Below are 72,089 nucleotides of genomic sequence, written 5' to 3'. Positions count from 1 at the left end.
AGGGCCTCCAGTCTCCTTAAAATTGGACCCCACTGTCACTCCTATCAGAGTAAAAGCAAGAAGGGTACCTTTTGCTTTAAAAGGGAAAATTGATGCTGAACTGGAAAAATTAATCCAGCAAGGAATCTTAGAACCTGTTGACTCCAGTCCTTGGGAAACTCCCATAGTCACGCCTCTTAAGGCTAATGGGGACATTCGCATCTGTGCAGATTACAAATGCACTCTAAATAAGGCATTGCAACAACATGCCTATCCTGTACCTGTAGTCATCCATATTCTGGCTTCCCTCAAGGGGGGGCATGTTTTTGCAAAGCTTGACTTAGCACAGGCTTATCAACAGTTACCTGTTGATGAAGCTGCTGATGTAGCACAAACCATTGTAACTCACAGGGGGGCATTCAAAGTCAAAAGACTACAATTTGGAGATTGAGGGCTGTCCTGCTGTGGTTCCGGAAAACAGGACTCAAGCTTAAAAAGGACAAATGTAAAATTGGGGTGCCCTCTACAGATTTTCTGGGATTCAAAATTGATGCCAATGGGATTCATCCTGCTGAGTCCAAGTTAAAAGCTATCATGCAAACTCCTAGGCCTAAGTCCAAAGCTGAACTGCAAGCTTTCCTGGGCCTCTTGACTTTCTATAATTCATTCATTCCTGAGAAGGCTAATGTAGCTGAACCACTTCATAGGCTTCTGGACAAACAGGCAGTGTGGCAGTGGTCACAAGCACATGAAGCAAGCTTCAATGAGGTTAAGGCCTTACTCACATCCAACAATGTGCTTTCACATTTTAATGAAACTCTTCCTGTGTGCATCGCTTGTGATGCTTCTCCTTATGGAGTGGGAGCAGTACTCAGCCACCTCAGACCAGATGGAACTCAGGTTCCTGTTGCGTATTACTCTAGAACCTTGTCTTCTGCTGAACGAAACTACGCCCAGATAGACAGGGAGGCCTTAGCTGTTGTTGCTGGAATTAAAAAATTCCATGATTTCACGGTCTACACTGACCATAAGCCTTTGTTGGGGTTGTTTACAACAAACAAACAGACTCCCCATATCATCTCCCCCAGGATGCTCAGATGGTCAATCTTTCTATCAGCCTATGACTTTTCTTTAATTCACAAACCTGGCAAGGAAATGGGTCATGCTGATGGCCTCAGTAGATTACCCTTGCAAGTAGTAGAGGCTGATCTTGCCCCTGCCATCAACATCCTTTCCATTCAGGCGCTGCCTGAGTCACCTTTAAATGCCAGGGATGTGGCTGCTGAATCAGCCACAGTTCTCACACTCTCTTGTGTCTTATCTTGGCTTCTGTCTGGATGGCCAGAGAGTTGTCCAGGCGCTGAATTTCAGAGTTTCTGGCTTAAGAGGCTGTCCACTTTTCAGGGTTGTCTGCTGTGGGGCAGCAAAGTTGTCATTCCTACCTCAATGAGGTCTAGGGTCTTAGATTCCCTTCATGAGGGCCATCCTGGCATTGTACGAATGAAGGCGCTTGCACGCAGCCATTTGTGGTGGCCTGGGTTAGACAAGGAAATTGAGGCTAAGGTGCACGCATGTCACCTTTGTCAGTGCTCACGCCCAGAAATGCCTCAGGCCCCTGTGCATAGATGGGAGGAAACACAGTCTCCATGGTCTAGAGTGCACATCGATTACGTTGGGCCCTTTCAGGGTCAATTCTTCTTGGTCCTGGTTGATAGCTATTCAAAATGGCTTGAGGTTGTACCTGTCTCTTCCACCACCACTGCAAAGACTATTCAAGTACTGAGAGGGATTTTTGCTGCACATGGGCTTCCGGATGTTTTGGTGTTTGACAATGGCCCTCAATTCTCTTCTTCCGAATTCCAAGCTTTCTTACAGGCCAACATGATTCATCATGCCACCTCCGCGCCTTTCTACCCTTCCACCAACAGTATGGCTGAACGGATGGTCTGCATCACCAAGGATGCTTTAAAGAAACTGACCTATGTGGACTGGCACCACAGGTTGGCTGATTTTCTTCTTGCTTACCGCACCACACCCTCAACTTCTACGGGGAGAAGCCCAGCTGAACTTCGCTGGGGGTGCAAACTAACTACTAAACTTGACCGGTTGCATCCGGACAGACTGCCTCCTAAGTTTACACAACCCAGGGCACCGAGGCAATTGCTAGTGGGTGCCCCGGTATGGACCCGTAACTATGGGCCTGGTCACTTGTGGGTTCCTGCTGTAGTATGAAAGGTTACAGGTCCCTTGTCATACAAGGTCTCCTTGGATGACGGTCGTATCCTGCCACGGCACATCGACCAGCTGCGTACAAGACTGGACTTACCTTTAGAGACTCCTGGGTCTTTTCCAGGGGGGGAGGGGGACCTCTATGGGCAAAGGAAGGGGTGTTGGCAGCAGCCAGGCACAAACAGAGAGGCAACAGACAGCCTATCACAAGATTCCGTGAGTGTTCCGAACAGGAATTCGTGGGAACCAGCTAGCACACAGGCACCAGTGCCTACTCCAGTCAGGGAGTCACACCGGGGGCATAATCATTACCCACTAACACCATTCAGCACTCCAGTCAGGGGGAATAACCGGGAGCATCGTAATAACTCAAACATTGCAAGAGAGCTGGCACACAATCAGTCTAGTTGGCCCAACACTGCCACTGTTCCCAGAAAGGAACATTCATGCAGGGAGGTGGTCGGAGGGGCAAATCCCAATTCTGACACCTCTGGCATAACGGAGGGGGCAACTGAGTTTTGGGACAGTACTGAAATCCCAGACAGTCCTACTATGGAACTGGGGAGTGGAGGAAGGCAGCCTCATGATAGGTCCAGTGTGGCCCTGGGAGGCTCTACAGAGTTGCCCAACAGTGGCAGCCTTCTAGAGGGGCCAGAGAGCCTGCAACTAGACAGGTCAACCAGGTTATGGAGAAAACAAAGTCTTGGTCTGACGAGCCCGGTGGGCAAGCAAGCGGGCCAGGCAATGGGGCACAGTCCATGGGGACCACCAGGGTCTGAGAAAGGGGGCGAACCCATATCATCCCCTGGACAAGATGTACTTGGAGAGTATCAGGGCCTACGAAGATCACAGAGAGCTAAGAGATCTCCCAAATATCTTGAAGATTTTGTAACTCTGCTGGCAAAGCAGAAACAGTAAGAGGGTGTTTCTGTGGAAAGTTGGAAATAGGGACACTGGGGAATTAATCCCCAAAATTATAGCCTGGCACCAGTGGAGCAGGGGTTGACACACCACGCTCGTGTTGGGGTCGCGTGTAACTATTCATATAGTTGTGGTCTTAGCCGGGGGGGAAGGGGTGTTGTGTCCCAAGCCTGCAAAGGCAGGCTCGGGACGTTACAACGGTCCCGGGCAGTTGCAAGCTGCCCGGGACCAGACTGGCTGGCGCCGGCGCTCGCGCGCATGCGCAAGGTGTGCAGCGCGCCTAAATGTTGCTTTTTTGGCCTGGGGATTGTCTTTAAGAGAGGCTGAGAAGTTTGCATACGTCAGAGTTGTAACGGGGCTACAGAACAACAAATAAAGAGCTCCTGAAATTACAAGATGCTTCGTGAAGTCATTGCCATTAACCAAGGATTCAACAAAGGGGATCAGTTGGGATTGCAATATTGTACCAGCATTCCTGCTGTCTAGCACTTTCCTTGTCTGTACTATTTCAACCAGTGGTTCGGAAATGGCAATCTACTTTGTCTATGACTATGGGTCAGCAGTGACTTGGAAGTTTATGACCACCATAGCAACCATGGATTTGATTAAGATATATTGGGAAGGAGATCATTCACTAGATTTGGTATTTGTTTCAAGGCAATGGGAATATGATCTGAAGTTAGAGAAAACTAACATGCATCTCTTGTCATGGACAGATCACTTCTTCCTAACTTTCTGCCCTCCTAGTTTAACAGTTCTCTGTAGCTAACTCCACTATGCAGGAAGAAAGAATGGATTTGATTTGTCCTCCCAAGTGATTATTGGATCCAGAAGGATTCCAGGAACTTGATTGTTCCCAAAGCTCAGTCACAAGGCCCAACTGAAATCTTAATTGCGACTTGGCTCCTGGAAGCCCATTGCTTTCACATCATTCTGTAAGATGAAATGGTGCAAAACTCTTTCTCTGTGTCTTTCTCAGAGAGAGATAGAAAGTGAAATAGTTAGATAGCTAGTTACATATAGTTATAGACAGAGAGAATTTGCTCATTTCTAACTCAGTATAGGAACAGGAATGCCAACATTATAATGGAAAGTATGGGAAATACTGGTAAGAATAGTAGATGTTTCTGATGCACTTTGAGTATTGCTGACCCTGAAAATCATGATTAAGTATTCTGGTTTTCCTATTCTTAGATCAAGATAGATATTATAGCCTATTAAAACCAATCAAGCTCCCTTTGACATTTTGAATTAATTTGATCCAATATGAAGGAACAAAATCTAGGACTGGGGCATATCTGTTCATCTCAATACTATTTTATTTGGAAGTAGCTCCAGGTATGATAATCAAGGATTGAAATTGGAGGTTCTATAGCCATGTTGAAATAATATGGTATTCCCAACATGCTGCTTTCCTACCTATGTTTTCACTTTTTTTTTTCAGCTGATGATTGTATGGTTTTAATGTGAGTGTGTATACATATACAACCTTAATTTGGGAGTGGCACCATATAAATTAATTGAATGATACAACAAAATTGGCTACAAAATAGATTTTATAATTATCAGTTGGGATATACATATTGACAGTGGTATCAATCTCACAGAAACTATAATATTCCCTTTTGTTATTTTCTACATTTTGATTCATATGTATATTTTCAAGCGGATTTTCAAGTGGACACATTAAGCATTTTTATGTCATTTTTTTTTTAAAAAAATATCTTCTCTCTTTTTTTTTTTTTGAAGACTGCTTCAATGAAATGGGTGAGCCTTTTTTCTCTTTTACTGAAAATGATTAATCAGCCTTAACAAGAGAACAGATGGCAGAAGACAGACAGGAAGAGTAGCTGAACTCAAGGCTCAGTAACAGTTTCACATTTACTTTGTTCTGTCCTTTTTCTCATTGCACTTTTAACTTTTTCTCTTATTGTTCTCTTTTCACTTTCACAGCTCAATTTTAATTTGCATTAGTTCTTATTGTTGATGTTAAAATTATCAATAAAAGTTATGTGTATAAAAAAAGAGATGTTGAAGGAAATTCTAGAACTCAACCCATTGTCCAGTTATTCTTCAGCTTATCATCCTGAACACAAAACTCTTATTTACAATGCTAGGTACTAAGACAAATACCACCATAGTCATAATAATAGTCCTAATGCAAAAGACATTTCTCTGTTCTGCACATTTTGTCCATGACAGATGTATTTCCTGTATGAGAAGGAATTGCCATAATAATTTTGTCTTTGTTGTTGCAGAGACCAACAGTCTCTTGAAGAAAAAGCCATTATCTATGACTCGGCTGCTATGATTATGGTTGTGTTCTCAGCTTCTTTAATTACAGATGTTGTTGAGCTGTTTTGCCAGTTGTATTCAGAACACATAGGCAAAGAAGAGACTATATACTTTAAGGGTCTTGTTAACCAAACTTTGTTTCCCATGAATCCATCCTATCCTGTAGCCCTTACAGCTCAAGGAAGTCAGACTAAAGTAAAGTTAAGCTTCTCAGATTGTTTTATATATATCTGCTGAAGTGCTAACTGCAGACGCCAACTTGTTCTCATGAGATGTAAGGCAGGTGATTTCTGTTCCCTAAGAAAGGCACATTTGTCTGTAACTCTAGTCATTGCATACAAATAGGCAGATTTAAATCATATGCCTCTCGTAATATTAACACTGATACTGAAACCATTCTGAAACTATTACAAATTACTTTAAGATGCCTTGATGCAGAAAACATGTGGGAATGTGTTTTTATTACACACCATCTAACACTGTAAACAGACTCGGCAGGTTGCTTATAGAATATTATGATTAATAATGGATTTGCTCAGACCAGAAGCTGTAAGTAGGGAAGCAATGATAATTCACCTAATGATTTATATACAACAGGTAAATTTGAGTGCTTGTCGAAAAGCTGATTGCAGTGTGCCTGGAAGATGTAAGAAATGGCTTATTTTTATTCAGTTTTAATAAAAGTGAATCCCATTCAACCTAGTGGGAATTACAGAATAAATACATATAAGATTCACTGGCAAGTTAATTAAATATAAATTTGTTAAAATTCTGTTTAATTCTGGGAAGAGACACAAACCATGTCTGTACATTAAAAAGAAAGCACCTTAAGGTTTCTCATCTGCAACCTTTCTCTGGGGCAATAATATCATTGATATGCACTCTAGATCACTGAAATATTGTTTAAACTTTAAAGATAATGGTTTGCTTCTGTTCTGTAAAGCAGAATTCATTCTTAAGGGCATTGCATCCCTGTGTTGTTGTGACAAAAAATGGCCTACTATGAGAAAACAGCAGGATAAACAGCAAGTAGCAGTTGGCAGAATTTTGTAACCAATCTCCAAGCAAATGTTGAAACATGATAATTAGCACCAGTAGACCACATGAACCTGTGCTGATTTGATTCAGACTGGAAATCCAGGATTCAAAGAGTCATGATGTGATTTATGGTTGTGATTTGCAAGATTTTTACGGCAACACAATTTTAAAATATTCCTCCCACACTTAGTTTAGACAGAAATCCTGGGAATAGGGACAGGACACCTTAGCAACCTCCAAACCATTTATTAATGATCAAACAGAAAAACTGGCAGAAAAGATCCAACTACAATTTAAGCATGCAGTCCACAAACTATCAAAAATCTAAGCTCTTTTCAACTGCTTTCCTGCAATGGCAGACTTGACATAATGCAGGAACAAAACAAGTGAGCTTTGTACTCTTACTATAAACTATTCTCCTCTTGCTACAAAGTATTCTATAACAAGACACGTTTAGAACTGTAGATGTTAGCCTACAGACATAAATCCTTTTTTTTAAAGATTTAAATGTGCCTTCATTAGGCAGAATCTTAAGTTTTGACCTAAGAGCAGGTAACAGTCTGCTCAACGTTGAACCCATATTAAGAGTGCTGAAAGCTAAGGTTAAAAATGCTGTTGCGTTTGCAGAAGTAGGATGGAAAGCACAGAAACAAAGTTTCTAACTGACTACATTAAAGAAGATAAGAGATGAGGAAGTTAATGAAGCCTTCAGCAATATGAGTCTTCTACTCATATTGAATTCTGAAAGGCACAGGGTTTAATGAGATGATAAAACTCATTGGCCAGCTACTGATATCAATTTTGGAGAGCCCATCACACCCATTGAACCCCCTTTCTTAATTCCTGACATATGGAAGTGAAGTTGTAATAATGTTTGATATTGTGAGAGCAACAACAATAATGAAAGTTGTCAAATCTACAAAATGTATTTCAAAGTCATCTGTTGCTATTTGTTGCTTTGGTGCTGGTACCCACTTCAATTTGGGAATTCACTTTGATAAGATAATTTGATCAAAGCTTTGCCTGCCCCTATGGAAGATAGTTCTTACAGCTCTTCTGCATGACTCTTACAGCATTTTTTTTTTGGGTGAATCTAGCAGGAACACTTCAAACATAAGCAGACATCTGAAGGATCAGTTTTGTGATCTGAATACACTAAGCTGTGCACAGACTTGTTATGGAGGAATTAAGAATAGAGCAGCCATCCTAACCATTTCAAAGATGCTTTTTCATGAGGCAACTGTACTTTCTTGTTTTTCTTTGAAGATGTTTTGCTTCTCATCCAAGAAGCTTCTTCAGCTCTGACTGGATGGTGGTCAGAGTTGAAGAAGCTTTTTGGATGAGAAGTGAAACATCTTCAAAGAAAAGCAAGAAAGTCCAGTTGCCTTGTGAAAAAGCATCTTTGGGATAACTATGACCTGAATGACTGAGAATCTCCATAGACATCCTAACCATTAAGAGTCCCATTACAGAGAAAGAGATTAGGAAAACTGTAACTATGTTTACTACATCTGGGCTGTAAAAATTTGCCTGACTACTGGGAGATACCAAAAAGATTACCCTTTATTGTCATCTAATGGTCCTCTGTTGACAGTTCAAATCTGGTAGACTTAGTCAGATATCTTTTATTGGATGCTTTAAATGAGCATGGAAAATGATGACTTTTTAAAAGGATTACATTGGGTTTGATCTTTATAATCAAGAGAATCGGTGATTAGAAATATACATATATTGGATGTTATTTCTCTTTGGATTGTATATTAAAATATGTGAAAATATGCATTGATGTTTGCTGGACTGAGGGGAGTCAATATAGAGGAAATTTAGAAGTCCCACTGAGTTTACAAATCTTACTTCCTGATAAATTGATGTAGTGCAATATCCATCAAGGAAAATCACAGCTGAGAGTTCAAACAAATATTATCTACCCTCCTTCACACATAATATCATTTAAATGATGGCCTAAATGTAATTTGCTAAATTACTCTGCTAAAGAAAAAAACCCTCTTGAATAACAGGTCAGGTACAACAAATAAAAGCACTGAAAGGTATAGAAATATTTTTATAGACCAATAAAAATGAATATATTGCATATGATTTAAAAATCCTACTTAATAACTGATTCATCAAACTAGAAGAAAGCTACAGACCTTGAATTATTATAACAGAGAATTGTATAAATTAAAATGCTAAAGGTGAAATTACAAGCAATTTAAAGTAACAAAGAAAGAAGAGTACAAATAACTACTAAGAAAAAAAAACCTACTATGAATCAGAATATCCCAGATCAAATTTTGATTTAACCACTAAATAAATTGCTTGGTGCCTTGGTAAACTATATATATAAACTGTTTTGAACTCTGCAAAATGCTGCATTGGAATTGTACCATGTTCCTCTTACAATCAAGATGATGGAAAGTTTATTTCCTCTTGGATATTTCCCCCTTTTTGTTGTATGTTCACTTAAAATATAATGAAATTCCTTTATTTTTTAGGCTGCTTTCTTCCACCTTTAAAATGTTCACTACTTTTGGTAAATTGGCCCAGTTATATAGATAACATGTCACACAATCATCTTGTTTTTTTAGAAGACATTTATGCTGAAAGCAAAAATTGATGCTGAACAGTGACACTGCTGATTTTTCTCCTCAGAACTATATAACCACCAGATGTCTCTAAAACCATATTCTGTTATGAACATTTTATACCTTTGAAGATGTGGAAAATCTTGGATTTATTTGACTGTTATATCTGTTCACCCAGGGATCAAAGACTCTATTAAAATTATCCCAAGTGCAGAGTCAGAAAATGTATTTAGCTGAGCAGGTAAGTTTCAGAATTTTTGAAGAAAGCTTTTTATTCAATCTGTATATTTTAAATTCCAAAGAAAATGAGACATAATATGAAAACCCTTTCCCAGTAGTTTTATTTGACTAAAAATACAAGCTAAATATACTGTGAAAAGTATACCTCCCAATTTTCTAGCTAAAATAATTCCATTCCCTATTTCATAAATATATGTTGTTAAATATAATAAGCCTAAGATTGGAGTTATAGAGAGAAGTGAACTGGAAACCCTCAACAAGAAAATATGCAAATATCCTATGCTGTCTTAGAAATGATGCCATTCCTAATACAATTGCATTTATGAAGATATATGCATTCTTGCTTATCGTTTGAGGCTTAATATTTCAGTCCTAACACTGATCTCAAAAATATCATGGGTTTCTTTTTAGGTTAAATCGCAAGATCTGCCAAAGTAGATTCTGTCATAGCATTAAAGACATGAAATCCAAAAATTACCCTTTCAAATATTTGCTTGAAGAATTCTGAACAAAATTGTGGCAATTGCATAGAAAGAAAGAATTAAATTTTGGAAAATTGCTTAAGAAAAAACATACATTGGAGAAACTTGCAAATAAAAAGATGCAGAACAAAGAGACTAGCGAAAAAAGTATGGGAATGTTGCAGAAAATGGATTTGTTAGAAAATGTATAAAAAGTTTAAGGAAGTAAAACAACAAAATAAACATAATTTCTTAAAATATTTTTTAGAAAGCTTAATAGAGTGGGCTAATATTTATATGCATGACATTTGGAGATAGATCAGATTTGCATATTCCTAGGTCCCAGTGAAAAATATCATCTTTAACTAGATAATCTATTTGGATTTGTTTTAGATATGACAGTCCACTAATCTAATAGTAATGTGTTTATAATGCTTGCCTTGCAAACAGAAGAATGCTGGTTTAAAACTAAGCAGAAACTTTGTAAATATAATGACTTTTCTTTCTCTGATCTACCTACTTTCCTCAGTATTTTGTTTTTAATAATTACAGCTATATCCCAGTTCATCATTTTTCCAGATGCTCAAGGTAGAAGGATTGTATCTCAGCTTCAAATAGAAAGTCTTTTACCTCAAGCTGGGATGAACACAAGTCAGGCACACACTAAGGCAGTGGTGGCAAACCTATGCACGGGTGCCAGAGGTGGCACTCAGAGCCCTCTCTGTGGGCACACGCACCATCGCCCCAGTCCTAGGCCTTCAGCTGGGTTTTATAAAACCTTTTTGTTTTAGGCCCCCGCCGCCATGTGCAAAAAAAAAAAAGGTTCAATCAATCAGTCAATTTCAACTTCTCGCGGGAAAAAAAAAGATCTTGCAAAGTTGGAATTGATTGACTGAACTTTTTATTCCCACCCAGTCTGCTTTACCACCGCAGCCACACCCAGCCAATGGGCCACACCCAGCCAATGGGGCACATCCGCCTGGCACCCGACAATGCATAAGCGGATTTTGGGTTGCAGTTTGGGCACTCGGTCTCTAAAAGGTTCGCCATCACTGCCCTAAGGATATTACTTGTATATGCCTTAGAGCAGGGGTGTCAAACTCACCACGTCATGTGATGTGTTGCGACATATCACGACTTTCCCCCATTGCCGTAGTTGGGGTCGCGTGGTTTTGGCATGATGCATCCAGCCCAGGGGACAGTTGTATCATGCAGAGGCTGCACCCACCACAGCTCTGGCAATGTGAAAAAAGTCACAATACGTCATGACATGTCACGTGACGTGGCAAGTTTGACACCCATGCCTTAGAGTGTTTTAAAATCCATACTTCTGTTCTGAAGCTCTGTGCTAGCAACCTGTGTTCCTTATTAAATGAGAATACTGAAATGTATAGTATTATTAAGGATACCATCCTAATTCAGATGAAAAGCCTTCAATGGATATTTAATCAAATACTAAGCAGTTTCTCTGTTCCACTAAGTTCCCTGATTTGGTTTCATTGACCAAGAATTGTTTTTCAGTCAGATATATGTTCAGTAACCATACAGTATACTTTAAAAAATAAATCTCAGTATTCCTTTTTGTTGACATTACATATTTGAGGCACATTTGTAACTGTCACACAGTTACAGGGAAGTAGGTAGCTTCTCATGAGTGTCTTCATCCGGACTATTCCTGGATGTCCCCCATGCAGAGACTCTAGTATCCTGGGCCTCAAGGAGTGCGGGACTATGACCTGACTCCCCCACAAAATGCACCCTTTGTGAGCTGAAAGCTCATCCTTCCTCCTACTGAAACTTTGAAAGCTAGCTCCTGGACTTATGTCCGGCCATCCTGTGAGCACCCAATTCAACAAGCTTCTTGTCCGAAGCTGTTTCGGCAGCCACATCCCTTCGGCAGCCACGTCCCTTGCATTAAGGGGAGACTCCGGTAAATCCTGGATAGCCAGAATGTGAGCCACTGGAGCGGGGTCTGGCTCTAAGTGCAGCAGGGGCAGTCTGCTAAGGCCATCTGTGAGGCCCATTTCCCTGCCTGGTTTGTGAATCAGCCTGTAATTATAAGCTGACAGAAAGATGGACCATCTCAGCATCCTTGGAGGGATGATCTGAGGTGTTTGTTTGTCCATCATGAACAGGATGTAAGAATCCAATTATATTTCATCTCTAGTTATCAATTATAGAAAACCCCATTTCTGCCTTTTCTGGATTCTGTCAAACAAGGAAGGGAAGGGGGTGAACAAAGGGGCTTTATGGCCCTCACTTCCTTCGGTACAACTTCAAAGGAATTGAATGTGGATAGCACCAAAAAGGAATTGAATTTGGATAGCACCTAATCATAACAAAGGAGGCTATTACATTTCATGTAGTTTTCTCTGAAGTCTCCATCCAGCTTGCAGTAAGGAAAAAGGGGGTGGGAATGTAACGCCTGAGACTGTTGCTGGAAGTAGGGGGAGATTGGGTGGGGCTACTGGGAAACCCCTTAAAACCTTGAATGGGAGAGCTTGGACCCCAAGTCCTCTCTAGAACGCCTGCAACCATTTTCTCTTAATAAAGGATTCCTGTTGGAAGAATTATTCCAAGAGTTCTGTGTGAAACTTTTTTAATAGCTTCGGGGCTCTGACATGACATTTATGGACCCACTCGTTTTGTGAGGCAGGGAGGTGTTTCCAGGCAACTAGGTACTGAGTCGCTCCATGATATCTCCTAGAGTCTAGGATTTCCTTTATTTTGAAGTGTTGTTTGCCCTCCACCATGAGTGGAGGTGGTGGTAGGGGGGGATTTTTGGTCGTAAAGCTGATTGATGCTCTCTTTTCAGCAAGCTGCAATGAAAAATTGGGTGTATTTGCCTGAGAGTTTTTGGTAATTCTAATTCTACTGTTACTGGGTTTGTGATCCTTTTAATTGGAAAAGGCCCTATATATTTTGGTCCAAGTTTTTTACAGGGCTGTAGGGACTTTAGGTATTTTGTAGATAGGTACACCATTTCACCTATAATGAATGGTGTAGGCTCAATCCTTTTTTTATCGGCTTGTGCTTTGTATGCCTGCCTAGCTTCATCTAGTGCTTTTGTAACTATTGGCCAGGTGTTTTATAGTTTTTCCATCCATTCTTTCAGTGATGGGATCGTTGGTTCGTTTGGAGTTAATTCTGGCATGGGATTGAAACTTTGACTGGTGGGGCAGTTAAATGCAGTCTTCCATTCGTCCCCTTCCTTAATTCTCATGCGATAGTAAGCTTCCCTTAGGTCTAGTTTAGAAAATTTTTTCCCTTTCGATAGGTGTGACAGCATGTCTTTCATGAGGGGCAAAGAGTATAGGTTGCTTTCACTGATTGTATTCAGGGCCCTATAATCCATGCATAAACATAAAGAGCCATCCTTCTTCTCTCTAAAAAGGACCGGGGCAGCCACTTTAGGCTTGGCTGGCTCAATGAAACCTCTCTCTAGGTTTTTTTTTATGAATCTTTCCATTTCCTCCTTCTCCTTTGGGCTCATGGAGTATAATCTGGGCTTCGGGAGTTTTGCCCCAGGCTTGAATTCAATGGTACAGTCTGTGGGTCGGTGGGGGGGGGGAGCTCATTCGCTCTCTCCTCACTGAAAACTTCAGCAAGGTCTCTGTATTCCTGTGGTATTTCTGTTAGTCTTTTTTCCTCTCCTATGGATGCTTTTTCTATTCTTGATTCTGGTAGCCTCCCTTGGGATTTTAAGTCCATAGGGTCCCCCTTCGGGAATTTGATTTCTTTCGTCCTCCAATTTACCCAGGCATTACACTCCCACCCCCTTTTCCTTACTGCCGGCTGGATGGAGACTTCAGAGAAAACTACATGAAAGGTAATGGTCCCCTTTGTTATGATTAGGCCTTTTGGTGCTATCCACATTCAGTTCCTTTGAAGTGTACTGAAGGAAGTGAGGGCCATAAAGCCCCTTTGTTCACCCCCTTCCCTTCATCATATGACAGAATCCCAAGAAGGAAGAAATGGGCTTTTTTATAGTTGATAATTAGAGATGAAATATAATTGGATTCTGACAATCCAATTATATTTGTTCAGCCCCTTCCCTTCATAGGATGTCAAAATGCCATCGCTGGGAAGGGGGTGAACAAATTCTATTGGCTGCCACCTAGTGATGAACTGTATAAATAGTGGTTAAGCAGCAGTTAGGGTTCCTTCTGTTGTTAGCTGAATAAAGAGTTGTTGTTTGCATCATTCGCCTTGTCAATGCCTCATTGAACTGGAAACATAACAGTGGCGATGAGAATGGGATGTGATGCGAAGAAATAAAGAGCCAGAAGTCACTAGGGGTAAGACCAGGCCTCAGCGCCCTGGTAGGAACTACGTCCCCCGCCCTCTGCCTGCCAGCAAACAATGCTGGAGGCGAACACCTGAGGGATCCGTCCCCAGGACCACCAACAGAAGCCTTAGCAGCACAAGGCATTGTGAGGTCAAAGACAACTCACCATGGCCAAGTTCAGAAAATTGTCAGAGTTCAATGTGTCGGATCCTGATAGATGGAGCTCTTACATTTCATGAGTTGAAAACTACCTGAGAGCTAACCAAGTTAGCAAAGATGGCTTAAAGGCCACAACACTGCTGTGCATGTGCAGCCAGGTGACATTCAATATAGCCAAAAATTTAGTTGCTCCAGTTTTGCCAAATTTAGTTGCTCCAGTTTTGCCAAACTCAAGAAAATGCTCAAGGAACATTTCAAACCGAAGCTCTCTATCATTGCCTGGAGACACGCCTTCAAACAAAGGGAGCAACAACCAGGCAAGTCTACTGCCGAGTTCATAGCTGCCCTACGATAGGCGTCTCGGCTCTGCAATTTCCAAGACCTCGAAGAGAGACTGTTTAGTTTGCAGGTTGAGGAACTGGGATCTTCAGAAGAAGTTGTTCACGAAAGAGACCTTGTCATTCTAAGACGCCCTAAAAGGAAATCATGGCCAAAGAAGCTGCCAAGGGAGCCGTAAAAGCCTTACAGCCCTCCAAGAACACTTGCAGCCCAGAAACCATCCACCACGAGGACACAGAAAGAGGCGAGGTCCCCGACATGGACCACAAAATCGATCGGCTGCAGAAGCCACCTGCAAGAGTTCAATGGCTACTTGATAAGGAAGTTCCCTTCACTCGATGTATGGGCTGTGGAGCTGACATAGATGCTCGGAGTGCAGGTTCCACATAGCAACATGCCAGGCGTGTGGCAAGCAAGGCCACATCACCGCCATCTGTAAAGATCACCAGAGGGACATTCCACAAGAAGAATTTCCCAGGAAAGGTACCGGGGCCCCGGGGCAACACAGAGTTGGTTTTTGTGCTAGCAAAAGGAATGTGTTTAGAACATGTGCTCATTGCCCCATGAAGGAGAAGTTGAAACTTAAAGTCAAGCTTCATGGAATCCCATGCAACATGGAACTAGACACAGGGTCAGCCCTGTCTATAATTTCCCAAGGAACTTTTAACCACATATGCAGTTGCAGAGGCAAACGAGTCAAACTCAAGCCGTTGAATCTCATGTTAACTGATTCCAAAACTCCCGCATAGTGGTTAAAGGAGAAGCCACACTCAAAGTGCAGTTCAAAGAGTTTGAGGGTCCCCTGGATGTCGCGGTTGTTGAAGGCAACCGCACAAGCCTCATTGGGCTAGACTGGTTTGATGCATTGGGCATCCATGTGGCTGGCATAAACTGAATGCAAGCAACAACCTAGAGGCCATTTGCCAGGAGTTTGCTGATGTTTTTAGCTCTGACTTGGGAAAGTACAAGGGACCTCCAATTGCTCTCCACCTTGATCCTACCATAACTCCAATAAGGATCAAGCCTTGTAGAGTGCCTTTTGCCCTTAAATCTAGAATCAATGCAGAGCTGGACAAGCTGTTGCAACAAGGTGTGTTGCAGCCAGTAGATAGTAGCCGGTGAGAAACCCCTATAGTTATGCCACTTAAGGCCAATAGGGAGAGGCGCACTTGCACAGATTATAAGTGCACTATTGATAAAGCGCTTCAACAACATTCATATCCAGTGCCTGTAGTCAGCCATATTTTGGCATCACTACAGGGAGGTCACATATTCGCCAAATTAGATTTGTCTCAAGCCTACCAACAACTGCCCATGGACAATGCCATGGTGGAAGCTCAGGCCATAGTTACCCACAAGGGGGCTTTCAGGGTAAGACACATACAATTTGGGGTCAGTGTCGCCCCAGGAATTTTCCAGATTGTGATGGAGCGCATGCTCAAAAATATCCCAGGAGTGTGTCCATATTTTGATGACGTCCTCATAGCTGGGGAGTCAGTAGAAATATTGGCAGAAAGGCTCAAAGCCATCTTTCAGCAGTTCTGCGAAGCAGGGCTGAAATTAAAGAGGGAGAAATGCAAAATAAGGGTAGCTTCAACCAAATTTCTAGGGTTCTGCATTGATGCCGCAGGCATTCACTCTGTTGAATCCAAGCCCAAACCAATTCAGCAGGCCCCCAGTCCTATGTCAAAGGGGGAGCCTCAGGCCTTCTTGGGGGGCTACTTAATTTCTATCATGCCATTTTTCTTCCACACAAGACCACAGTGGCAGAGACATTACACCAGCTCTTGGACAAAAAGGCACAGTGGCAGTGGATGAGCGTCCACGAGAGAAGCTTCTAAGCAGTCAGATCACTGTTGTCTTCAAACTCGGTACATTTTAATGAACAGCTGCCCATCAGCATTGCTTGTGATGCATCCTCATCTAGGGTAGGGGCTGTGCTGAGCCATTTAATAGCTGATGGGATACAAGTCCCCATAGCCTATTATTCAAGGACCCTGTCCTTGGCAGAATGCAACTACACCCAAATAGATAAGGAGACATTGGCCATTGTGGCTGGCATTAAGAAATTTCATGACTATTTGTATGGTCAGCCATTCACGGTCTTTACAGACCATAAGCCACTACTGGGTCTATGTAAGGACCCACCCCACTTTGCATCTTAAGAAGACAGAACTCTTGGAATACTTCTTCCAACAGGAATCCTTTATTAAGAGAAAATGGTTGCAGGCGTTCTAGACAGGACTTGGGGTCCAAGCTCTCCCATTCGAGGTTTTAAGGGGTTTCCCAGTAGCCACACCCAATCCCCCCCTACTTCCAGCAACAGTCTCAGGCGTTACATTCCCACCCCCTTTTTCCTTACTGAAGGCTGGATGGAGACTTCAGAGAAAACTACAAGAAAGGTAATAGCCTCCTTTGTTATGATTAGGCCTTTTTGGTGCTATCCACATTGAATTCCTTTGAAGTTGTACCAAAGGAAGTGAGGGCCATAAAGCCCCTTTGTTCACCCCTTCCCTTCCTTGTATGACAGAATCCAGAGAAGGCAGAAATGAGGTTTTCTATAATTGATAACTAGAGATGAAATATAATTGGATTCTGACATCCAGCCCCCTCAAAAATAAGAGAGATCCACCTGAAAGAAAACAAAACAGGTATAAAAGTTAGTCAGGCTTGTTAGGATACTCTGTGTGAAACTTCTTTAATAGCTTGGGGGCTCTGACATGACGTTTATGGACCCACTAGTTTTGTGAGGCAGGGAGGTGTTTCCAGGCAACTAGGTACTGAGTTGCTCCATGATATATCCTAGAGTCAAGGATTTCCTTTATTTCGAAGTGTTGTTCGCCCTCCACCATGACTGGAGGTGGGGGGGGATTTTTGGCCGTAGAGCCAAGCTTTTCAGCAAGCTTCAATGAAAAATTGGGTGTATTTGCCTGAGATTTTTGGGTAATTCTAATTCTACTGTTACTGGATTTATGATTCTTTTAATTGGAAAAGGTCCTATATATTTTGGTCCAAGTTTTTTACAGGGCTGTAGGGACTTTAGGTATTTTGTACATAAGTACACCATTTCTCCTATAATGAATGGTGTAGGCTCAACCCTTTTTTTATCGGCTTTTTCTTTGTATGCCTGCCTAGCTTCATCTAGTGCTTTTCTAACTATTGGCCAGGTGTTTTTTAGTTTTTCCATCCATTCTTTCAGTGATGGGATCGTTGGTTCGTTTGGGGTTAATTCTGGGATGGGGTTGAAACTTGGACCGTTGGCTATTTGAAAAGGAGTGTAACCTGTGCTGGAGTGGACTGCATTATTGTAGGCAACTTCTGCAAAAGGGAGTAAGTCCGCCCACTCGGTCTGCTGGAAACTAAGAAAACATCTTAAATATTGCTTAAGTACGGAGTTCATTTTTTCAGCCCTCCCATTTCCTTGTGGGTGGTGGCTAGATGTCAGTCCCTGAGTGGTTCCTAAGAGGGATAAAAATTCCTTCCAAAATGCAGACGTAAATTGCACCCCCCCCCATCAGAGATGATGCGTTGGGGTGCCCCATGTAAATGTACTGGATGAAAAGTTTTGCTAAGGCTTCTGCGGTGGAAATCTTTTGGCAAGGGATAAAGTGCACCTGTATGGAAAACAAGTCCGTGACCGTCCAGACAACAGTATTCCCATTGCTTTCTGGCAATTCCACTATAAAATCCATGGCTATTTCTCTCCAGGGGGCTGAGGGATTTGCCACTGGTTGTAATAGTCCTGGCGATTTCCCTTGCAACCTCTTTGCAGTCGCACATTTTGGGCAACTAGCTACATAACTTTCTATGTGCTTTTTTATTGATGGCCACCAAAATTGCCGTTTAATTAAGTGTAAAGTTTTTACAAATCCAAAATTCCCTGCTGATTTTGTGTCATGGCAAAGCTACATGAAAGTGACTCTTTGGGTTGTTGGTATATATAACTTTTCCCCTACCCAAGGCACACATTGTGCACACATTTTTGTTTTTCTGGAACCATTCGTCTGTTTCCAAACTTTTTCTGAATTCAATTCCAATTTGGCTGTCCAGTTGTGGTTTTAATTTAGCTTGGGTTCTTGTGGTTACTGGTGCTGCCAGTTGCGACTCTGCCATTATTGGTTTAGAGTCTGTGGTTCGTGCGCTGTTATATTGAGGCATGCGAGATTGCCAGTTTGGCATATAGGTGGGCGGCTCGCAGCTTCTTTAAAACCGCTCTGAAAAGGTTGACATGTTCCTCTTTTGTTTCGGTGAAGATAAGAATGTCGTCCAAGTAAACAAGGACCCCCTTAAACAGGTGCTCCCTTAGAACATCATTGATTAATTGCATAAAGACTGCAGGGCCCCTTTGTAATCCAAATGGCAAGACTTTGAATTGATAGCATCCCATGGGGCAGTTAAATGCAGTCTTCCATTCGTCCCCTTCCTTAATTCTCACGCGATAGTAAGCTTCCCTTAGGTCTAATTTAGAAAAATTTTTCCCTTTCGATAGGTGTGACAGCATGTCTTTCATGAGGGGCAGATGGTATAGGTTGCTTTTACTGATTGTATTCAGGGCCCTATAATCCATGGATAAACGTAAAGAGCCATCCTTCTTCTCTCTAAAAAGGACCGGGGCAGCCACTTTAACTTTGGCTGGCTCAATGAACCCTCTCTCTCGGTTTTTTTTAATGAATCTTTCCATTTCCTCCTTCTCCTTTGGGCTCATGCAGTATAATCTGGGCTTCGGGAGTTTTGCCCCAGGCTTGAATTCAATGGTACAGTCTGTGGGTCGGTGGGGGGGGGAGCTCATTCGCCCTCTCCTCACTGAAAACTTCATCAAGGTCTCTGTATTCCTCTGGTATTTCTGGTAGTCTCTTTTCCTCTCCTATGGATGCTTTTTCTATTCTTGATTCTGGTAGCCTCCCTTGGGGTTTTAAGTCCATAGGGTCCCCCTTCGGGAATTTGATTTCTGTCGTCCTCCAATTTACCCAGGGGTTCCATTTTTTTAACCATTCCACACCTAGGGTCATTGGGCATTCCATGCCTGGGGTCACCACAAACGTTATGTCCTCTTCATGTTTGCCCAGGGAGAGGTGTATTGGTAGAGTGGCTAGGGTAGCTGGCACCCCCCCCCGCTATGGATCCATCTAACTGGCCAAATGAGATTGGTTGTTCCAGTCTCCTCGATGGGATGCCCAGATTCCGACTAGTGTTGGGCTAATGAGGCAGCGGGTGCAGCCAGAGTCTATTAAGGCTTTCACCTTCACAGCTTCGGGCATGGGGGGAATTAATATAGTCACTGTCTTGAGGATGGGTGTGATGTGTCCACTTACCAGGGGTTCGCCCTCCGAGCTGTCATCTGAGGCGTCCACCGGCCCTGCGGTGTAGGCTGGAGTTCTTTCCTCTTGGTGAGCAGAAGTGGGGGGTTCCGCAATTTCCATCATTCTCATGGCAGTTTCTTTTGGCTTAGCTGAAGACCTTCCGGATTTGCTGATTGGGGATCTGTCTGGGTTGTACTGGGGAGGCTTTGGAGCAGCATTCTATAGCTCGATGCCCTTCTCTTCCGCACTTGAAACACCCCATTTGCTTCTTGGCTGTAGCCGGTGGTTTCACTGGTTCGTGTGTCAACTCAGGCGGGGAGCGGCTCCATTGTTTTCCTCGGCGGTGTCTTTTCAATATGTCGATCTCTGCTTCCTCTGCCAAGATGTACCATTCCTCAAGTTGGTGTGGGTCCCCTCGGGGCAGTCAAGCATCATATAGATCATAATTTAGTCCGTCTTTGAAATGGCTAAAGAGGATGTCTTCTGGCCAGTTCAGTTTGCTGGCAATGGCCCGGAATTCTTGTGTATATTCAGCCACCCGGTGTTTGCCTTGCCTCATCATTTTTATTCTTTCACGGGCTTTGCGATCAGCCAGGGGGTCTTCAAATCGTCTTCTCAGAGAGGACATGAAACGGTTGAAGTTACTGAGTTCTGGGGCATTGGAGTCATGCAAGTTCACCACCCAATCTGCAGCCGGTCCATCCAGGGCAGATTACATGATCCGGATGCGGGCTTTGTCGCTGGGAATGTCCTGCCCGTATTCCTCCATGTAGCTGAGGACTTGGGTTAGGAAAAACCCCAAGCGTGTTGGCTCCCCTTTGAATTTCACCTCCAACGGTGGACGTCTTGGAATGGATCGGTGCCTCCATTGTTGGTGGTACTGTCTTCCATCCAGATTGCCATCTGTGGTCCGGTAGGGGGTGGGGACTACTGGAGCAGTAGATGTCCCCGGGGTTGCAGGTTCCACGTCCCCCTCGGTGTCTCTCCCGTTGCGGCTCCAGGAGCTGGGGCGGCCGTAGGGCTCAGGATTCTCCTCTCCTAGGGATCTGAGAGTTCTCTTCATCAGGTCAATAGCTTTCTCTAGGATCCAGTCTGAGTATGGTGCCCAGCTTTCTCCCTCTTCACTTACGTGCAGGGATTTCTCCATCTCCTGCTTCCATTCTGGTTGCTTGATCCCCTGTCTCAGGGTCACCTTTCTTGATTCCTTTCTCCACTCACTTTTCTTTCCAACGCCCATTGACCAGCGAGGCTTGTGGTCCCGTGTCTCCACCACTTCTTCTCCTGAGGAATCTGACCTCTCGGATCCCAACATCTCTTATTTTTGAGGGGGCCGGATGTCAGAATCCAATTATATTTCATCTCTAGTTATCAAATATAGAAAACCCCAATTCTGCCTTCTCTGGATTCTGCCATACGAGGAAGAGAAGGGGGTGAACAAAGGGGTTTTATGGCCCTCACTTCCTTCAGTATACTTCAAAGGAACTGAATGTGTGTATTGCAAAAGAACTAACCATAAGAATGGTGCCATTGCCTTTCATGTAGTTTTCTTTGAAGTGTCCATCCAGCCAGTAGAAAGGAAAGAGGGGTGGGATTGTGATGCCTCAAACTGTCACTGGTAGAGGGGGGTGATTGGGTGGGACTACTGGGGAACCCCTTAAAACCTTGAATGGGAGAGCTTGGACCCCAAGTCCTGTCTAGAACGCCTGCAACCATTTTCTTTTAATAAAGGATTCCTGTTGGAAGAATTATTCCAAGAGTTCTGTCTTCTTAAAATGCAAAGTGGGGTGGGTCCTTACACTCTATCTCAGAGAGCACTATGGCTGTAGAACCGAACAAAACTTCTTTAGTTATTATTTTTTGGGGTAGTAGTTGTATTTATCTTGTGTAATATTTAGGGGTTGTTTTTTTTAAAAAAATCCTGAACAAATGAAGAAGTAGGGACTGCTTTTATAATTTGGAGCTGAGTGTTGTGTAGTGGGAACAGCGAGGCATTGAAGACACGGAGTTGAAATAACAGCTCTTTATTAGGTTTTCACAGAAGCAAGCTCTAGCAGCTGGCTGACTTATATTTATACAGACCACCACTAGGCAGTGGCCAATCAGTTTAAAGTACTCATTTCCATCTAAAACAACAGGCTTAAAGTTATACAGACAGACAGTCTATCATTCAAATAAACAATCGGTTAACCATTTCTTTATAACAGACCCTTTGAATTGCTTAATACATAACACCCCTTCCCCCTAAATCAATACATATCCATAAACTATACATATTCATTTAGATAAGTAGGCAGTTTCCGCAATCGTTTTGATCGCCTTTCTGCCTGAGGTTCCTGGTCTACCCTCGGTTGACTGGGTAGACCAGAGTCTTTTTGACAGCTTTGATTGGGTAGACCAGTCTCTGTTTTCATTGCCTGACTGGGTAGACCAGTCTCTGTTTGTCTTTGCTGGCTGGGTAGACCAGTCCCAGTTTGTCTTTGCTGGCTGGGTATACCAGTCTCCTTTCAGTTAGTCTGTTCGGGTAGACTTGTATACTCGTCTGTGAGCAGAGCAGTTCCTCAAAGGCTGGGAAATAAGTCCCCCAGCTTATGCTGTGATCTGCAGGCACTGTTCCTTTGGTCGGAAGCGACTCACCCATGGTTGAGTCATCCAGCATGTCTCTTTGAGTCGCACCGGATGCTGAAGATTGAGACATGCTGCCTCTGTCAGGCAATTCTCGGCTCTCCTCTTGGTCGGTGGTGAGAGTTAGATTAGCCTGCCACTGATGCAGCTGATCGATGTAGTGGCACAAAATGTGCCCATCTTCCAGGACCACTTTGTAAGAGAGTGGTCCTGACACCTTACAAACCACAGCTACCACCCACAGTGCCCTTTGACCATAGTTCCTTGCCCAAACTCAGTTGCCAACTCGCAAATTCTTCGGGGGCTTGGGCTGCACTGTCTCTGTTGCAATTCTGTCTGGAGGGAAATGGTCCAGCTTCGTGGTCAGCCGATGTCTCCATCTCAGCTCTGCTGGGCTATGACCTGTTGATGTGCATGGAGTAGTGTGTTGGCAGAGCAAAAAGTCTGCCAACCTGTGATGCTAATTGCCACTGGTTAGTCTTTTAAGTGCTTCTTTGGTTGTCCTGACCATCCTTTCAGCTTGGCCATTAGAGGCTGCATGAAATGGGGCAGAAGTGGCATGTCTAATCATATTAGATCTTAGAAATGATTGAAATTCTGCAGCAGTAAATTGTGCCCCATTATCTGATACGATTACATCAGGTAAGCCATGTGTGGAGAAGACTGCACAGATCCTGGATGGTCCTGGCAGTAGTCATAGAAGGGACAGGTGCTACCTCAAGCCACTGAGTGACTGTCCACTACAATGAGGAACACCTATCCTTGGAAGGGTCCTCCATAGTCTATGTGAATCCTAGACCAGGGAATTTGCATAGTTTCCCAGGGATGTACTAGGGCTTGAGGCATTTCAGATCTGGACTGTTGGCAAACCTAACATCCTTTAACTTGAGCCTCAATATCTTTATCCAACCCTGGCCACCACAGGTAGCTTCTCGCGAGTGCTTTTATCCTGACTATTCCAGGATGACCCTCATGCAGAGATTCTAAGACTCTTTCCCTGAGCTTGTGAGGAACAACAACCCTGCTCCCCCATAAAATACATCCCTTGTGTTCAGACAGCTCATCCTGTCTTCTAATAAAGCTCTGAAATTCTGTTCCAGGACTGGTTCCTGGCCACAAACTCAGCACCCAGTTCAAAACTCTGCTGAGAGTTTTGTTGGAGGCTGTCTCAGCAGCCACATCCCCTGCGTGAAGGGGAGATTCTGGCAAGTCCTGAATTGACAGGATGCGTGCAGCTGGTCCAGGGTCTGGCTCTGAGTTTGGCATGGACAGTCTGCTGAGCGCATCAGTGTGGCCCATTTCCCTGCCTGGTTTGTGAATTAGACTGTAACTATAAGCGGCAAGAAATATGGACCATCTCAGCATCCTTGGAGATAGGATCTGAGGTGCTTGTTTTTCTGTCGTGAACAGACCAAGTAGTGGCTTATGGTCAGTGAAGACTGTGAATGAGTGACCATAAAGAAAATCATGGAATTTTTTGATGCTGGCCATGATGGCCAGTGCCTCTTTATCTATTTGGGCATAGTTGCGTTCCACTGGTGACAGTGTCCTTGAATAATAATGGGAGCTTGCCTCCCATTGGCCATTAAATGGCTCAACACAGCTCCTATTCCATATGGAGATGCATCACATGCAATGCTGATAGGCAGCTATTCGTTAAAATGAGTTAACACAGAGTTTGACGACAGCAGTGATTTGACAGCTTTGAAACTGTTTCGTGGGCGCTAGTCCATTGCGATGGTGCCCTTTTATCTAAGAGCCTGTGTAGAGTGTCAGAATCCAATTATACTTCATCTCCAATTATCAACTATAGAAAACCCCATTTCTGCCCTCTCTGGATTCTGTCATACAAGAAAGAGAAGGGGGTGAAAAAAGGGGCTTTATGGCCCTCACTTCCTTCGGTACAACTTCAAAGGGATTGAATGTGGATAGCACCAAAAGGCCTTATCATAACAAAGGAGGCTATTTACCTTTCATGTAGTTTTCTCTGAAGTCTCCATCCAGCCGGCAGAAAGGAAAAGGGGGTGGGATTGTGATGCCTGAAACTGTCACTGGAAGAGGGGGGTGATTGGGTGGGACTACTGGGGAACCCTTAAAACCTCGAATGGGAGAGCTTGGACCCCAAGTCCTGTCTAGAACGCCTGCAACCATTTTCTCTTAATAAAGGATGCCTGTTGGAAGAATTATTCCAAGAGTTCTGTCTTCTTAAAATGCAAAGTGGGGTGGGTCCTTACATTAGAAAGGACTTGCAAAATAATCCACCTGGAAGAGAGACCCTTGCCGGGGGATTTTGCAAAAAATTACCATGTCAGACAATGGAGAAAGAAAGAGGGAAAACTCCCTGGAAAGAATGCTGCTGACCCAATTGGAACCTTGCCAGATGTTGGGATCCGAGAGGTCAGATTCCTCAGGAGAAGAAGTGGTGCAGACATGGGACCACAAGCCTTGCTGGTCAATGGACGTTGGAAAAAAAAGTGAGTGGAGAAAGGAATCAAGAAAGGTGACCCTGAGATGGGGGACCAAGCAACCAGAATGGAAGCAGGAGATGGAGAAATCCCTGCACGCAAGTGAAGAGGGAGAAAGCTGGGCACCGTATTCAGACTGGATCCTAGAGAAAGCTATTGACCTGATGAAGAGAACTCTCAGCTCCCTAGGAGAGGAGAATCCTGAGCCCTATGGCAGCCTCAGCTCCTGGAGCCGCAAAGGGAGAGACACAGAGGGGGAAGTGGAACCTGCAACCCCGGGGACATCTGCTGATCCAGTAGTCCCCACCCCCTACTGGACCACAGATGGCGATCTGGATGGAAGACACTACCACCAACAACGGAGGCACCGATCCATTCCAAGACGTCCGCCGTTGGAGGTGAAATTCAAAGGGGAGCCAACACGCTTGGGGTTTTTCCTAACCCAAGTCCTCAGCTACATGGAGGAATACGGGCAGGACATCCCCAGCGACAAAACCCGCATCCGGATCGTGCAATCTGCCCTGGATGGACCGGCTGCAGATTGGGTGGTGAACTTGCATGACTCCAACGCCCCAGAACTCAGCAACTTCCATCATTTCATGTCCTCTCTGAGAAGACGGTTTGAAGACCCCCTGGCTGATCGCAAAGCCCATGAAAGGATAAAAATGATGAAGCAAGGCAAATGCCCGGTGGCTGAATATACACAAGAATTCCGGGCCATTGCCAGCAAACTGAACTGGCCAGAAGACATCCTCCTTAGCCATTTCAAAGACGGACTAAATTATGATCTCTATGATGCTTGCCTGCCCTGAGAGGACCCACACCAACTTGAGGAATGGTACATCTTGGCAGAGGAAGCAGAGATCGACATATTGAAAAGACACCACCGAGGAAAACAATGGAGCCACTCCCCACCTGAGTTGACACACGAACCAGTGAAACCACCGACTACAGCCAAGAAGCAAATGGGGTGTTTCAAGTGCGGAAGAGAAGGGCATCGAGCTGTAGAATGCTGTTCCAAAGCCCCCCAGCACAACCCAGACAGATTCCCCAATCAACAAATCCGGAAAGTCAACTTCCGGTGGTTCCAGCAGCGACGATGGTGGCGTTTTACAAAGCTGCCTGTTCCTGGTCCGTGTAGCCGCGGGACTTTGACAATCAGTTGTCCTGCGGCTTGAATCTCCTCCCTGGGAAAAAGGGAGAAGGAGAGCTCTCAGGTAGAGGTAAGAGCTCCCCTGGATCCCTGTTATTTTGGGGATCAGAGGGTAGAGCTCCCTCGGAGCCTGAGCAATCTCCGCGTTCCAGGGAGCCTTCGTCCTGAAGTTTTGGGATGAAGCAAGCTGCCGCTTCTTTTAGCTGCTTGTGAATATTTGAAAGCAGATGGAGCAGACCAGGAGAGATTGCATTCAAGTTTGATGGTGTCTTTAACTTCAGCAAGTTTCCTCTTCTTCTCCTTTTGTTCACTTTCCCTTTAGAAGAAAGGGAAAGTGAAAGGCAAAATGGCGATTGTCTTTCTTGCTTGACTTGCGTTATAAAGCAAAACCGGGACATAGATTAACTCTTTAAATATAGAAGTAAGAATTTGGCTTTTATTCTTTTTCCTTTTTTTTGTTTTAAAGAATATTTAAAAGAACTGTGATTTTTTTTTCTTTTTTTTTCCTTTTTTTAATAAGAATCTTTCTTCTTGGAACTTAAGAAAATGGCTTCAAAATGCCTGCCTCCTGCTCCTAAAGCTCCTATCTCCTCCCCAATGCCTCAGTCTGTTTCTCAGAAACCAAAATCACCTCCACCCTCTCCTCCTCCTGCAATTTGTCTTAGTGATTTACAAGAAGCTTTAAAAAAGCATGCTTTGGACATTAAGGAGGAAGTAAAAGATCTTATAATTGCAGAGAGGGCTAATACAGAAGAATTATTGGAGAAAAAGAACAAGCAAGTAAGGGACCATATACTTTTTGCTTTTCAGGGCCTTGCTCTGCATATATAGAGAATTGATGATAAAATGGAGGAGATTACTGAAAATGCAACAAGAATTGAATCTAGAATGCAGGAGGTAGAGAACAAGATAGAAATCACACAGGATGAACAAACCATTTCACAATACAGAGAGATGGAATATGCATTGCGTATCAGAGAGCTGAGAGAGAATTCTCAGGAGGACTTAAAGACGCTTATTGTGAAAGATATTGCTCTTAATCTTCGCTGGAGGCCTGAAATAATTGGGAATGAGATATAAAAATTTTTTAGAGTTAACTCACGGGTTGCCAGCAGAGAAATTTACCAAGAGATGTGGTTATCTATTTTTCCAGAAGATCTATTCGTAATGAAATTATACAGGCTTTTTATAAACAAAAGTTTCAAATTGCAGATCAAGATGTGATAATTTTAAAAGAAATACCTCCAAAAATTTTAAGAGGCAGAAAAGATTTTACTTTTCTGTCTGATGAGTTAAAACATCGTCAAATTCAGTTTAGATGGGAGATTCCAAGAGGAATAATAGTGAATTATGAGGGGATACGTCACAGATTAACCACTGTCTCGACGGCAAGAAATTTTTATCATTCTATTTTAAAGGCAACATTGTCATCACCTCCACAAACAAGGATAATGGAAGAGTCTCTTATGGCAGGAGCCTCATCAATGATGGTTATGGAACAAGCTGCACAGAATCTTGAGATAAAAGAGTAAAGGATGACACGAGTGGCCATAAACGTAAAGAAAAAGAGCAGCAGCAGAAGAGTGGTGATAAAGTTGAAAGTATGGTTACTACAGAGCCTGTGGGAGGAACAAGACCAAAAAGATCTTCGACAGTGGATCTGCAGGCTATGCTGCAGAGGCTCCAGGCCGGTGGAGATGGCCAGGTTCCTGACCTGGAATGTTAATGGCTTAAATGTGCCACAGAAACGAAGAAAGATTTTTCATTATTTGAAACAACATAATAACGACTTGATATGTGTCAGAATCCAATTATACTTCATCTCCAATTATTAATTATAGAAAACCCCTTTTCTGCCCTCTCTGGATTCTGCCATAAAGAAAGAGAGGGGGGTGAACAAAGAGGCTTTATGGCCCTCACTTCCTTTGGTACAACTTCAAAGGGTTTGAATGTGGTTAGCACCAAAAGGTCTTATCATAACAAAGGAGGCTATTTACCTTTCATGTAGTTTATCTGAAGTCTCCATCCAGACGGAAGAAAGGAAAAAAGGGGTGGGATTGTGATGCCTGAAACTGTAAATGGAAGAGGGGGGTGATTGGGTGGGACTACTGGGGAACCCCTTAAAACCTCGAATGGGAGAGCTTGAACCCCAAGTCCTGTCTAGCACGCCTGCAACCACTTTTTCTTAATAAAGGATTCCTATTTAAAGAATTATTCCAAGAGTTCTGTCTTCTTAAGATGCAAAGTGGGGTGGGTCCTTACATTAGACAGGACTTGCAAAATTAATCCACCTGGAAGGGAGACCCTTGCCGGGGGATTTTGCAAAAAATTACCATGTCAGACAATGGAGCAAGAGAGGGGGAAAACTCCCTGGAAAGAGAGCCGCTGACCCAGTTGGAACCTTGCCAGATGTTGGGATCCGAGAGGTCAGATTCCTCAGGAGAAGAAGTGGTGGAGACACGGGACCACAAGCCTCGCTGGTCAATGGGCATTGGAAAGAAAAGTGAGTGGAGAAAGGAATCAAGAAAGGTGACCCTGAGACGGGGGACCAAGCAACCAGAATGGAAGCAGGAGATGGAGAAATCCCTGCACGCAAGTGAAGAGGGAGAAAGCTGGGCACCGTACTCAGACTGGATCCTAGAGAAAGCTATTGACCTGATGAAGAGAACTCTCAGCTCCCTAGGAGAGGAGAATCCTGAGCCCTACGGCTGCCCCAGCTCCTGGAGTCGCAAAGGGAGAGACACAGAGGGGGACATGGAACCTGCAACCCCGGGGACATCTGCTGATCCAGTAGTCCCCACCCCCTACCGGACCACAGATGGCGATCTGGACGGAAGACACTACCACCAACAACGGAGGCACCGATCCATTCCAAGACGTCCGCCATTGGAGGTGAAATTCAAAGGGGAGCCAACACGCTTGGGGTTTTTCCTAACCCAAGTCCTCAGCTACATGGAGGAATACGGGCAGGACATCCCCAGCAACAAAGCCCGCATCCGGATCGTGCAATCTGCCCTGGATGGACCAGCTGCAGATTGGGTGGTGAACTTGCATGACTCCAATGCCCCAGAACTCAGTAACTTCAACCATTTCATGTCCTCTCTGAGAAGACGATTTGAAGACCCCCTGGCTGATCGCAAAGCCCGTGAAAGGATAAAGACGATGAAGCAAGGCAAATGCCCGGTGGCTGAATATACACAAGAATTCCGGGCCATTGCCAGCAAACTGAATTGGCCAGAAGACATCCTCCTTAGCCATTTCAAAGATGGACTAAATTATGGTCTATATGACGCTTGCCTGCCCCGAGGGGACTCACACCAAATTGAGGAATGGTACATCTTGGCAGAGGAAGCAGAGATCGACATATTGAAGAGACACCGCCGAGGAAAACAATGGAGCCGCCCCCCGCCTGAGCTGACACACGAACCAGTGAAATCATCGGCTACAGCCAAGAAGCAAATGGGGTGTTTCAAGTGCGGAAGAGAAGGGCATTGAGCTGTAGAATGCCGCTCCAAAGCCCCCCAGCACAATCCAGACAGATCCCCAACTAACAAATCCGGAAAGTCTTCAGCTAAGCCAAAAGAAACTGCCATGAGAATGATGGAAATTGCGGAACCCCCCACTTCTACTCACCAAGGGGGAAAAACTCCAGCCTACACCACAGGGCCGGTGGATGCCTCAAATGACAGCTCAGAGGGCGAACCCCTGGTAACTATATTTGGAAGATGGGAATAGAAGATCTTGGAGACTGAATGAGAATTTGTTTAATCGGGAAGAGTTCGTACAAAAGTGTAAAGAGCATTTAAAGGATTTTTTTGCTATAAACATGAATAAGGGTACATCGATGTCTATGGTTTGGGATGCCAGTAAGGCTATATGAGGGGAATTTTGATTCAATTGAATAAAGTTTTTAGGGAAAAAGGGTTACGAAGATGTAGAGAAATAGAAGAATTAAAAGAACAAGAGTTGGTTCTTAACCCAACTTATAATAATTTAAAGATATCCAAAAAGATGCTTAAGGAACAATTTAATATGTTGATGGCAGATCAGGTGGCTACCAATCTGTTGTATATGAGACATAATATTTTTTGTAATGCGAATAAGCCTGTGAGGTAGTTGGCTTATCAGTTATGAAAGAAACAGAAAGCTAGAATTATAGAGAAAGTAAAATATAAAGGTACTGAGATTTTTCAGCAAGATCTGATTAAAAAGAGTTTTTTAGATTTCTACACAAAATTATATTCAAGTGATAACATCAAGGGTTTTGACATAGATAAATATTTACAATCAGTACATTTTCCTAAACTCTCAGAGGAAAAACAAAATGGGATGAATAGTTTAATTACTGTGGAGGAAATTGGTTTAGCTATCAAGCAGTTAATGGTTGGAAAGTCTCCTGGAACAGATGGACTGACTTCGAGGTATTATAAGATTTTAACTGAAGAAATGATAGGGCCATTAAAGGAACTCTTTAACAGTATTTTGTTGGATATGCAAGTTCCTCCTTCTTGGAAAAGAGCTTTTATATCATTGATTCCGAAGGAGGACCAGGATCTTACAGAGCCTAAGAATTATAGGCCAATTTCATTATTAAATGTCGATTATAAGATTTTTGCTAAAATTCTGGCAAATAGATTAACGCAGGTTATGAAAGATTTGATTCATAGTGATCAAGCAGGATTTATAACAGGGAGATACATGAAACATAATGTTAGACAAATTATTAACTTAATTGAGTACTTGGATAAGAACAACCAGATTCCTGTGGCTTTTATCTTTTTGGATGCTGACAAAGCTTTTGATCAATTAGACTGGCAATTTCTATTTTCATTGGTAGAGAAAATGAACTTTGGGGATAATTTTTTACATGCACTTAAAGCTATATACCAGCAACAATCTGCACAAATTGTCATAAATGGGGGACTGACTGAGAATTTTAATATTCAAAAAGGGACAAGACAAGGATGTCCATTATCCCCATTGTTATTTGTTTTAACGCTGGAAATCTTATTGATTCAGATTCAAGAATCAAAGCTAATCAAGGGTGTAAAGATAAGGAACAATGAGTATAAATTGCCGGCTTTCGCGGATGATTTGGTTTTAATTTTGGAACAACCGAATCAAGCGATTGACTGTTTATTAGAACTTATAACACAGTATGGGAATGTTTCTGGTTTTAAAGTTAACAATTACAAGACCAAGATATTATCTAAGAATATGTCAGTTAAGGATAGGGAAAGTTTGATTAAAGCCACAGGTTTTCAGATGGTAAAAAAGGTTAAATATCTGGGAGTATATTTAACTGCTTCAAATAGAAAATTGTGTAAGAATAATTATGAACCATTATGGGTAAAAGTACAAAAGGACTTAAAAGACTGGAAAAAATTGCAATTGTCATTGTTGGGGAGAATCTCAGCTGTAAAAATGAATGTTCTACCAAAGTTTTTTTTTTGTTTCAGATGATACCTATTCTAAAAAAAGAGGCAAATTTGGATGAATGGCAAAAGGGTATCAACAATTTTATATGGGTTAAGGGTTAAGTTTAAGATACTACAGGATGCTCGAGAAAGAGGGGGACTTAAGGCACCTAATTTGAAATTATATTATGATGCAGCCGCCTTAACTTGGTTAAGTGACTGGCTTAATTTAACAAATATGGATATTCTCTTTTTGGAAGGTTGGGATTTAATATATGGTTGGCATGCATACTTAATTTTAAATAAGAAAGTCGATCGGACTTTTAAATCACATATTTTGAGGAATGCCCTACTTTGTGTTTGGAAAAAGTATTATTATAGATTAAATTATAAAATACCTATCTGGGGGATTCCCAGACACGCAATTGCGGGAACTTCTAAGGGGATAAATTTTGATAAAATCTCGTATAAAGAATTGTTAATCTGGTCTGGTTTGAATTGGCATTTGAAATCCCTAGATGTATTAAGGCAGGAAAATATTCTACAGTCATGGTTTCAATACTTACAAATAGTGGATAGATGGACTGTAGATAAGAAAGAGGGAATAACATTAGAAGATAAACAATTGGTTATTCAGATTAAAAACCAGAGTCCGGCTCATATAAAAAGAATATACAATGTGTTATTAGAGTTAGACTTGGAAACAGAACTGGTTAAAGATTGTATGATTAAATGGGCTCAGAATATACAGGAACCGATTTCATTGGACTTATGGGAGACAATTTGGACTAGAAATGTTAAATTTATACAAGCTCAAAATTTGAGAGAAAATTTTTATAAAATGTTTTATAGATGGCATTTAGATCCTAAAAAATTATCCTGTATGTATCCTAATATACAGCCCAAATGTTGGAGATGTGGTAATAATGATGCGACATATTTTCATATTTGGTGGAATTGTAAAAAAGTAAAGGCATTTTGGATTATGATTTGGTGGAACATTCAAAAGATTTTTAGAAAGAAGATAAAGTTTACTCCTCAACTATTTTTACTGGGTATTTTCGTTGATTTAAATGAAAAAGAAACTATCTTGATGTTGAATTTAGTAACTGCAGCAAGGTTATTAGTAGGTTTATACTGGAAGAAAGATTCTTTGCCTACTTTAGAAGAATGGATACTTAAAGTATCTAATTTTGCAGAAATGGCAAAAATTTCTGCTTATTTAAAGGATCATACACAAGAAAGATACATCATTGTATGGAGAAGATGGATAGATTATATTCAGAAAAAGTATGGAATTAAAAAGTTTCATTTATTTTATGAATGAATATTATAACAAATATTATAGAGAATTGTCTTATAGGTTATGGAGTTAAAGGTTAATTATGATATTTTCTTTTTTCTTTTCTTTTTTTTCTCTTTTCTTTTTTTTTATTATTAAATTTTGTTATTATTAACCCTGTATTCTGCTCTGGGAAGTGAAGGGAGGGGGGTTGGGGGTGGGAGGGAGGGTAAGAGGGGGGGTAAGAGTAGTATAGATAATGGTTGTTTATAGGAGTGCGGCCCGGGCACTCCCCTTATGCTGCATTCATGGGTTTGATAGGGATGAGAGGAGAGAAGGTGTAGAGAGGAAGTAGGGTATTGAGAGGAGAGGGGTAGGGGAAAAGAGTAGGAGGGGAGGAGAAAAAGAGCAGGGAAGTAGGGAATGTTTTAAGAAAGGGTGGACGCAGCCTGGGGGGATTGGGCGGGTTGCACAAATGGTTATGAATTTATCTTATTTTAAAATTGTATTGTATTTTTATAATGTTTAAATGGAAAAAAATAAAAATTTTCAATTAAAAAAAAAAAACAAATCCGGAAAGTCTTCACCTAAGCCAAAAGAAACTGCCATGAGAATGATGGAAATTACGGAACCCCCCACTTCTGCTCACCAAGGGGAAAGAACTCCACCCTACACCACAGGGCTGGTGGACGCCTCAGATGACAGCTCAGAGGGCGAACCTCTGGTAAGTAGACACATCACACCCATCCTCAAGACAGTGACTATATTAATTCCCCCCATGCCTGAAGCTGTGAAGGTGAAAGCCTTAATAGACTCTGGCTGCACCCGCTGCCTCATTAGCCCAACACTAGTCGAGAATCTGGGCATCCCATTGAGGAGACTGAAACAACCAATCTCATTTGGCCAGTTAGATGGATCCATAGCAGGGGTGCCAGCTACCCTAGCCACTCTACCAATACACCTCTCCCTGGGCAAACATGAGGAGGACATAACGTTTGTGGTGACCCCAGGCATGGAATGCCCAATGATCCTAGGGATGGAATGGTTAAAAAATTGGAACCCCTGGGTAAATTGGAGGATGACAGAAATCAAATTACCGAAGGGGGACCCTATAGACTTAAAATCCCAAGGGAGGCTACCAGAATCAAGAATAGAAAAAGCATCCATAGGAGAGGAAAAAAGACTAACAGAAATACCAGAGGAATACAGAGACCTTGCTGAGGTTTTCAGTGAGGATAGGGCAAATGAGCTCCCCCCCCCCACCGACCCACAGACTGTACCATTGAATTCAAGCCTGGGGCAAAACTCCCGAAGCCCAGATTATACTCCATGAGCCCAAAGGAGAAGGAGGAAATGGAAAGATTCATAAAAAAAAACCTAGAGAGAGGTTTCATTGAGCCAGCCAAACCTAAAGTGGCTGCCCCGGTCCTTTTTAGAGAGAAGAAGGATGGCTCTTTACGTTTATGCGTGGATTATAGGGCCCTGAATACAATCAGTGAAAGCAACCTATACCCTCTGCCCCTCATGAAAGACATGCTGTCACACCTATCGAAAGGGAAATTTTTTTCTAAACTAGACCTAAGGGAAGCTTACTATCGCGTGAGAATTAAGGAAGGGGACGAATGGAAGACCGCATTTAACTGCCCCATGGGGTGCTATCAATTCAAAGTCTTGCCATTTGGATTACAAGGGGGCCCTGCAGTCTTTATGCAATTAATCAATGACGTTCTAAGGGAGCACCTGTTTAAGGGGGTTCTTGTTTACTTGGATGACATTCTTATCTTCACCGAAACAAAAGAGGAACGTGTCAACCTTGTCAGAGCGGTTTTAAAGAAGCTGCGAGCCGCCCACCTATATGCCAAACTCTCAAAATGCGAATTCCACCAGGAAAGGATAGACTATCTAGGTTATCGCATATCAGGGCATTGAAATGGACCCAGAGAAGGTCAGAGCAATATTAGATTGGGCACCACCCCGCACAAGAAAGCAACTACAAAGTTTCTTGGGCTTTGCAAACTTTTACCACCAATTCATCCCCTCATTTGCCCAGATAGCCTTGCCCCTCACTAACTTACTAAAAACGAAGGGAGCATCCTCAGTAAAACCTAGCCAGCCACTAACATGGACAATGGAGTGCCAAGCAGCATTTGAGAGACTAAAGAGACTTTTTTCTGCCGAACCAGTACTAAGACACCCAGACATGGACAAGCCCTTCGTAATACAGGCAGATGCAAGTGATGTGGCAGTGGGGGCTGTTCTGTTACAAGAAAATGATGATGGAGTATTGCAACCTTGTGCATATACATCCAAGAAACTCACGGAAACAGAACAGCGCTGGCCCGTATGGGAGAAGGAGGCTTATGGGATACATTGGGCATTACTCACGTGGTGACAGTTCCTGGAAGGCAACAAAATCCCCTTCCAGGTGTGGACTGATTACAAAAATTTGGAAGCCCTGAAAGCGCCCAGGAAGCTCAATCCCAAACAAGCCCGCTGGTCCCAGCATTTTCACTAGTTCCAATTTAAGCTCAAACATTTACCAGGGAGAAAGAACTTCCTGGCAGATGCACTATCTCGCATGCCCCAATATAACAACCCAAAGAGTCACTTTCATGCAGCTTTGCCATGATACAAAATCAGCAGGGCATTTTGGATTTGTAAAAACTTTACACTTAATTAAACGGCCATCCATGAAAAAGGACATTGAAAGTTATATAGCCAGTTTAACATTGCTGTTAAACTGGCTATATAACATTGCTGTTACATTGGTATAACCCAATGTAACAGCACGCGAGCCACAGACTCTAAACCAATGATGGCAGAGTCACAACTGGCAGCACCAGTAACCACAAGAACCCAAGCTAAATTAAAACCACAACTGGACAACCAAACTGGAATTGAATTCCGGAAAAGTTTGGAAACAAATGAATGGTTCCAGAAAAACAAAAATGTGTGCACAATGAGAGACGGATTGCCTTGGGTAGGGGAAAGTTATATATACCAACAACCCAAAGAGTCACATTCATGCAGCTTTGCCATGACACAAAATCAGCAGGGCATTTTGGATTTGTAAAAACTTTACACTTAATTAAACGGCAATTTTGGTGGCCATCCATGAAAAAGGACACTGAAAGTTATATAGCCAGTTGTCCAAAATGTGCCACTGCAAAGAGGTTGCAAGGGAAATCGCCAGGACTATTACAAACAGTGGCAAGTCCCTCAGCCCCCTGGAGAGAAATAGCCATGGATTTTATGGAATTGCCAGAAAGCAATGGGAATACTGTTGTCTGGACGGTCACGGACTTGTTTTCCATACAGGTGCACTTTATCTCTTGCCAAAAGTTTCCCACTGCAAAAGCCTTAGCAAAACTTTTCATCCAGCACATTTACAGATTACATGGGGCACCCCAACGCATCATCTCTGACAGGGGGGTGCAATTTACATCTGCATTTTGGAAGGAATTTTTATCCCTCTTAGGAACCACTCAGGGACTTACATCTAGCCACCACCCACAAGGAAATGGGGCCGCTGAAAAAATGAACTCCATACTTAAGCAATATTTAAGATGTTTTCTTAGTTTCCAGCAGACCGAGTGGGCGGACTTACTCCCTTTTGCAGAAGTTGCCTACAATAATGCAGTCCACTCCAGCACAGGTTACACTCCTTTTCAAATAGCCAATGGTCAAAGTTTCGACCCCATGCCAGAATTAACCCCAAACATACCAACGATCCCATCACTAAAAGAATGGATGGAACAATTACAAGACACCTGGCCAATAGTTAGAAAAGCACTAGATGAAGCTAGGCAGGCATACAAAGTACAAGCCGATAAAAAAATGGTTGAGCCTACACCATTCATTATAGGAGAAATGGTGTACTTATCTACAAAATACCTAAAGTCCCTACAGCCCTGTAAAAAACTTGGACCAAAATATATAGGACCTTTTCCAATAAAAAGAATCATAAATCCAGTAACAGTAGAATTAGAATTACCAAAAAATCTCAGGCAAATACACCCAATTTTTCATTGCAGCTTGCTGAAAAGAGAGCGTCAGTCACCTCTATGGCCAAAAATCCCCCCCCACTACCTCCAATCATGGTGGAGGGCGAACAACACTTCGAAATAAAGGAATTCCTTGACTCTAGGAGATATCATATAACAACTCAGTACCTAGTTGCCTGGAAACACCTCCCTCCCTCACAAAACGAGTGGGTCCATAAACGTCATGTCAGAGCCCTGAAGCTATTGAAGAAGTTTCACACAGAGCCTGACTAACTTTTATACCTGTTTTCTTTCAGGTGGATCTCTCTTATTTTTAAGGGGGCCGGATGTCAGAATCCAATTATACTTCATCTCCAGTTATCAATTATAGAAAACCCCATTTCTGCCCTCTCTGGATTCTGTCATACAAGAAAGGGAAGGAGGTGACCAAAGGGGCTTTATGGCCCTCACTTCCTTCGGTACAACTTCAAAGGGATTGAATGTGGATAGCACCAAAAAGCCTTATCATAACAAAGGAGGCTATTTACCTTTCATGTAGTTTTCTCTGAAGTCTCCATCCAGCCGGCAGAAAGGAAAAGGGGGTGGGATTGTGATGCCTGAAACTGTCACTGGAAGAGGGGGGTGATTGGGTGGGACTACTGGGGAACCCCTTAAAACCCCGAATGGAAGAGCTTGGACCCCAAGTCCTGTCTAGAATGCCTGCAACCATTTTCTCTTAATAAAGGATTCCTGTTGGAAGAAGTATTCCAAGAGTTCTGTCTTCTTAAGATGCAAAGTGGGGTGGGTCCTTACATAGAGGCTCTGCTAATTCAGCCTTGTGAGGTAGAAAGGCATGATAAAAGTTAAGTAGCCCAAGGAATGCCTGCAATTCTCCCTTTGACTTTGGTCTGGGAGCCTGCAAAATAGCTTTGAGCTTTGAATCAGCTGGGTGTATTCCAGCAGCATCAATCTGGAAACCCAGGAATTCTGTGGAGTTGACTCCAATTTGACATTTTTCCCTTTTTAGCTTCATCCCTGCTTTGCGGAAGCACTGAAGAACAGCCCCTAAACATTCTGCAAGTATTGCCGCTGATTCCCCAGCTATTAAAACATCATCGAAATAAGGGCACACCCCTGAAATGCTTTTTAACATGCGTTCCATCACATTCTGAATGAGCCCTGGGGCTACACTGACCCCAAATTGCAGGCGATGAACCTTGAATGCCCCTCTATTGGTAACTATTGTTTGACCCTCAGCAGAGGCATCATCCACAGGCAGTTGCTGATAAGCCTGTGCCAGGTCCAGCTTTGCAAATAAGTGACCTCCTTGTAAGGATGCCAGAATGTGGTTAACTTCAGGTACTGGATACGCATGCTGCTGCAGTGTCTTATTAATAGTGGATTTATAATCAGTGCAGATGCACCCCTCTCCATTAGGCTTGACCGGTGTAACTATGCGGGTTTCCCACACACAGCTGTCAACGGGTTGCAAGACTCTCTGTTGAACAAGCTTATTTAGCTCTGCATCAATCTTGGGCTTAAGGGCAAAAGGCACTCTATGAGGCTTTACTCTCTGGGGCTACGGTTGGATCAAGGTGGAGAGCAATTGGTCCTCCTTTGTACTTTCCTAAGGTGGGACTGAATACATCCATACACTGCTGGCAGATAGCTGCCAAATCCACTGTTTAGGTTCTGTTAATGCCAGTCACATAAATGCCCAAGGCAACAAACCAGTCTAAGCCGATCAGACTTGTTCGCTGGCCTTCCACCACCACGACACTGAGGGAACCTTCAAACACTTTGAATGTCACTTTATCTCCTTTAACCACCACGCAGGAGTTTTGAAAATCTGTCAAAACTAAGTCTGACGGCTTGAGTCTGACTTGTTTTCTGCCATTTCTGCAGATGAAGTTAAAAGTCTTATAAGAGATTATAGACACAACTGATCCAGTGTCCAGTTCCATGGTGCATGGAACTCCTTGCAGCTTGCCTTTTAATCTAAGCTTTTCTTTTAGGGGGTGACGGGCTCCAGTTCTGAGAATGCTCCTTCTTCCAAAGCAAAACCCTACTCTATTCTGCCCCAGGGCCCATTACCTCTCCTGGGGAATTCTTCGCATGGCGATTCCCTCTGGCAACCTTTACAGACAGTAGCGATGTGACCTTTTTTGCCACATGCTCAGCACACAGCTGCATGGAAACTGGCATTCTGAGCGCTGGTGTTGTCCATCACAGCCAAGACAGCTAGGAAAGGGAACTGCCTTGTCAAGCGGCCGCTGCCTTCTTTCTGGGATCTTCTGCACCCGGTCAATCTCAATGTCAATGTCTGGGTCTTCTGTTTTCTCTGACTCTTCATGATGCAGAGCTGTCTGGCTAGGGAAATTCTTTGAGGGATGTAAAGCCTTGACAGCCCCACCTGTGGCCTCTTCTGTCATCATTTCTTTCAGTGCATCCTGGAATGTCAGGATCTCTTTAGCAAACAGTCTCTGTTGTAAGTCTCTGCTTTGAAAGCCACAAACTAGTCGGTCCCGGGGCCTATCTTTTAGGTTGGGAAACTCGCAGAGCTGGGACACTTGGTGTAGGGTGGCCACGAATTCAGCAGTGGTTTCACCTGGCTGCTGCTCTCTCACCTCGAATGCATGTCTATATGTGATAATGGACAGACATGGTTCAAAGTGCTCCTTGAGTCTACATTTTAAGTCAGCAAAAGTGACTGACTCCAAGGGAGCAGGAGCGACTAAGTTCTCTGCTATATCAAAGGTGGCTTGGCCACACACGCACAACAAGGTTGCAGCTTTTAAGTTATCTTCTCTGACCTTGTTCGCTCTGAAGTAGTTTTCTACTCTTGAGATGTACAAACTCCATCGTTCGGGATGTGTTACATCGAACTCTGAAAGCTTGCTGACTTTGGCCATGGTTTGGCTGTTTTGGCATCTCCAATGCTTTTAGGGCTTCTGTGATTTTCTAGGGCTTCTGTGATTTTCCTAGGGACAGGTCCCTTAGGAAGGCAATACCTCCAGCGTTTGCATACTGGCAGGCAGAAGGGGGGAAAGCTGTTCTAACCAGGGCGCTGATGCCTGGTCTTACCCCTTTAGTGACTTAGCTCTCTTCTTCCTAGCAGCATAATCCTATTGTCATGGTTCCGACTAATGAAACACTTTAAAAAACTGTTGCCACTGTTGTGCAGTGAGAACAGCGAGGCATTGAAGACACGGAGTTGAAATAACAGCTCTTTATTAGGTTCTCACAGAAGCAAGCTCTAGCAGCTGACTGACTTATATTTATATGGACCGCCCCTAGGCGATGGCCAATCAGTTTAAAGTACTCATTTCCATCTAAAACAACAGGCTTAAAGTTATACAGACAGACAGTCTATCATTCAAATAAAGCAATCAGTTAACCGTTTCTTTATAACGGACCCTTTGAATTGCTTAATACATAACACTGAGTTCCATTAATTAGATGTTGACATATTCTTAAAATTTTGTGCAAACCAGTATATGCATTGACTCACATTTTCTTTTTTTTATTCTTCTCTATAAATCATGTTAACCTTTTATGTTGGAGTTGGTTGAGAGGAAACATATTGAGCAGAAGAAACAGATCCTCAATGCAACATCCACTCAAGTTGTAACATTACAGAAGAATGCTATATGCTTACATTTAAGGAAGTATAATTCATAGAAGACTCTTCATTCTAGACCAGGGGTGTTAAACTGGTGGCTTGTGGCCCTGATGCATCACACACAGTCCACACCCACCCCAGCTCTACAAAGGCAAAAAAGTCATGGTACATCACATGACACGATCGAGTTTGACACCCATGATCTAGACTGTAAAAGTCTAGTTGTGCCTCCTGGTTAGTTGTTTATTAATTTGTTTCTTCCTTAGCTGTAGGATTACTAGCCCCCACATTCCATCTCATCATCTTTATGCTGTGATGTCAGAAAGCTGTTTCAATTCTTTGATCCTCTTTCAGGTAAATTTGGAGTTATTGGGCTTCTGGAGCAGTACCAACACAAGAGAATATTTGTAAGTCAGGGTTGAACTGTGGGATGCTTGGTGCTCTCTGAATGTGGTTGTTTTCTAGCAGATGTTTCATTACCCAGCTAGGTAACATTATCAGTGCTAGAAGGAAGTGAGGTTTGCTTTCTGTTTATATAATCACTATAGAAACAGACAGCGAACCTCATTTCCTTGTAGCACTGATGATGTTACCTAGTTGGGTTACGAAGCATCTGCAAGAAAACAACTAAGCTCAGAGAGCACCATGCACCCCACAGTTCTGGAGCAGTTTCTAATGTAAGAATTAAAGATGCAGGCATCATACTATTGCTCTAGTAGTCAATCTTTGTTCTTTCACAGTTCAAAAGTTGCTTGATCTTGATCTGACTTGCACTGCCCTAATAAAATGGATACTGCATAAATATCATCACAATTGACAACCATGCATAAGTTTCACACTGGACAGGTGTTTTATTTAAATTAGGCAGCCTTTGGGTTTCCTTCTGTCAAAGAGGCTGAGCCAAGTAACATAAAGATGGGTCCCAGCCACAGGAGTTCCATTTCTGGAAGTGGCCATGACAACAGCAGCAGCAGCAGCAGCAGCAGCAGCAGCAGCAGCAACAACCACTTTGCTTCCTACAACTCTGCAACAGGATGGCCAGAAAAGAAGAAATAGCTGTCATCTGATGAACTGGAGATAGAATTAGTAGGAGCTGGTGATTTGGGAGATCTCAGCATTAGAAAAAGGCTGTGGGCAAAAGAAAGGGGAGCTGAGTAGGAGCTGCTTGCTGTAAAAGAGGCCACTCTAGGTCTCTAAATTGTAGAAGTTGGAAAAGAGTTGCAGAACGAAGAATAAAGCAGTGCTTGCCACGATGGGCAGCAATCATAGTGTCAGTTGAAGCTATGGAGATATCCTCCCAGATGCTTCTTCTACATTATAACAATGAAGGTGTTTGGCAGCTAAGTACTGGTAGCCTAATGGACTTGGGTGAGCTCAGTTTCTGGCTAGATAAAGTTTTTTAAAAGGAAATAATAGACTACACAAAAAATAAGATGTTTGAAGATGTTGTGAAGAAATGAATCCCTTATAAGTTAGGGAGGTGAAAATAATTAATAAACTAATTTATAAATGTAGACACTTGAGTGAAGTCTGGATGATAAGTATAGGTTCTGGAAAGTTTAACTTTCATAGTATCTCATTCTATTAACCAATTCTATCTGTTAAATTTCAAGGCTAAATTTGTTTTGGAATGTAAAATGGAACTGCAAAAAACCTCCGTTTTCTTAGAAGTTCTTGATTTCAAATAAGGTTAAATTTTGCTATCTAACATTCTATAGATGAACACTGGTATAAATCAGCATATGTGGCTGACTTTCGTAAGTTTAACTTCCACTCTATTCCTCATAAGACTCAGAAATCACACAGGATTTGATGAATGCTGTAGCTGTGTTTAGGTCAAAAATAATTTTTAATGAGAGAAAATAATTAATGATTCCTAGGAATCCAGCTACTTTAAATAAAATACCTTTAGTATAAGTATATAAGTTATACCAGTTTCATTTTTATGAAATGAATTTTATCTCTTTGGGATTTATGGGTCCTGGATTTTGGAAACATTCTGTAACTTAGTCCGTTTGAGGTACCTTAATTCAAAAATGGATGTCCTGTAACCTGCTATTTTGCTTAGGTGAAAGTCATGACAGTGAGAATTTTAATAGTATATAGATAGGTTGCTAGATAAATTACTCCCAATACATTTACCAATCTTTGTTAAAACACTTCTGTCCCTCTAAAGCAAGTGGAATTGCCAGGTAAAATTTTCTCTAGCACCAGTGGAACACAGCTGAATACAAATAACATTCCAAAGCACAGGATTTATTATAATCCATTGGATAGGAGTTTAAGATTCCTTTGTATTGTTTTATTAATAATGCTAGCCTTAGATAATTTCATAATGGATCAAGAAAAGTCTTCTTAAATATTGGGGTTTTTGTGGAATCTCATTTGGTAACGGATGCTTATCCTCTTATCTCAATTAAGGATGGAGATAAATGCCTATAAAATGAAAGCATTTCATGCTAGTTCTACTAGCTGGCATAAATCACAGCCCGTAGCCAATAATAAGTTGCAGTAATACAATCAGTAGAGAAATTGCATTGTGTAAATTGCAAGTCTTTTATTAAAGTTGTGTGCAGAGATCAATATATATTTTGTTCAATTCATTATCTGGTGAAAGTGATATTGTATTCATATAATGCAAGTATAATAGCAATTATGTCATTCTAGAGGGTAAAATATATAAAGCTTATGCAGAGCTTTCTCAATAGGAATAGAACACCTATTATTTTCCAGAGTGTATTTAGAGGATGCAGGATTCTGTAATTCAGAAGAGAACCACTTTTATCGCTCACACAGATTTAATTTTTTAAACAAGATCAAAAAATAGACCTGTATTTTATTCAGATAACATGCTCATTATTTCCCATGCTTATTTTGCTATTTAATTTCTAGGATGTAACTTTTTAAAAAAAGAAACAAAAGTATGCTTATCTATGAATATTTTTAAAGGAGAGTTAATCAGTAGTTAATATTTAGCAGAGGTTTTAGTTTTCCCTTATGTTCTCTGAAAAGTTACATCATGTGGGATGTTGTCTGTTAAGTACTGATTGCTCCCATGGTGAGATAAGTCAGCCAGAGGAAACAGATGTAGGAAGGGGCTTTTGATAGCTACAGAAGACTTTCCACTTTGTGGTTCAGAGATCTTTCTAAAACATGAACCATTTTTATCAGAATTTGTTGTCAGGGAACATTTACTTTCACAAATCAAGGTTTTCTTTCTGTCAGAAGACTGGTGAAATATTCTTCCATAATGTCTATAGTAAAGTCCCAAATCTAGAGTTTGTGGCACTCCAATGAATCTTTTGTGGCACTCAGTGCTGAAGTTGATAGGCAGCAAGACCTCAAAAGCATGTAGTTAGTTGTGCAGGTTTGGTTTTGAGAAGGAGGATGAGTAGCCTGGTGTCAACACTTTCACAACCCAGTGGGCTCCTCACAATACTGGAACCTGGTTGGAAAGCCCATGAAGTAGGTAACCCAAGATCTGTTATGCCAAACGATGTTGTTCTCCAGTAACTCCTATCTACTGTTGCTGTCCATAAGAGGTGCTGCTTGTGAGATCATATCATGCTTCCAGGTAGGAGAAGGGGCTGATGCTTGGCCAGGGATGATAGGCTGCAGCTGCCCAAAGAAAGAGGGCTAAATTTGACCACTCCATTGTAAGAGTCTCTATGCTGGCGGAAGAAGTGAAAAAGCAGCTGAAATCTCTCTGATAGGCAAAGGAAGAACACACTTTGCCTGGCAAGAGGACTGCAGAGAAAGGGAAGGGGAAGCAGACAAAGATGTTTCTACTCAGCATAGAGAGAGATAGAAAGAAAAATGTTTCCTTTTTTAGCAGGATGAATTTCACTTGTTACATCATCTTATTATGACCTTGCAAAAATGATAAATGTATGTAAACTGAAAAATAGAATCAAATATTGGTGTTATGTTTAAGAAAAATGTGGCCAGCTATATGGCCCCAGTGAAAAGACTGTTTCTTAAGAAGGTCTGCTTTATATTAAAGTATTTTTCTATCTATGAAATTGCTTCTGTATTACAATTATCAGGTTATCTCTGGTTTATAGAAAATGCAGAGTGCTATTGTTTTCACTAGCATGTCAATGATAGTGATTTGTGATTTTGGATTTTTTTACACTTTGAATTTTAGCACATTGTTTTGTAGCCTTGTATTTTTATATTGGGTTTTGTAGTGTGATCAGCAAGGATTGCTATCTATAGAGTATGAGTTGTGTTTTAATTGTTTTGCAATAACTCAGACATGTTACTTATTCCCAGGTCTTGAATAGGTAAAATCTAGTTCTATTGATTTCCATAAACTTCTGCTGAGTAAAACTAACTCTAGATTCTACCAATTGATTTCAATGGACAGGATAAGCATAGTCTTGAATGATTTTCAAGAGTTGCTGTTTCCAGTTTCACCTATGGATCATTACCTAATGGGAAATGAAGTGATGAATATTTAAGTCTGAGCAAGTCTTATTTTACAAAAAATTAATTGATTTTTTAAAATAAATATTTTATTAGATTTTATAGGGTAGAAAAAGGGTAGGGTAAGTACAGATATGGGGAAGGGTGGGAGTAGGGGATTAAGGATAGGGTAGGGTTGGAATTAAGGAAAAGTGCAATAATGGGGTAACCCCCAATAATAATCTCATGCTTTAACAACCAAACTACCATCCGGATATACATACTGAATAAACATAGTTTATATAATACTAAACAGTTATAATGAATAGAGTTAATTATAATCATCTAGTTAAAAATTAATAAGTAAATACAATTCCTTTAAGTAAATAACCTTAATTAATAAAATATAAACTAATTCTGTCTCCACTAATATTTAAAGTCACTAATAGTAATGCTATTATTAAACTAGAGGATAGAGCTTAGTGAAAATCCTAAAACCATATATTTTATTTAATTTCAAGCTCTTTTCTCATTTTGTCGTCTTTCTAACCATTGATAAAAATTTTCCCAGATTTAAAATAAATTGAATCTTCTTCTTCTTTCATCTCCTAAAAATTTAGTAATTATAATCTGATCAGATGGTAGATTTTCATTTTTCCAGACTTGAGCGAATACTATTCTTGCGGATATTAAAACATGTAGTATTAAATAATCATTCTCTTTACCATAATTAGGTCCTAATATTCCTAGCAAAAACAATTCCAGTTTAAATTCTATTTGTATTTTCATCATCTTTTCCAGCCATCTATGAATCCTAAACCAATATTTCTTTGCATTAGGGCATGTCCACCAGGCATGATAGTAAGTGCCTGGCATTTGTTTGCATTTCCAACAAACATTCTATAAATTTTTAAACATTTTTGCTAATCGAACTGGTGCCATATGCCATCTATAAAACATTTTATATAAGTTTTCTTTATATGAAGCTGCTTTAGTAAGTTTAAAGTTTTTATCCCAAAGTGTTCTAAGTCTATAAAATATCCAAAATTCTTTGCCCATACTATCATTGTTTCTTTTACTTGTTCTTCTTCCATCTTCCAGCTTAGCAGAAATTTATAGAGTTTCTTAATCAAATTTTCATCTGTTTTTAAAAGTATTTTATCAAGTGGAATCTGCTCTTTGTAAAATCCTATTGATTTTATATCTTTTTCATATCTTGTTTGAATTTGCAAATAGGACCACCATGTTAAGTCAATACCTTGATGTTGAAGGGCTTGATTGTCTTTAAGCTTTCCTTCCTTATCCAAAAGATCTTTATAACTAACAAGTTTGTCATAATTAATTAACTTTGGGTACGCAAATGCTTCCATTGTTGAAAGCCACTCCGGTATTTTTGTATACATTTTGTGTTTAATTCTCTCCCATTCTGAAAGCAATACGTTTCTTATGGCATGATTTTGAAACTATTTATGTGCTTTAGTTTTCTCGTACCTTATAAAAATGTGCCAACCTAGTTGGAGATCATGTCCCTCTAAATAAAGAAGTCATTTGTTTCTCAATGTAATCCATTCTTTAAGCCAGAGCAAAATGGCTGCTTGGTACTAAAGTCTCTGGGAGTCCAAAGCCCCCTCTATCTTTAGAGTCTTGTAACAGTTTACTTTTAATTCTTGCTTTCTTTTTTGCCATATAAATCTTAATATTATTGCATTTAAATCATCAAAAAATTTCTTGCTTAATTTAATGGGAACTGTTTGAAATAGAAAAATTAGCTTTGGTAGAATGTTCATCTTGACAGTCGCTATTCTTCCTAACAGTGATAGTTGAAGATTTCCCTACTTTTCCAAATCTATTTTTATTTGTTTCATTAATCTCTCATAGTTATTCTCTTTTGATGTTATATATTTTGCTGTTAAGTGAATACCTAAATATTTAACTTTTTAACTATTTGAAGATTTGTCTTTTTGGCAAGTTGAATTTTCTGTTTATCTGTTAGATTTTTTGTTAATACTTTAGTCTTTTCCCTATTTATTTTCAGTCCAGCCACTTCTCCAAATTTCTCAATTTTCGGCAAAAGTATGACAGCTGTTTCCAGTGGTTCCTCTAAAATAAAAACCAAATCGTCCGCAAAGGCCTGTAGTTTGTATTTCTGATCTTTAATCTCCAATCCTTTAATTTCTGTATCCTGTCTGATATTTCTAGCCAACCCCTCCAATGTAAGAATACATAACAAAGGAGACAATGGGCATCCCTGTCTGGTACCTTTTTTGATGTCAAATCCATCTATATAATCTCTGTTTAAGAGTATTCTTGCTATTTGTTTCTTATAAATTGCTTGAATCGCTTTTATAAAGTTTTTACCAAAATCCATTTCCTGTAACTGTTGAAACATAAATTGCCAATTTAAATTGTCAAAAGCTTTTTGTGCATCAAGAAATATGAGTGCCATCTGATTCCCTGGATGATTTTCATAATATTCCAAAACATTTAAAATAATTCTTAAGTTGTTTTTTATCTGTGTTTTAGGCAAAAAGCCATTTTGGTCTGAGTGAATAAATTCAGCCCCCCCAAAATTCATTCTTTCTGCCATTATTGAAGCAAAGATTTTATAATCCACGTTTAGTAGCGATATTGGTCTATAGTTTTTGATTTGTGTAAGATCAGTATCTTCTTTGGGTATCAAAGTAATATTAGCTTCAGTCCATGAATTTGGTATTTTTGTCTCTCTAAAGGTTTCATTACACAAGTCTTTCAAAATTGGAGTTAGAATACCTTGTAAGGCTACATAGAATTCTGCAGGGAGTCCATCAGGTCCCAGTGTTTTATCTTTCTTTTGCCTTTTTATTGCCTCTGAAATCTCCATCATTGATATCTTCTCATTTAACCTCTGTCGCATGTTCTCAGGGACCTTTGGAAGATTTGTGTCTTTTAGATAATCCTGAATTGCCTCTTTGGACACCGCCTCCACCTTATAAAGTGTCTCACAGTAAGCCTTAATGATTTTTTTCATTGCTTCATTATGGCAATGTAACTCGCCTTTTGAGTCTTGTAACTTACTTGTTAATCTTTTTTCTCTTTCTTTTTTCAATCTGTATGCAAGCCATCTTCCCGGTTTATTGGAATTTTCAAAAAAAATCTGTTTAGCTCGTTTAATCTGTTGTGCCATTATATCCATCTCAAGTAGGTTTAGTTTGTGTTTATTAGTTCCATTTGTGTCTTCAAATTTTTCTTTTGTGGATCGATTCATAACTCAGATTCCCAAATTGCTAAGTTGTTCTTTCAATCTACGTTGTGTTTGTTTCTTTTCTTTATTTTTTTTAGCAACATAAGTTATAGCCAGACCTCTAAAATATGCTTTTGCTGTATCCCATACATTTTGAATAGAGGTTTCTTCTTTTTTATTGATTTTTTTTAAAAAAGTCCATTTCTTTTGTTACTAATTGTAAAAATTATTTTTTTTCAGTATAGATTTATTCAGTGACCATCTTAGCTTTTTCCTAAATCCTTTCCAAGTCATTTTAATTGAATTATGGTCTGCCCAAATACTTGGTTCTATTTCAACCTCTTGTATTATAGTCTTCAAATCATAAGAAGTCCATATCATGTCAATTCTTGACCATGATTTATGCCTATTTGAGTAAAAAATGTATTGTGCTTTTTCTGGGTTCATCTCTCTCCATATATCCTATATACAGAGTTCATCTTTCATTTTTAAGAAGGGCTTAGGTAAAATATTTCTCCCTTTTTTTCCTTGTTTGTGGCTTTTGTAGTTTCATACTGCATCAGCAATTGCATTAAAGTCTCCAAGTATACAAAGATTATGATAATTTAAATCCACTAGTTTATCATATAATTGCTGAAAAAATGCTCTTGTTTCTCGTTGGGAGCATATATTGCAATCATCAATATTTGTTTTTGGTTCCATGTAATTTCCATCATTAATATTCTTCCCTCTTCATCAACATAAATTTGTTTTGGGTTCATCTTTTCTTTTATATAGAGGCTATCCCTCTTTTCTTTTGTGATGCCAAAGAAAAATAAAGTTTACCTAATTTTGGTTGTTCTAAAATACTAAAGTGTTGTCTCTTAATATGTGTCTCTTGAAGACAAATTATGTCCATTTTCAACTTTTGTAGCCTATGAAATGTTTTACTCCTTTTTGATGGTGAGTTGAAACCATTTATGTTTATTGAAAGAATTCCAGTTTCCTCCATGATTTCAATTATATCGAGACCTCAGTTTCCTAGGAGAGCTTATCTGTCTCTGATCTTTGGGTCTAATATCTTCCTCTAGTTGAGTCTTTTTAGGTACTTCCTCCTCCATTTGCTTTGATGTTTCTGCAGCAATTGTTTCCTCTGGTTTCTTAGGCGCAACATCGCCTTTTTCCAGAAAAGCTCTATGCTTGTTGAAAAATTCCTCTGCTTGAAATGGAGTATCCAGTCTATATCTTTTCGAGTCCCAAAAGATTAATAATCCTTCTGGGACCAACCATCTAAAATTCACTCCTCTGTTAATTTCCTTGTTAAAAATTGATATTCTCTTTGAGCTTTTCTTATTCTTCTAGGAATCTGTTTAAGAACTACCAGTTCTTTTTCTTTATATTTCAATGGTTGATCCCTTACTGCTCTCAAGATCTCATCTTGTAAGGCTCTTTTAAGGAATCTGACATGAATCTCCCTAGGGACTCTATTTCTTCTTGCATAATTTGAATTTACTCTGAAGACCTGATACAATTCTCCTTTCATTTGATCCATTTCCATTCCAAGTAGTTCCATCAATAGCTCACTCATCAGTTCTAACAGGTTTTCATCCTTCTCTTTTATCATATTTTGGAATCTTAACAAGTATGATCCCCTTTCCATCTCCATGACAACCATGTTGTCCTCCAGTTCCGCGTTAGATTGCACCAATCTCTGATTTTTATCTTGCAAAGCTTCTAATTTCTGATCAACCACCACTGACTTATCTTCTATTTTTTGCATTCTTAGTTGAGTATCTGTCATTGCCTGTTGGAAGGCTTCCATTTTTTGATTCATCTTGAGTAAATCATTTTTCAAATCTTCATATTTTTTTCCAGATCTTTTTTCATTTCCATTTTAGAATCTACAATTGCCTGGAGTATAGCTTGGGTGTCGTTTTGTTGGAATTCCTGTTGTAAGAATATTGTAATCGATTTTTGAGGGGCTAGGCCAGGGGTAGGCAACCCAAAACACTCAAAGAGCCACTTGGACCCGTTTCCCACCAAAAACAAAACACTGGGAGCCACAAAACCCTTTTGATATCTAAAATGAAGATAACACTGCATATATCCTTTTTTACCTTTATTATAGGTGTGTGTATGTGTGTGTGTATGAGTATGTGTATATGTGTATACACACACACACACACACACACACACACACACACACACACACATATACACATTAAAAATAAAAGTAAAAATATGACTCTTGGGAATATCCATACTATTAAAACAATGATCACCAAGAGAATGCTTTAAGAGAATAAAATTACATACACACAGAGGTAAAAAAAAGGATATATGCAGTGTTATCTTCATTTTAGATGTCAAAAGGGTCTCTCTCTCCCTCCCTCTCTATCTGCCCTTGGTCTGCCACTCCTCCTCCCCCACTCTCTCTCTCTTTCTCTCTATCTCTTTCTCCCCCCCTCCTATCTGCTGCTCACCTGGCAAGCTACAAGCTGTTGTCCAACAACCTCCGGGGTAGGCAACCTCATCTCTTTTATAACTCATGGACTTCAACTCCCAGAATTCCTGAGTCAGCCTAGCTGGGCTAGCTAGCTCTCTCCTGCCCTTCCTGCTTCCTGCTTCCTTCAGAGACGCAGCAAAGGGAGGAGCTCCGCCCAGAAAGCTTTTCAGCTCCTCGGAGAACACTGTGAGTGCACTCTCTTTTACACACATACACACACACACACACACACACACACACACACAAAACACACACACACACACACACACACACCCAGACACACACACAGAGAGAGAAGCAGGGAAGTGCAATTGCCTCTCTGTCTCTGTCTCTCTCTGCAAAGGCAGAGGAGGCTGGGAGCCATAGGGGAAGGCTCAAAGAGCCGCATGCGGCTCCGGAGCCGCAGGTTGCCGACCTGTGGGCTAGGCTCACCAAAATTAGACAGGGGCCGAGGAACCCTTCCTTACCCCTTTCGCCAAGTTTGAGACACATCTTCTAATTATTGTATTTATTTGTAATCCAGTAAAAAGCCCGATGGCAATTATAATCCAGCAAGTAACCCAGAAAAAAAATTATAATCCAGTGCCCTCCTATTATCAGGAGACAAGGCCAAATGTAATTTAAGGCAAGAGGGAGGCAAAAAAAAATACAAGAGTCCAATGCAAAGGTAATTAAAAAGAAAAATAATAATAGAAGAAAAAGCAGGATCTCTAGAGAAAAATAAGATTAAAAAAAACACAAGAGGAGATGGAGGTATATTTGTATCCAAAAAGCAAAACAGGAAAAGGAAAAAAAAACAATGTCCAATTTGTAATCCAATTACAGACTTAGAAGTCTTCTTTTATAATTTTCCTTATTGTGGAAGGTATACAGCAAGTCAAAAAGGGAAGCCAGACACAAAGAAAAAACAGTCTCTCTTAGAAACCTCTAAGAGAGATAAGAATGTCTGGGCATACAGCCAAGTGTCTGGGCATTGAGCCAAATAGAACAGCTGAATACACAAAGTTACCAAAAAAGAGAGGAAAGTTACAAAGTAACCACCAGGGGGAGGCTGTCTCTCTTCCCAGCCATTTGAATGGGGAGAAAGAGAAAAGAAAAAAAATTCCAAAAGTAGATAAACAGTATTAGAGTTCTAAAAAGCAAGCAATTAGGGTGGCTTTCCCCAATTGAACTATTAAAATGTCTTTCTTTCCCTTCTAAAGTAAGACAAAATAATTTCTTCAATTAAGCTTCAATAGAAAAAAATTTTTTTAGTATCACTTAAACCGCTGCTTCACAGGGATGGGGAAGCAAAAATCCCACCTCCTTCCTCCCTTAAGCTTTCAGCTTCGATTTAAAGGCAGGCAATTTATTTCAAAATAGTCCAATTTTCACAAACAAAACCATCGTCTCACCCGGACTGGCAGCTAGCTTTCCGAATCAGCTGTTTTCCATCTCCAACGATCTGCTGATGATGGTGGCAAGTGTGGAAGCACTCTGCCTTTATTCCGCTGGTTCCAGGAACTATTTTGAGTTCGGAAAGCTGGCTACCACTGGCTTCAGTTCCTCAAAAGTTCACCCCTCGGTGGCCACCCCTCCAGGATGGCATTCAGCCCAGATGGGCCCGCCAGCAAAGGAATTTCGGACCCTGGGAATGGACAATCGTTCCCCAGGGTCTACAAGCAATGATGTCACTGGAAATCCTCATTTTTTTAAAATATATACAATACAAGAGAGAGAAGGTTATGTAGCCTTAGGACCCATTGAATTATCTAGTTCAAGATGAAGCCAATTAAAAGAACTCCAAGGCAAAGATTTCTTCCTTAAAGAACATTTTATTCAGGAAACAAAGTACAGTCGAACCCAAGACTAAAGTTCCCTCCCCCCCATACAATGTAATGTTGCAATTCCCATCCCAGAAAGGCTGTCATAAATCACATTCACCAATTAATCTAAAATGCAGGTTCTCCTCCCCACTTTTCAGCCTGCCAAAACTTTATCTAGAATTGACCTTGAAGCTCACCCAGCTGTAATTGTTTAGGCTAACTGAAAATGCTCAAGCATTTCCCCCTCCCCCTTCTACATCTGAGAGTCCCAAACAACAGAAAAAGCACAAGGAAAGCAAAAGCAAAATGGCTGCAAATTCTTAATTGTCACAGTGTTGACAAAAGGAGGATATGGCTAAAGGATTTGACCTCCCTTATACTACTTGGAGGTTGCTGAATAGGATGAGAATTGGAGTGCCTAAATGTAAAACCAATGTGCTACAGTGGAGAGTCTTAGTGGAGAACAATATATTATGTGAACATGGAGAGAAACAGAGCCCAGCCCATCTGCTGATATGTCAGCTACTGTCAGAAACATGTACTGATAATGACTTATTTTTGGCCAATGACAAAGCCAAGAAGGTGGCTTCATTGTGGCAGTTTAAAGTTTGAGAAGAAGGAGAAGGAGAGGGAGAAGGAGAAGGAGAAGGAGAGGGAGAAGAGGAAGAGGAAGAGGAAGAAGAAAAAGAAGGCCTTCTGGTTTGGCAGAGAATGAGACAGACATAAGAGGCTGGAACTCCAGCTTCTCAGTCTGGTTTTACTTTGCCCAGCATCCCTTAAAGGGATGGAAAGTTGCCCTGGAGGGCCAACGAAGAAAGAGGGATACTTCAGGAGCTTGGATCTGGTGGCAACCAATCTGGGCAAACTGGAGCCCCCTCTAAAGGGGCGGAAGAAAGGCTGCCAGGAGAGCCGAGGCAGCCCAAGTTGTCTCCAGCCAGAAGGGAAGCTATGCAAAACAGCTGATCTTCAACAACGAGCTGAGTCTGGGTGAGCTGAAGCCTTCTCCTTGTGATTGAAAATGTTGAGACCGTGAAGGGGAGAAGCTGAAAGAGTAAAGATCCCCAGAGAGACTATTCAAAAGAGGCAGTTTATCATTACAAAAGGGGAAGCTGTTCATGAATATTGGAGTATTGGAGACTGATAAATAAGCCGAGGAGGACATCTAGTGGTGAAAAACAAGAAATAAAAAGAAAAAAGAAGTTTATATTACAAATGACCTTGGAAAATCCTGAGAACAAAATAGTGCCTTGGTTTGAGATTACAAGTGAAAAGACTGTCTATAGCTATACTTGTTGATGCTGGACAAAACCAAATAGACACTATCTGGAAAAAAAGAACATTTTAGATTTAAGACGTGACTGGAGGAGGTGGACTTGCCTTACAACAGCTGACTCCTGTTTACACTTTGGATATTAGTTTAAGACTGTGAGCCACAAATGAGTACATCCAATATTTCCAGACTTGCAAAGAAAACCTCTTCAGTGCCCTCTGTTGGACAAGCTAGTCCAATAACTCAGAGTTCTGTTGGTACAACGCTACAACATGAGAAAGCAAGCACTGCTCAAGACGAAATGCAGGCCTCATTAAAACTCATTCAAGAAATGATGCAGAAAAATCATGGACAGACACAAAGTAGAAAGTAAGTGAAAAAATTCTGGATATAAAGGCACAATCTGAAGCCCAAAATCAAAAGATCATTAAAAATGAACAGAAAATCCAGGAAATGGAAAATAAAACTGAGGATATTGATAAAAAGGTGGAAATGTTATTACAAAAAAATGAAGAATTAGAACAAACAAATCAAGAGCTAGAGCGGGCTATGGCAATGGTAGAAATGGGAAAAGTGGAACATTATTTGAATGTTGAATATTCCTAAATTGAATATTCCTGAAGATAGTGAAGAAAACATAGAAATGGTGATTATTGAGTTATTGGCAGAACTCTTAAGTACAGATAGAGCAGTATGCAAAATGAGATGGATCAGATATTCCGTATGAATTCAAGCTATGCAAGAAAAAATGGACTACCAAGAGAAGTACATGTGAGATTCATGAAGAAATCAACAAGAGATGAAGTACTGAGAAAAGTGAGAGAGGAACCATTACAATACAAAAATAACTAAATTGTGGTCCTAAAGCAGATACCCAAGAGAGTAAGGGATACTCAGAGACACTACCATTTTCTAACTACAAAGTTGATTGCCATAAATTTTAGATGGCTAATGCCGGAAGGCATTCTAATAAACTGGAATAATACAAGACACCAACTGGATTCAATTTGGAAAGCAGAGGACTTCGAAGTAAGAAACAGAGCAACTTTGGATGAAGAACTGTACCAACAACAAGGGGATAAGCAAACGGGAGAGATGGCCCAAGGAGCAACGGCACAAGCAGAACAACAGAAGGAGAAAGACGAACAAAAGGGTGAAGGGGAAGGAACTGCCAAAGGACTACAAGATCGACTAGACCAAAATATAAATAATGGAAATGGAAATGGAGAAAAAAAATGGATTTTTTTCAGTAAACGTAAATGGACTAAATTTTTAGGAAACTCCAGAAATTAAACACAGATATAATCTGTTTACAAAAGACACACATAAAAAACAACATTATAAACTATTGGAATACCCAAAAATGGGGAAGCTTTATTACACATCAGCACAACAAAAAAGGAGGGGTTGCCGTATATGTTAAAGAGACAATAGACTCTAAATTAGTATACTCAGATGAAGAAGGAAGAATTGCAATGGTTGACATATATCTACATCAAAAACAAATACTGTTAGTAGCAATCTATGCCCCAAATAACAATGAAGAACAATTTCATCAAAGATTACACAGGAAACTAATAAAAATGGAATACAAAAATATTTGTTTAATAGGGGACTTTAATGCGATAGTAGACAGAACAGTGGATTATAAAAGTAACAAAACAGGAAAACCCGTAAGAAGAAGACTATCCAAGACATTCTTTGATATGGCAGAGGAAATTGGGATACAAGATGTCTGGAGAGAAATTAATCCACAAAACCAACAATACACTTTTTACTCAAATAGTCACAAATCCTGGTCAAGAATTGATATGATTTGGATGACTTCTGAATTGAGGATGGATATACAGGAAATCGAGATAGAAATAGGTACATGGGCAGACCATAATCCTCTAAAAGTGACATGGAAAGGAATACAAAAAAACCCCAAGATGGACTTTAAACCAATACATACTAAAAGACAAAGAATTCATAGAGTTAGTGAAAAGAGAAATGAAATTCTTCTTTAAAGAAAATAAAGAAGAAGATACATCACTACAAAATCTATGGGACACAGCCAAAGCGTATTTTAGAGGCATAGCTATAACGTATATGGCAAAGGAAAATAAACAGAGAAGACAGCAATATTCATCATTAAAAGCAAAATTCAGAAAATTAGAGATAGAATTACAAAAAAAACCCACAGAAAAAGACCTTGAAAAGAGAAATGGAAATAATAAAACACAAGCTAAATTTGTTGGACTCAGAAAAATTGGTGGAACAGATAAAGAGAGCAAAACAAAACTTTTTTGAAAATGCCAATAAGCCAGGAAGATGGCTAGCTTATAAGCTTAAAAAACAGAAAGAGAAGAAAATAATACATAACTTAGTAGATGGGAAAGGTTGTTTACAATTCAAAAATGAAGAAATAAAAAAGATAATTAAGGAATACTATAAGGAATTGTATGATAAAGAGGAGATTTTAAGAGAGAGAACTGCTCAATACTTAGAAGAAAGTAAATTGCCAAAAATTCCAGAGACATTTAAAACTATATTAGAAGAAAGAAAAACAATGGTGGAGATATCAGAGGCTATAAAAAAATGGGAAAACACCGGGCCCAGATGGGCTCCCAGCAGAACTTTATAAAAAATTTACAAGACATTAAGCGAACCACTGAAAGATGTTTGTAATGGACTATTGTTAGAGGCTAAACTTCCAAACACATGGATAGAAGCAAATATTACTTTGATACCAAAAAAAGATTCAGACTTGATGTATATTAAGAACTATAGACTGATTTCATTACTTAATATGGATTATAAAATTTTTACTTCAATAATGGCAGAGAGATTGAAAAAATACTTAGTTGAATTCATACATCCAGATCAAAATGGCTTCCTACCAAAGAGACAAATTAAAAACAATTTAAGAGTGAAAATGGACATATTAGAATATTATGAATTACATTCAGGGAAATAATTAGCATTAGTATTTTTAGATGCTCAAAAGGCGTTTGATAATGTTTCTTGGCAATTCATGATTCAGCAACTACAAACAATGGACTTTGGAAAGAACTTTACAAATATGATAAAAACAATATATAGCAATCAGACAGCAAAAATTATAGTGAATGGAGACTACACTGAGAGCTTTGAGATAAAAAAAGGCACGAGGCAAGGGTGTCCACTATCTCCATTATTATTTATCTTTACTTTGGAAGTGTTAAATAGAAGGATTAGACAGGACATAGAAATCAAAGGATTGAAGATAAAAGATGAAACATATAAGTTACAAGCATTTGCCGATGATCTAGTATTTATCTTGAAAGAACCTATAGAGATGATTCCTAAGCTATGGGGAAAAATAGAAAAGTATGGAGAAATGGCAGGATTGAAAATAAATAAAGAAAAAAACTAAAGTAATAGTTAAGAACCTCACAGATAAACAAAAAAGGCAAATGCTAGAGAAAACAGAGGTACAGATAGTGAAAAAAGTTAAATACCTAGGTATTCATCTTTCAGCCAAATGCTCATCAATAAAAGAAGGCAATTATACAAAATATTGAAACAAATAAAGCTAGATTTGGAAAGATGGAAAAATCTGCAGTTGTCAATATTAGGAAGAATTGCTACAGTAAAAATGAATGTACTGCCGAAGATTTTATTTCTATTTCAAGCAATTCTGATAAAACTTGAGAAATTTTTTTTTCAAGATTTAAATTCATTAATTTTGAACTTCATTTGGCAGGGGAAGAAAGCTAGAATTAAGGTGAAAACATTACAAGATGCTAAGGAAAATGGAGGATTTGGGCTGCCAGAATGGGCGTTGTATTATCAAGCATCTGTTTTAACATGGTGAAAGAATGAATAATGCTTAGAAACAAAAGGTTGTTGTAGTTAGAGGGACATGATTTAAAATTGGGGTGGCACGCTTTCTTATGGTATGGGAAAAACAGAGCCCATAAGTATTTTCAAAATCACACCATATCAATTCTGGACCATGATTGGTGATGTCTTGAGTAGTATGTAAACTGTTTTTTCCCTAAATTCCTCTCTCTCCAGGTAAAGCAGATTTAAATTTGGAGGTAGAGGATATTGTAATTGATACGAACTCCTGGGCTGACCACAATCCAATTAGAATTAGATGGAAAGGGCAAAAAAGAATGAGGAGATGGACCCTGAAAAGAGCAATTCTAAAACATAAAAAATTCAAAATGAAAGGTACAACTTTACTTGTAATTTTAGTTGTTAAGGTTAATGTTATACAATGATATTATAGTCATATATATTGATTTATAGTTAGAAGTATTATATATATTCTTTATGCAAAAGTGGAGAAATATTATTCAAGTTATAAAAATGACAAATACTGTAACTACAGCTAAAGTTAGCAAAAAACCAGTTACAAATCCCACAAATACAATGGCCTCTCCTTCAGGCCAAAGAATTATGTTGGGGAAAGAAAAAGAAAAAGTAGAATTGGCAATGAACCCACAGAGTTTGCAGATAACACTACAAACGATTCAAGAAACAATGATGATGACCCAAGAGGCAATAGCAAATAATCATGAAGAAATGAAAATACATCATAAAGAAATTAAAAATGATATTGGAAAAATGGGAGATGAAATTAAAAATATGAATGATAAGATAGGTAATATATAACAAACGATGGAAAATGAACAAAGAATTCAAAAAGTTGAAACAAAAATGGAGCTTGTTGATAGTAAAATAGAAGGGATGATACAGAAATCTGATCAAGCAAATAGGGAGTTGACTGAATCTATTGCTTTTCTGGAAATGAACAAAGCTTCATTTTGTTTAAGATTTCAAAATATTGTTGAGGAAAAGGAGGAAGATTTGGGAGAAAAGATGGCAGAGATTTTGGCGGTGATTTTAGGCAAAGAAAAATTGGAAGTAAAAAGAGACATGGATGAAACATATAGAGTATACACAAATTATGCACGAAGGAATAGATTGGCAAGAGAGGTTCATATAAGGTTTACTAGAAGATCAATAAGGGATGAAATATATATAAAAACAAGAGACGAATCAATAATGTATAAGGGTAAAGAAATAATTGTATTAAAACAAATACCACGTAGTATACGAAATCAGAGACAAGAATACCAATTTTTAATGACTCAATTAATTAAATATAAAGTCAGGTTTTGTTGGTTAATACTTGAAGGCATACTTTTAACTTGGCAGGAGAAAAAATACAAGATAGATACACTTGAGAAAGCACAGGACTTTTATGAGAGTTACTTTTCACAAGGAGAAGAACAAGAAAGTAGGGAAGAGCCGGAGAATAAAAGTTATGATGAAGATCTATTAGAGGAAGTTGATCAAGAGCGAGAAATACAAAAGTTACAAGAAAGAGAAAGGTTAGAAAGAGAAGCAAAAGGAAGACTTATAGAGACAAGAAGTATAAAACAAAATAAAAACAAAAAAATAGATCAAGTTAAAAATGGGAGACGTAATTAAGCTCTTTTCTATAAATATTAATGGATTAAATATATCAAGAAAAAGAGTTTAGATGTTTAACAATTTAAGGAAATTGGATGTAGATGTGATGTATCTTTAGGAAGTTTACATAAAATAGGATTATAGAAAATTACTAGAGAAAGTAAAATTTAGAAACATTATACACAATATTAGCATAAAACAAGAAAGGAGGAATTATTATATATGTCAAAGAAAAATAAAATTAAATAAATATACTTGGATGAAAAGGGGTGAATTTTAATGTTGGAAATAGTATTAGAGTAAAAACAGTATATGCACTAAATAATATGAGAATATTTGTATGAACACCATGCTTAGATGGAATTCCAGTCGAGTCTTATAAAATATATGAGTGTTACTACAATGAATAATGCTGGATTCCTAGTAAGTAGTAGAATATGAAAGAAGGAAAATGTAAATAAGAAACAATGGGGCAATAAGGACAAATATTTCAAAGAAGAAAGAGGGGGGAAATGTAAAGAATAGAAGAGTACTGTTACAAACTGCTGTTAACAAAAAAGGATATATTACATGTGGAAAAAAAAACTCAAAATGAAATTGGAAGAACAAATGGACCTGTTTTTTAAGACAAATAAAAAGGAAGATACAAATTCCCAAAATTTATGGGATATAGCCAAAGCTTATATGAGAGAGGTTGTGATCTCTTATATGGCCAGGGAAAACAAAATTAAAACACAACAACAAAGAAATTTAGAAGAAGAATTAAGTAGAGCCAAGGAAAATTTACAAAAGGAACCACAAAGACGTGATTTGAAACGATAGATCTAATTAAACATAAGATGAATATCATTGGGAAGGAAGAATTAGGACAGTAGATAAAACGTACTAAAAATATTTCTTTGAAAACGCTAGTAAACCGGGGAGATGGCTGGCCTACAAAATAAAAAAAACATAATAATAAACAAAGGATTAGTAAACTTTATAATGCAGAAGGTGATATGGTATACCAGAATGAAGGAAAGAAATTAGTGGCATATGAGTTCTGTAAGAACTTATACAAAGATGATGAATGGAGAAATAATGATGATATTCTAAAGTATTTACAAAGAGCAGATTTACCAAAAGTGCCAGAAGAGTTTAAAAATCTGTTGAACAAAGAGAAAACACCCTTAGAGCTCTCGGGGGCAATCAAGAAACAAACAAACAAACAAAAAAACAATCAAGAAACAAAAAAATAACAAAGCCCCAGGGCCAGATGGTTTACCTGTAAAAATGTACAACAATTTTTAAGCCCAATATTATTGGAACTATTTAATGAGATTTTAATAAAGGCTAAAAAATACCATCCTCATGGGAAGAAGCTCTTTTTTTATTGAAAATTTTTAAAGTTTTACAATAAAATAATCCCCCTTTCCCACCCCCCAAGCCCCCCATCATCCTCCCCCCTCCTTCCCAGAGCTGAATACAGGGTTAATAAAAACTAGAAAAAACCTTACAACTTAAATAAACATCAAACAATTGTAAATACATTCAAAGAACAAAATTTTAAATACTTTAACTCCAATATATAAAAACAAAACAAAACAACAGTTCTAATCGTTACCTTAAACATAAATTATTCAAAAGCTAAATAATACTTTTTAATCTCATATTTATGCTGTATAAAATTCACCCATCTTTTCCACGCCAAAAAATATTTCTCTTGCGATTGATCTTTCAAATAAGGCGAAATTTTTGCCATTTCAGATAAATAAGAAACTTTAAGAAACCATTCCTCTAAAGTAGGCAAAAACTCCTTCTTCCAGTATTACCCTATCAGCGGCCTTGCCGCTGTAATTAAATTCAACATTAAAATAATTTCTTTATCATCACAATCAACAATAATGCCTAACAAAAACAATTGTGGTGTAAATTTTATCCTTCTCTTAAAATTTTTTTGAATATTCCACCAAATCTTAATCCAAAAAGCCTTTATATTTTTACATGACCACCAAATATGATAATACGTTGCATCCAAACAACCACATCTCCAACATTTAGGCTGCAGATTTGGATACATACGAGACATCTTTTGTGGATCAAGGTGCCACCTATAAAACATTTTATAAAAATTTTCTTGTAAATTTTGAGCTTGCGTAAATTTAACATTCCTCACCCAAATTGTCTCCCATGTATCTAATAAAATCGGCTCTTCAAAATTTTGAGCCCATTTAACCATACAATCTTTAACTAATTCTGTTTCTGAATCCAATTCCACTAAAACACCATAAATTCTTTTTATATGAGTTCGACTTCGGTCTTTAATTTCTTTCAACAGATTCACATCCTCCCTGATCAAACCCACTTTTTGATCTATCCTCCACCTTTCTAATAATTGTCTATACTGAAACCAAGAATAATTAATATTTTCTTGTAATAATTCTTCCATAGATTTTAATTGCCAATTTTTCCCTCCCAATTAAGTAATTGTTTATAAGAAATACTGTCCATCTTCACTCCTTTTCTTATTCCTTCTACTGCATGCCCTGGAATTGCCCGCAATGGAATTCTAGAATCTGTTCTGTAATATTTCTTCCAAACTCGCAATAAAGAAATTCTTAAAATATGAGACTTAAAAACCCTATCCACCTTTTTATTATATATTAAATAGGCATGCCATCCATATAATAAATCCCATCCCTCCAAAAGGAGTATATTTACATTTGTTAAATTAATCCAATCACTAATCAGTGTTAAAACCACCGCATCATAATACAGTTTCAAATTCGGTACCTTGAGTCCACCTCTCTCTCGAACATCTTGTATAATTTTAAGTTTTACTCTTGGTTTTTTCCCCGCCCAGATAAATTTATTAATACCTTTCTGCCATTCTTCTAGGTTTACCTCTTTCTTTAAAATAGGTATCATTTGAAACAAAAAAAGAAACTTTGGCAAAACATTCATTTTAGCCGCAGCAATTCTCCCCAACAAAGATAATTGCAATTTTTTCCAATCATTCAAATCCTTCTGTATTTTAAACCACAACTTTTCATAATTATTTTTATACAATTTTACATTAGAAGCAGATAAAAATACCCCCAAATATTTAACCTTTTTTTCAACTTCAAAACCTGTCAATCTAACCAAGGTATCCTTATCCAAATTAGTCATATTTTTTGGTAATATTTTAGTTTTATTATTATTAACTTTAAAACCGGAAACTTGTCCAAATTGATTTGTCAATTGTAACAACTCCACTACAGAATGAGTTGGTTGAGACAAAGTAACAACCAAGTCATCTGCAAAAGCCCTTAGTTTATAATCATTCTTATTAATCTCTATTCCCTTTATTTTGGGTGATTCACGAATTTTAATCAACAAAATTTCCAATGTTAAAACAAACAACAAAGGAGATAATGGGCAACCCTGTCTAGTCCCCTTTTCAATTTGAAATACCTCAGATAAACCTCCATTAACTATAAGTTGTGCTGATTGTCTTTGATAAATACCTCGAAAAGCCTGTAAGATTTTATCTCCAAAGTTCATTTCTTCAACCAGTCTTAACATAAATTGCCAATTTAACTGATCAAAGGCTTTCTCAGTGTCTAAAAAAATCAATCCTGCAGAAATCTGATTATTTTTGTCCAAATATTCTATTAAATTAATAATTTGTCTAACATTATTCTTCATATATCTTCCAGTTATAAAACCTGTTTGATCCATATGTATCACTTGATTCAATACAATCATAAGTCTATTAGTTAGGATTTTTGAAAAAAATTTATAATCTACATTCAAAAGAGATATAGGTCTATAATTTTTTGGTAAAGTAAGATCTTGATCCTCTTTTGGGATCAAGGATATAAAAGCCCTACCCCAAGATGGGGGAGTCTCTAAACCCTGTAATATATTATTAAAAAGTTCCTTTAAAGGTTCTATCATCTCATCAATCAAAAGTTTATAATAAATTGATGTCAATCCATCAGTGCCAGGTGCTTTGCCTGCTTTTAATTGTTTAATTGCTGTAATAATTTCCTCTGAAGTAATAAATCCATTAATCTCTTGTCTCTGATCATTTGTTAGCTTAGGAAAATGAGCATCTTGTAAGTATTTATCTATATCTGAACTCTGTACCTTCTTGCCCATATATAATTTTGTGTAATAATCTAAAAATGATTTTTTAATCAATTCTTTCTGAAAAACCACTTTGCCATTGTAATTTATTTTATCTATAATTCTCAACTTCTGTTTCTTCCTTAATTGATAAGCCAGCCATCTCCCTGGCTTATTAGCATTACAAAATGTATTATGTTTCATATAGAGTAAGTTAGTTGCAGCCTGATCGGCCATTAACATATTAAACTGTGTTTTAAGCAAATTTATAGATGCCTTTGCAATCCTATCTAAAGGATTCAAAATTAGAACTTTTTCTTTTAATTTAATCTCCTCTTCCAATTCCTTACGCTTTTGCATCTGTTTTTGCCTATAAGCCTTATTCATTCGAATCAAAACCCCACGCATATAAGCCTTACTGGTATCCCAAACCATTGCCATTGAAGTTCCCTTATACATATTTAAAATAAAATATTCCTTTAAATACTCTTTAAGTTTCTGAACATTTATCTCTTGTCTAAATAAATTTTCATTCAACCTCCAAGATCTTCTCTCCTCTTTTTCCACGGCCAACTCCATCCATACAGGACTATGATCTGTCAATGTCCTTGGGAAAATCTTTACATTTTTTACCCTAAAATATAAATCCGTTGTAATAAAAAAAAAGTCAATTCTTGAAAACGATTGATGTCTATCAGAGAAAAAGGTAAAGTCTCTCTCTTCCATATTACATTCCCGCCAAAAATCTCTCAATTCCCAGTCCTCTTTCAAATAAAAAAAAGCCTTAGGTAATTTTGCTTGTTTAAAAGAAGTAGAAAATCCTTTCTTATCTCTTTGTTTATCCAACACTCCATTCCAATCCCCCATCAATATAACAGATCTATAATCCAATGAAATCAATTTTTGATGTAAAAACCTGTAAAATTGTTCTTGTTGTTGGTTAGGAGCATACAAACTCACTATAAGTATTTTCTTACCATACATTCCCACTTCAATCATAACATATCTCCCTTGAGGATCAGAATCTATTAATAAAGCTGATAAATTTTGCTTAACATAAATGACCACACCCCCTTTTTTCCCAGAAGCAAAGATACAAAATGAGAACCCAATCGAGCATTAAACAAATATTTTTGATCCTTAGAGATAATATGGGTTTTCTGCAAACAAACAATATCATTATTATGTTGCTTCAAATAATGAAATATTTTCTTCCTTTTCTGTGGAGAATTAAGGCCATTAACACTCCAGGTCAGGAGCTTTGTCATCTCCTTCATCCATTAGCTAGAGAAGACTGCTTGGAGATCTGCCATCGAAGATTGCACCAGCGAAGATCTCTTAGGTCTTGCTCCTCCCACAGGCTCAGAAACAAATTCTTGTGAAATCTCTTTAATTTCCTTCTTCTGTTGCTCCTTTTCTTTGTGTTTATGTGCTGCCCGAGTCATTCTCTGTTCCTTCATCTCAGATTGCTGTAACCATTCAACCTGTATTTTTCCAGCTTTCATTGATACAACTTCTTCAGCCAACTGCTCTCCCTCCTTCCCTTCCAAAGCTTTAAGCATTATAGGTGGTGATCAGCGCGCTCCCAGGACTGAAATATAAAACTCTCTTGCCTTAGAAACAGTATTAAGTCTATAACATGTCCCCGCGTGACTCACCACAATTCCAATCGGAATATCCCATCTGAATGGTATCTGCCTCTTTTTAACTTCATCTGATAGGAAAGCAAATTCCTTTCTTCTTCTTAAAATTTTAGATGGAATCTCCTTTAAAATTATCACATCCTGTGCAGCACTCTGAAATCTCTTATTGTAAAAGGCTTGTATAATTTCGTTATGCAGAGATCTTTTTCCAAAATAAATCACCACATCTCTTGGCAAATTTCTCTGCTTTGCAACCCAAGAATTGATTCTGAATATTTTTTCAATTTCTCCTAATATTTCCTCTTTTTCTCTCTTCAGAATCACAGCAATGTCATTTGCCACCATCTCTCTCAAATTTTCTTGCATGTTTTCCCTCAAACCCCTGATTCTTAAGGCAAACTCCATCTCTCTATACTGAGACATAACAATTTCATCTTGTGAAATTTCCACCGTTTTTTCCACCCCTTCAAATCTTTCCTCCAATAAATCCACTTTGTCTGCTACTTCTTCAACATGAGAATCCAACTTTTCAACAAGAGAAGCAAGTCCTTTTAAAGCCAATATTATATCTTGCCTCAAGATGTTGTTTCTCTCTACTAAAAGCTCCTTCACTTCTCCTCTAATTTGGCATACAACATTTCCCATAACATCTTGGAGATCTTTTACTATGAGTGGTGGTACAGGCGGAGAAGGTGGTGGTGATCTGGATTTAGCTTGTTGTGCTGGTAATATTGCCGGAGAGGAAGCCACCTTAGGCACTGTAGAAATCACTTGACGCTTTGAAGCCATTTTAAAAAGTTTTCCTCCTTCCTCTTGAGAAAAAATCCAAAAGGACCCCTCCCAAAAAAGTAAAAAAAATGAGCAAAAAGAAAAGGGGCTACAGAAACCCAAAGTCCCCTTTAAAAGAAAAAAAAAGAAATCCAAAACCATTGTAACAAGAAAAAAGAATAAAAAAGTAATAAAGTATCAAAAGCCCATTCAATTTCCTCCCATATGCTCAGAAAAAAAAGAGTCTCTCATCACCATTTTACTTTCCCTCTCAACGAAAAGAAAAGAAAAGGAAAAAAAAGAAATAGTTCTTTAGAGTTAAAGTCCAAATAAAACCCAAAAATAAAATCCATTGATCAGCTCTGTCCGCTTTTTAAGCAACTCACCAGTTTACTTTAATCGCGGATGTGGGAATGGCATCTTGCTTTGTCCCAAACAACAAGGGACAAAGACATCTGAGAAGCGGAGACATGCTGAACTCCGTGGGAGCACTCCTTACACCTCCCCAAAAAAACACTTTGGGGGTTTCAGAGGCTCTACCACTATTCAGGGTGAAAAACTCCCCTCTTTCCTTTAGCCCAGGAAAGAGGTTTTAAACCGCGGAACAGCTGATGTCTGCTGTCCTCAGCGGTTTTAACGCTGTCTCAGACGGACGGCTAAAAAAATAGCCGCCATCGGCAACGCAGCGCCACCGGAAGCCCCTCATGGGAAGAAGCTCTTATCACCCTGATTCCTAAGGAAAATTCGGACTTGACGCATATTAAGAACTATAGACCCATCTCATTATTAAACTCGGACTATAAGATTTTTATGGCCATAGTGGCTCAGAGACTTGAAAGATTCCTAGCAGATTTTATACATTTGGATTAAAATGGTTTCTTACCTAAAAGATACATAAGAAACAATGTCAGGACTGTTCTGGATATATTGGAGTATTATGAGGTACACAATGAAAAGCAAATGGGGTTAATCTTCCTCGATGCACAACAAGCATTCGACAAAGTGAAATGGGATTTTATGTTTAATCAATTGTTGCATATGGACTTTGGGGAAAATTTTATAAATATGTTCAAATCAGTTTATTTTAAACAGGCAGCAAAAGTAATAATTAATGGAGAAATAACCAATAGTTTTCAAATTCAAAAAGGTACAAGGCAAGGTTGTCCGTTATCGCCATTGTTGTTTATACTATCCCTGGGGGTACTAATCAGAGTGATTCAGAAAAATGGACAGATCAAAGGATTAGAGATTAAGAAAGAAATTTTTAAAACGCAAGCCTTTGCAGATGATCTTGTCTTTATAATCGAAGAGCCACTACAATTGGGGACAAGATTGATGGAAGTATTGAGTAAATATGGGGAAATAGCAGGCCTAAAGATAAATAAAGAAAAAACCAAAATGCTCGTTAAGAATATGACTAAAATACAGAAAAACAAATTAGTTGACCGAATAGGCATTCAGATTATGAATAAAATAAGATATTTAGGGATACAACTAACTGCTAGATGTGTTACACTTAAAAGAGACAATTATGATAGGTTAATGGAACAGATTAAAATTGATTTAGATACTTGGACCAACTTGCAACTCTCTTTTATGGGTAGAATTGCCGTAATCAAAATGAATGCCCTACCTAAAATTTTATTTATTTATTTCTTTTGAAATTTTTTTTTTTTCATTTTTCAATACATTTGATACATTCAATACATTATAAAAATACCTTTGAAATAAATTCATACATATAACCTTAGGTGTCGCTCGTCCATCTCCCCCCCCCCTGACTGTATCCGCCCTCTCTACCTTCCTTACTTACTTCCCTCCTCCCTCTCTCCTCTCTTCACCTCTGTCCCTTCATCCCTTCCTCCCATCCTACTTCCTTCCATCCCTTCCTCCTCCCCTCTCATCCCTCTTTGGATACAGTTCAGGGGAAATACCCGAGCGGCACCTCTCTCTAAATTACTCTACCTATTTTATACATTAATATTTCTGTTTATCTAACCTACTTAATCCCACCCATACCCACCTAAAATTTTATTTTTGTTCCAATGTATATCCATAAAATTAGATAAGAAATTCTTTCAAAACTTTAACAAAACCATACACAAATTTATTTGGCAAGGAAAAAAAGCAAGGATTAAATTAAAATTATTGCAGGATGCGAAAGAAAGGGGTGGATTTGGCCTCCCAGACCTGGAAAAATATTATCAGGCTTTGTATTATTATGGGTCCAGGATTGGATATTATTGAAGAATAGGAGACTATTATGTCTGGAAGGTCATGATTTGCAGGTAGGATGGCATGCTATGTTGTGGGATCAGAAATATAAAACACACAAATATTTTTGAAGGCATTACATCAGACGAGCTCTAATTGACATATGGGTTAAAACTTGGCAACCAAATTATATACAAGTCCCCAGCTGGATTTCAACGCTAGAAACGCATATACACTCAAAGCTTATTCAACCGGGAAAAATTATAACATATAAAAATGTACTAGATGAGAAAGGGGAATTGAAATCCAGGAAAATTCTTCAAGATGAAGGGGTAGAATTAGAATGGTGGGCATATCTTCAATTACAGGCAGGATACTGGAAAGATAAAAAAGAGCTAGGCATAAAAATAGAGCCAACAGGGCTGGACAAAATACTATTAGGAACCGAGGACAAAATAATTAAAAAATTATATCATTTTTTGCTAGATCAGGCAATGTATGAGGAACAGGTAAAAGAAACCATGTTAACATGGAGTAAGGATCTTGATCTCAACTTTGATCTGCACATCTGGCAAGAATTATGGGTAAGAAATAGGAAGCTTACTTTGGCCACCTCCTACAAAGAAAATCTCTACAAAATGTTCTATAGATGGCACCTCCCACCCACAAGGTTAGCTAAAATGGATCCAAATTTTTCTTCCACATGTTGGAAATGTAAATTGGCAAAAGGGACCTTTTACCATATGTGGTAGGAGTGCCCAAAAGCCCGTGATTTCTGGAACAAGATAAAAAAATGGCTGGAAGAAATATTAATGATAGAGATAGAGTTAAAACCAGAACTCTTCTTATTAGGCATAACCACACAGAAATACGATAAAGGGATATTTTATTTGATGCTACATATCTTCACAGCTGCTAGAATGGTGTATGCACAAAACTGGAGGAATAAAGAAATTCCAACAGAAGAAGAGATTCTATGCCTATTGTGAGCCTATTCTATGGATAGGCTCACAATGGAAATGAAGGACAAGACAGAGTCAGACTGTTTTGAAATCTAGGACAAATTTTATTATTGGTGTGAATCAAGGAGGACTGTTTGGGTTATAAGCTAGTGTTAAGATAGAAAATATATAATTGTATGTTAGTCTATAGAGACACAAATTAGATATTGTATTGATAGAAAAATATTATATGTATGTATATAGAGAGATCAAGAATTATATGTATGAAGAGGAACAAATTGTTAGAAATATTTATACTGGAATATAAATATACTGCATTATGTCCTTCTTTGTTTTAACTATATTATAAATAAAAAACTTTTTATATAAAAAAAGTATTTTCAAAATAGCTTTATAAGAAATGCCTTATTAACAGTATGGGAAAAAATTAAAGCTAAAATATATCTAAAAATTCCAGGGTGGTTATCAACGATGGAGGCATTTGTACATCTGAACTTGGTAGACTTTGAAAAAATATGGGCATACAGAGATATTCTAAATATTGATGGTGTTGTGTCCTGAGCCTGCAAAGGCAGGCTCAAGATGTTGCAATGGTCCCGGGCAGTTGCAAGCTGCCCAGGACCAGACTGGCTGGCGCCAGCGCTCGCACACATGCGCGAGGCGTGCAGTGTGCCTAAATGTTGCTTTTTGGCCTGGAGATTGTCTTTAAGAGAGGCTGAGAGGTTTGCATACCTCAGAGTTGTAATGGGGCTACAGAACAACAAATAAAGAGGCTCCTGAAACTACGAGATGCTTCGTGAAGTTATTGCCATTAACCGAGGACTCAACACTGGCGATGAAGGTGGGATGCCTTACAATTAAACGAATTGTAAGCTTACCCTGGAGTCCTGAGACAGCAAGGAAACGGCGTTAAACTCAGCAACTGCTTGCCAATACAGCGTCGTTGGAGGTAAGCTGGCTGATAGACCCTTCCTGCACTACTGTAAAAATGGCAAAGATAGGAAAACTTTCTGAGTTTGATGTTACACATCCAGAAAGATGGGAGTCTTATCTGGCCAGAGCAGAAAATTATTTCAGAGTAAATCAAGTGAGAGAAGATGGCTTAAAGGCCGCCACCCTGCTATGTGTTTGTGGTCAAGATGCATTTGAAATTGCTGAAAATTTAGTAGCTCCTGCACCTCTTGAATCTGTTACCTACACAGATTTAAAGAAATTACTAAAAGAATATTTTCAGCCCAAGTTGTCTGTTATTGCATGGAGACACACTTTTGAACAGAGGAATCAATGGGTTGGTGAATCAGCTAAAGAGTACATTGCTGCGTTGAGAAGAGCAGCTAAGCCTTGTGAGTTTAAAGACTTAGAGGAAAGACTGAGAGACAGATTTCTATGTGTGTTGAGAAACAGAGACTTGCAGCAGAGACTTTTTGCTAAAGAAGACATATCGTTCCAAGATGCCTTGAGAGAGGTTACTGCAGAAGAGGCAGCAGGTGGGGCAATCAAGAATATGAGGCCTGTTAGAAGTACTCCAGAAGTTGTTTCTGTGCACCATGAGGGAGTCCAAGGGAGCTCAGAAGAGGAACCTGATGAAGAAGTAGATCATCTCTACCCAACCAAAGAAGGGAAGCAGAAGGAAGGCAAAGAAAAGCTTGATTTAGCACAGGCTTATCAACAGTTACCTGTTGATGAAGCTGCTGCTGTAGCACAAACCATTGTAACTCACAGGGGGGCATTCAAAGTCAAAAGGCTACAATTTGGAGTAAATGTGGCTCCTGGAATTTTCCAAAGTGTAATGGAAAATACCTTGAGGGGTATACCAGGGGTTTGCCCCTATTTTGATGATGTCTTAATTGTTGGAGATTCCACTCAAAATTTAGCTGAGAGATTGAGAGCTGTCCTGCTGCGGTTCCGGAAAACAGGACTAAAGCTTAAAAAGGACAAATGTAAAATTGGGGTGCCTTCTACAGATTTTCTGGGATTCAAAATTGATGCCAATGGGATTCATCCTGCTGAGTCCAAATTGAAAGCTATCATGCAAGCTCCTAGGCCTAAGTCCAAAGCTGAACTACAAGCTTTCCTGGGTCTCTTGAATTTCTATAATTCATTCATTCCTAACAAGGCTAATGTAGCTGAACCACTTCATAGGCTTCTGGACAAACAGGCAGTGTAGCAGTGGTCACAAGCACATGAAGCAAGTTTCAATGAGGTTAAGGCCTTACTCACATCCAACAATGTGCTTGCACATTTTAATGAAACTCTCCCTGTGTGCATCGCTTGTGATGCTTCTCCTTATGGAGAAGTACTCAGCCACCTTAGACTGGATGGAACTCAGGTTCCTGTTGCATATTACTCCAGAACCTTGTCTTCTGCTGAACGAAACTACGCCCAGATAGACAGGGAGGTCTTAGCTGTTTTTGCTGGAATTAAAAAATTCCACGATTTCTTACATGGCAGACATTTCATGGTTTACACTGACCATAAGTCTTTGTTGGGGTTGTTTACAACAAACAAACAAACTCCCCATATCATCTCCCCCAGGATGCTGAGATGGTCAATCTTCCTGTCAGCCTATGACTTTTCTTTAATTCACAAACCTGGCAAAGAAATGGGCCATGCTGATGGCCTCAGTAGATTACCCTTGCAAGTAGTACAGGCTGATCCTGCCCCTGCCATCAACATCCTTTCCATTCAGGCGCTGCCTGAGTCACCTTTAAATGCCAGGGATGTGGCTGCTGAATCAGCCACAGATCTCACACTCTCTCGTGTCTTATCTTGGGTTTTGTCTGGATGGCCAGAGAGTTGTCCAGGCACTGAGTTTCAGAGTTTCTGGCTTAAGAGGAACGAGTTTTCCACTTTTCAGGGTTGTCTGCTGTGGGGCAGCAGAGTTGTCATTCCTACCTCAATGAGGTCTAGAGTCTTAGGTTCCCTTCACAAGGGTCATCCTGGCATTGTACGAATGAAGGCGCTTGCACGCAGCCATTTGTGGTGGCCTGGGTTAGACAAGGAAATTGAGGCTAAGGTGCACGCATGCCACCTTTGTCAGTGCTCACGCCCAGAAATGCCTCAGGCTCCTGTGCATAGATGGGAGGAAACACAGTCTCCATGGTCTAGGGTGCACATCGATTACGCTGGGCCCTTTCAGGGTCAATTCTTCTTGTTCCTGGTTGATAGCTATTCAAAATGGCTTGAGGTTGTACCTGTCTCTTCCACCACCACTGCAAAGACTATTCAAGTACTGAGGGGGATTTTTGCTGCACATGGGCTTCCAGATGTTTTGGTGTCTGACAATGGCCCTCAATTCACTTCTTCCGAATTCCAAGCTTTCTTACAGGCCAACATGATTCATCATGCCACCTCCGCACCTTTCCACCCTTCCACCAACGGTATGGCTGAACGGATG

At 39.6% G+C, this 72,089-nt stretch overlaps 1 protein-coding gene and 1 pseudogene across 1 annotated transcript; one reads left to right on the top strand and one right to left on the bottom strand.

Annotated features, from left to right (window-relative positions):
• Positions 1 to 456: 456 nt before the first annotated feature.
• On the top strand, positions 457 to 2,091 carry LOC120319219 (the record flags this gene model as incomplete). Its single annotated transcript, XM_039367845.1, has 2 exons — positions 457 to 1,164; positions 1,387 to 2,091. Coding segments are annotated over 2 exons (1,413 nt in total), but the record flags the coding sequence as incomplete, so codon positions are not given.
• Positions 2,092 to 22,916: 20,825 nt separating this feature from the next.
• On the bottom strand, positions 22,917 to 38,720 carry LOC120319209 (annotated as a pseudogene).
• Positions 38,721 to 72,089: the final 33,369 nt, after the last annotated feature.

This window comes from Crotalus tigris, unplaced genomic scaffold (genome assembly GCF_016545835.1).
Source record: "Crotalus tigris isolate CLP2741 ecotype Arizona unplaced genomic scaffold, ASM1654583v1 scf7180000017600.4437325, whole genome shotgun sequence".
NCBI classification, from domain to species: domain Eukaryota; kingdom Metazoa; phylum Chordata; class Lepidosauria; order Squamata; family Viperidae; genus Crotalus; species Crotalus tigris.
This window is presented reverse-complemented; position numbering and strand designations above follow the sequence as displayed.